At 38.4% G+C, this 57305-nt stretch overlaps 1 protein-coding gene across 1 annotated transcript; it reads right to left on the bottom strand.

Annotated features, from left to right (window-relative positions):
* Window positions 1-284: 284 nt before the first annotated feature.
* VKORC1L1 (vitamin K epoxide reductase complex subunit 1 like 1) lies at window positions 285-56841 on the bottom strand. Its single transcript, XM_027613006.2, has 3 exons — window positions 56549-56841; window positions 5510-5619; window positions 285-1806 (listed from the first exon to the last, which is right to left on the bottom strand). Exons 1-3 carry the CDS (start codon window positions 56740-56742, stop codon window positions 1580-1582), a joined length of 531 nt encoding a protein of 176 aa, XP_027468807.1. The 5' UTR covers window positions 56743-56841; the 3' UTR covers window positions 285-1579.
* Between the last annotated feature and the right edge of the window lie 464 nt (window positions 56842-57305).

The following is a 57305-nucleotide window of genomic DNA, read 5'->3' as shown; positions in this document are numbered from 1 at the left end:
GCCCTTCAAAAAGAAGGCTTGGGAAAGCACTCAAAAGTTACCGGTCTCTTTTGAACATAATGATGACTCTAACTGGAAGCAAAAACATTGCTGCTGCTTCTCAATCTAAGCAATAAAATGATCATACAGAACCTTTCCAGAGAATAATGCAGGTTTTCTACTTCATGGTAAGAGGAAGGAAGGACACTTCTGCCCAAGTTCAACACACAAAATATTTGGTTTGAGGTTTAAGACAGAAGGCACTTTTAACATTCTGATAGAAGGTGTTAACCATGGAAACATACTGTTGCAATTTCATTTGGGTTTATTCACATCACCTTTAAAACCTGGGCATTTGCGTAGTTTCTAGAAAGAGCAGCGACGCCATTAGGGTACTTCACCTTCGGGTATTTCTACCTGCACTACTCCCGGTGGAGCAGGTTGAGCAGCGTGTCAGCCCTAAGATTTACAAAGCTAATACTCTACAACGATTAAACTAGACATCCAATTAGTGCAGAATGAAACAGGAGATACTACGGCGCTACCCAAGAGCACTCCTACTCTGGAGCAACTGGGCTTACACTGGTTATTTCAAGGTCCTAATACTGTTTGGTCGACTGGCACCCATATTAAGGAAGAATATCTGCATGAAAATTCAGCTACTGTAAGAGACTACCTAAAAATGCCATATTAACGTTTCCAGCTTTTCTCCAAAGAAATCTAAGCCATTTCCCCATCTTTGGTGTCCTGAAGGCCTTGGACGTGAAGGTCTGGTCACGTGACACATTTTGTAAGGTTATAATTGATCCAGTTTTATGACTAGACGCAAGCTTGACTTGAATGTCCAAATTTAGTTTCTTCCTTTCCGAGGAAGGAGATGAAAGGGAACCAACTACCCTGTTATTTTTGCTGTCAGTACTGGACCCGCAGCTGTCAGTTCTTTTCACAAGATGCTCTGTACTTACTACTTTCACTATTTCTTCAGTCAGCGTTGGGCTGACAATTCTTCATTGCTACACTTCAACTAAACTGTACAGTAAGTTCTGCAGGGATGGATCCAATATGTCTACCTTTATTTACAAATATCACATAAATGGATTCTAGTTGAATCTACATGTTTAAATCCGTCGGCTAAAAACATATTACATATTGTAAACATGGCAATATTTAATACAGTATCTATTCTAAAATATTTTCATGTCATGATCACATTTGTTATACCTGAAATTGAATTTGTACACATTAGAGAATTACTAGCAATGGTTGCTCACTTTACAATCAAGGGCAGGGGGCTGGGGCTACATTTTATTATTTCAGAAACATCTTCAAAGTAAAGTTAAAGCTTGTCTTTGATTGGCTCGGCATATCCTTTTTTCTTTCCTTTTTTTTTTTTTTGTATCCATATTTAAAATGAAGATTGACACAGAAAATAGCTAGGGCCCCTTCTAATTTACAGGATTTTAAAAAATCAGTTTAAGATTCTTAGGGAAAGTGTCTGTTGTAAAGAATTAAAAAACAAACAAACAAACAAAAAATTGCTGCAAAATAAACTTAATGGAAAAGGGGACTTCCGACTGTCAGTTCAGAGTTCGTCCGGCTGTCAGTCCTGCTTAGGCTGCAGCTGCCGTTTCCAGGCCTCATTCAAGTAAACTAGTCGTTTGTAGTTGATGATAAGAAGAATGAAGTTCAGCACATATGTGATGACGCAGATGATGCAAAACTCCTTCAGCACAAAGTACAGAATGTAGGCCAGGTACAAAGACCCGACCACAGACACGATGGAGGATGTCATGAGGATTAAAGCTGCAACTGCACTTGCTGTCATGCCTGCAAGAGAAAGAGACACTTGGCTCAGTGAGGCCTTGACAACGGAGACAAAGTCCCTGAGTCAAACGCTAGCATTCTGTGATTTGGTGCGGTGCTGGAATCGCTGACTGTACTGAAACATGCGATGAAATCTGGGCACAAAAACGACTGGTCTGTTTTGTTAAGATTATGCAGGTTGACTTTGCACACAGAATACCAGCTGCAGTGTTTTTGATTTGTCAGTATTTGTCAGTATTCTAGGTGAAATATTACTTATACCATAAACTAGCCTTAGTTAAGTCACGCAAAGAAAATACGCACTCTTATAATCACACTCTGCGTGAAGCTCATCTGGAAAGTCAACAGCCTCATCGCTCCTAACGGATAAAGGAACGTGAGGCCCTCAGCCTTCTCTCCCAGGCAGGACACACTTCCCCTGGCCTTTTCACCACAGGCTCCCCAACTGTGGGCAGTAAAGTCTGCCTTCCCATGTTTAGTCAGATTTCTCAAAAATCCACAATGCTTAGGCCAAATTTTCCAAAAATCACACAAAGATGATTGCACCAATATGCTGCTGAAGAAGGAAAAAACTTGCAATAAACATTTCAGAAAGGGCTCACCCGGGAAGGTAACGGAAACCACGTTTGGCCAGTTGGCCACTTGTGGGTCAAACCAGATCAAGAAAAAAGGCAGTTCTGTGCGCTAAACAGGGGCTCTCTGATGCTGACATCGTCACACGTATTGTTTTGTAATTTCCTGTAGCCAACAGTCGTGAGAACATGTGCTTTTATTCTCAAGGACAGAGGAGACAGCAGAGCATGTTAAACTACCCTCCCTTCCAACAACGAATAGACAAGGAGAACAGAAACAGGAAAAAATTATCGGTGGTAGGAGGTTTGAAGAGGTTAATTAAGTGGAGCTGAAATCCCCACTGCCTGTTGACAAGAAGCTGCCTGTGGGCTACAGTCGGGCCACAAAGGCCGGACTTGCTCCCAGGACTGGTGATTCTAGCGTATGACCTTTCATAAGGCTCCTCAAGGCTACCATACTGTTGGATTCCTTATGCCGGGGACGGGCAAATCCGACTGGCCACCTGCTCTCGTACATAAAGACTGACTGCACCCAGCCGCGCTCACTCGTATGTAACATCCGTGGCAACAGTTAGCAAAGCCTAAATGGTCTTCTGGCTGGCCCTTTACTAGATATCTAAACCTTCAAAAACTAATGCTGTCACGTGAATTTCACTAAGAGAGTTGATTTCAAAATGATATGGACAATATTTACTTTCTCCATGCCACTCTTTTCCTTGAGATAATAACCACTTTTACCTCCTAATACTGATGTGTGAATTAAAAGCTACCAGGTGGGGCACCGGGCTGGCTCAGCCAGTACAGCACGTGACTCTTGATCTCAGGGTCGTGAGTTCAAGCCCCACGTTGGGCCTAGAGCTTACTGAATAAATGAATGAATGAGCTAACAGGTATAAAGCCCTTCGAATGCTCCATAAATCCTGGCTACTAGTTAAATACTATTGCACCCAACCTGTCCTGATGTAATGCAGCTGGTGGCGTGGGATACAGTTCCCAGTGGGATTTACAAGGTGCTGTGACTCTGAATAAATGATGGTCCGATCAAGCAGTGGAACATTCTGCAGCTGTGAAGAAGAATGAAGACAATGGACTGCTATGGAAATATCACCACGATGAGGTAGCCAAGCAAAAAAGAAAACAGAGTATGTAGGACAGTATGTATAGCATCTGCCTTCTATATTTTAGAAAGGAGGACAATTGAGATGACGGGCTTGTATCTTCTTGCACGTGCCTAAGTACTGCAGCACGCAGCTACCAGCTGGGGACGAAAGGCAGCAGGAAGTGGGTGGAGGTGGGCAAAGGTCAAGGGCAGGCTTTTTGCTGGATAGCATTTTATATTTTTTTTACTTTCGAACTCGTGAAAGTATTACCTATGGAAAAATTAAAGTAAAAATGCTGTTATCTCAAACAGTTTAGGAGGGAGTGAAGATGATGTGCTCTGGAAAACTGTTAGATGAGTTCAAATGTGCCTTCAGTGTGCCTCCTGACATTAAAAATGCCTCATGTGAACACACAAAATGTGCACAGAAAAAATACATAGGATACACACGATTTAAAATATATGTACAAGGAAATTCACAAATTAAGTATTATAAATGGAAATTTGTTCCCTATCTCCAAAAATTAACATAGTCAAAAGCGTTTCTTAGGCTATTTTAATTTCGGCTAATACATTATATTCTTCTTTAGAAATCCAAACAGAACAAATAAATGGAATAAAAAATAAAAGTCTGACCCCTGGCCCCCAACCACTGGACCCTTTTCTATGCATTTATATATATATATATTTACATGTATATATAAATATATATAAACATATACTTCTCTATACCTATTATACTACAATTTGCTTTTTTCACCAAACTATGTCTTGATCTTTCCAGAATATTCATGTAAGACCTGCTTTTTCCTTTAATGGATACATAGTATTTTCTAATATGGATGTAACCTAATTTATTCAACCATTATGTTTTGCTAAGCTACTTCCAATTTTTTGCTATTTTAAACTGTACTGCTATGAATATCCTTGTGCGTATTTTTGTATTTCTACAGGATATGGAACTGGGTGAACCTGATAGAGGAGTATTTAGAAAAATTTAGATTCACAATTTACCTCATAACAAATCAACGTCAGCTAGGCAGAAGAGCACAGAAGGGCTGGTAGGTAATGGGGTAAAATATTAACAATGGAAACCAAAGGTCAAAAATGGCTGGATTTAACTCTAAAAGTATAAAAAACTTCTGTACAATCAAAATTCACCAAACTAACATAAAAAAGGATAAAGAATGGGTAAAATGTAACAAATACGAAAATGGACTATTATCAGGATCCCAATGACAAAAGGGACAACGCAGGAAAATTAAAATGATGGGGATTTGAAACTATTAAATTAGAAATTTTACAGAAAACACTTTTAAGATATGAAGATGGGTGAAGCTTTAGGGAAGCCGGACGACTGAGGGAAAAGTAGTTTGGTAATACGTATTAAAGTCCATTAAAAAAATTTATGTGTTTTGGCTCATTCACCCAGTGTTTGGAAATTTATTTTGCAGAACTAATCCAAAGAGGGAGGTGTGTGTGAGGGGCACTGTAAACAAAATTGATCACTGCAGTGTTATTTAGAACACAAAAACTTGAAACCTTGATATCAACAATAACAGAACACCGAAGAGAGGAAACAACATGAAAGAATTCGCATAAAGTTAAGTGAAAAGAGTAGAAGACAATGGACATAGCAGGTGTGTAAAGGCAATGGAATTACACGCACTGCTTACTGTTAATGTTCTCTCAGGGCATAATATGTTTAAGTAACCCTGCAGTATATAAACTAATAAGGAAAAACATTTTCTGGGGAAGTGTTTGGAATAGTAAGTTCCCTGAACGGGACTGGTTTTTCCGGACACTATGGGACGCTGCTATCCCTGATTAAACACCAACAGATACCAAATTCAGTATTAGCATCATCAAAATCTCAGTGAACCAAATTTTCACAACAGAAAAATGTGCTACAGCCTAGTGTTCTATCATTAACATGCTTTTATTTACTATAAAGACATTTCAGGGCAAAGACACAAAGTACTAAAGGGAATGTAACAAAACAAACTTATTTTTGTATTGCTGTATAAATACTTACCAAGTAATAACTGTAGTATATAAAATATAAGTCCAAAGACACTGTTTGGCTGGTTTAATACACCATCCTTTCCAAAAATGGAACCCAAAAGACCAAATCCTCGACCCCATCTGTAAAATAAGGAAAACCAGTAACCCCATTTTGAGTCTTTCTATTTTTAAAAATGTAAAATTGTCTGAGAATGCCATGCCAATACACCCAGCTGAATCTCCAAGTTGCCTGTTTCTATATATTCTCTTATCCAAAAGATAGGACCAAAGTATTCTTTTTCTTTTTTTTTTAAAGATTTTATTTATTTATTTGAGAGAGAGAGAATGAGAGCACGAGAGGGAAGAGGGTCAGAGGGAGAAGCAGACTCCCCGCCGAGCAGGGAGCCCGATGCGGGACTCGATCCCGGGACTCCAGGATCATGACCTGAGCCGAAGGCAGTCGCTGAACCAACTGAGCCACCCAGGCGCCCTAAAGTATTCTTTTTCTGATGGCATTAGTATTTGCAGAGGAAGGGCTCTCTCAACTTTAAGCCAGTCCCTTCCCAGGAGCACCACTGACATTTTGGGCTAAAGAATTCTTTGCAGTTGGGGGCTGTTCGGTGCATTACAGGGTGTTAGCAGTATCCCTGGGCTCTACCCACTAGATGGAAGGGGTATTCCCCCAGCAGCTGTGACAAGCGAAAATGTCTCCAGCCATTGCCAAATGTCCCCAGGGGGCAAAAGCTCCCCCAGCTGAAAGCCACTGGCTTAAGCTGCCTTATTTCTTCATTCAGAGTGTGTGGAGTGAGGGGCACCTGGGTGGCTCAGTCGGTGAAGCATACGACTCTTGGTTTCGGCTCAGGTCATGATCTCATGGGTCATGGGATCAAGCCCTGCGTCCGGCTCCCCACTCAGCACAGAGTCGCCTCCCCCTGCTCACGCTCTCACACACACAAATAAGTAAGTAAGTAAATAAAATAACAAAGTATGTGGACTGAAATGTTGCTTCCTGACAAATTTCACCAGGATATGCAATAGGAAACATTATCTTAGGAACATATTTTTTAAAAATAGAACAATATCAGAAACTATAGGTCCTTCCTAGAATCATACCTCAAGAGTAAAAAACTGATACACAATTTGCTCCATCAGTTTTTGTTTGCAGTTTAACTTCAAATTTTGCACTTAACATTTTCAGAATCTTATTTTCCCGTTTTTAAAAAAGATTATTTCAGATTTAATAAAATTTGACTCAAATATCAAACTAACCCTTACTTTGGATGAAAACCTTTGAAAATAACTTTAACTCTGATGAGAATGCTTTTCAAAAATAAGAAAGAAAACACCAGTCATGGTTTTAGGTCCATAGTGAAGCACTCAATAAAACCTAAACTTTGGTTTCGAAAACAAACTACCTGAAAACAAGGATAAACAAGTGATTCTTTATTTGTCACATGAGTTTAATAGTAGTGTCCAAGAAAGAGTGAAACTTCTTCATAATGATATTGGCAGGGAACAGTAACCCCGATTTTACAAGCGAGTGAGAGTCCTGAAGATTTTTATTGTGCAGTTATACACTTTGAGGAACACAAAATAATCTCCCATCAGATTTGTGCATTCTTTTACACATCAAATACTTAATTGTGCACGTTCTAGGGGCAGATAATGGGTCAAGTGCTGGAATACAGGAGTGAACAAATCAGAAAAGGTGGTGCCCTTGTGGAGATTTTATTCAATTTAGGGAGGAGAAGCAGTGAACATGTAAACAAATGACAAAGTTACAGATACGTAGGAAAGGTGAGGGCAGAGTCATTCTAGACCGAGCTTCTGAAAATTTAAAAATGCACACAATCATCTTGGGGTCTCATTAAAATCCAGGTTTTCCTTTCGCAGGTCTGTGGTAGGACCTAAGACTCTGCATTTCCAAACCAAACCAAACCAAATGCTCCCAGCTCAATGCTTCTGGTCTGAGGACCACACTTTACTATTGCTCTAGAAGAAGGGGTGGAGGGAGCTTGTCTAGCTAGATGGTCAGAGATGGCCTTTTTCAGGAATGACATTTTGAATTAAATCCTGAATGATGAAAAGCAGCCAATTTCTTGAGGAATGGCAAGTACAAAGGCCCTGAGGCAGGAATGAGCGATGACTGTGCAAGAAGGCCATCAAGGCTGACACAGTGATTAGGGAAGAATGGCAAACACCCGATCGTTTATAGCATTTATGGCCTTTTGTAGGCCATGATAAAGAGCTTGAATTTTATCCTAATTGCAATGGGAAGATATTGAGTAGCTTTTAAATAGGCGAGTAATATAAGCTTATTTATGATCACTCTTAACTACCGTGTAAAAAACAAACTGCAGGAGGGCAGGAGCACACAGGAAGAAACTATATGCAATCAAACTTCTTAGCCCTGCTCATCTGAAGTAGGAATTCAAATGTAAATCACCACCTTTGGCAATGGAAATAATTGGGCATACTGCCAAAATCATCATGGGCAAAAAGAATTTTTATATATTCCAAGCACTGGTCTGTGTCTAATTATTCACACAGGATTATGTTGATATTTTCCTTGAAAACAATGCAGAAATCCACAGAATATATCGTTTTATCTAAGTAATACATGCATAAGGTCTAAAAACTAAATAACACCGACAGTCTTACAAAATAGACATCCCGTACTTCAGCCCTCTCCACACACAGTTCTGACCCCCCAGAGACAACCATTATGCTATCTTTTAACCTTTTTTCCCTATTTAATTCCACATTTTAATTTTTTATTTTTTTTAAGATTTTATTTATTTATTTGACAGAGACAGCGAGAGAGGAAACACAAGCAGGGGGAGTGGGAGAGGGAGAAGCAGGCTTCCTGTTGAGCAGGGAGCCCGATGCGATGTGGGGCTCGATCCCAGGACCCTGGGATCATGACCTGAGCGGAAGGCAGATGCTTAACGACTGAGCCACCCAAGTGCCCATTAATTCCACATTTTTAAATAATATGCTAACATGGCTATTTCTTGATTTCTTAACATATAGTGTATTATTAGTTTCAGGGGTGATTTCTGAATACTAGTATCTTATGACTTTCTAATACGGTACACTAGAATGTTGCTTTAAAAAAACGTTGTGAGGCAACCCCTTCCGGACCCCTCCGTCCTTGGGAGCTTTGTACTATCACTTTGCTAGCAGTCAATAAACCTTGCTTTGCTGCCCAAAAAACAAACAAACAAACAAACAAAAAACAGTAACAACAAAAAACATTGTGGAAAGCTTTAAATGTAAATACACAAAGTTAACAGAACAGTGTAATAACCTCATGTACTATCACCTAGCTTCGAAATCGCAACTTTCTTATTTCATTTCCACCTCTACCCACTCACCACTCAAGGATTATTTTGTTAATATATTTTTAAGATTTTATTTATTTATTTGACAGAGAGAGACACAGCGAGAGAGGGAACACAAGCAGGGGGAGTGGGAGAGGGAGAAGCAGGCCTCCAGCGGAGCAGGGAGCCCGATGCAGGGCTGGATCCCGGGACCCCGGTATCATGACCTGAGCCGAAGGCAGACGCTTAACGACTGAGCCACCCAGGTGCCCCTATTTTGCTATTTTTTAAGGCAAAATTTATATACATTTAATGCACAAATCTTTTTTTTTTTAAAGATTTTATTTATTTATTTGAGAGAGAGAATGAGATAGAGAGCATGAGAGGGGGGAGGGTCAGAGGGAGAAGCAGACTCCCTGCTGAGCAGGGAGCCCGATGCGGGACTTGATCCCGGGACTCCAGGATCATGACCTGAGCCGAAGGCAGTCGCTTAACCGACTGAGGCACCCAGGCGCCCCTTAATGCACAAATCTTAACTTTTCTGTAATTTTGATGAATGGAACACCTGAGTAATCCTGGATACATCTGAGTAGTCCTGGTACACTAATTCTGGGATACTTACCCAACAGTGTGAAAGGAGAGTTTAAGTACCTTTCATAAACAATCGAACAAACATTCCATATAGAGTGCTTCCATACAGAGTGCTTCCATCTCCCCAGTAAATTGTTAGTTCCTTCTCATCAATCCACACTCTTCTTCACCACAAGCATCAAGTACCTGGCTAGCGAGGTACTATGATCCAGCAATCGCACTACTGGGTATCTACCCAAAGTTTTTGTATTTTTGTATTCTTTGGGTAGATACCCAATAGTGCGATTGCTGGATCATAGGGCAGTTCTTTTTTTTTTTAATCTTTTTACAAAGATTTTTAGGGGTGCCTGAGTGGCTCAGTCAGTAAAGCATCTGCCTTTGGTCAGGTCATGATCCTGGGGTCCTGGGATTGAGCCCTGCATCAGGCTCCGTGCTCAGCAGGGAGTCTGCTTCTCTCTCTGCTCCTAACCCTGCTCATACTCTCTCTCAAAATAAATTTTAAAATTTGAGAGTGAGACAGAGTGCACACTTGCGTGAGTTGGGGGAGAAGCAGAGAATGCAGACTCTGTCCTGAGCGTGGAGCCTGACGCAGGGCTTGATCCCAGGACCCTGGGATCATAACCTGAGCTGAAACCGAGTCGGATGCTCAACCTACTGAGCCACCCACGTGGCCCAGGGTAGTTCTATTTTTAACTTTTTGAGGAACCTCCATACTGTTTTCCAGAGTGCCTGCACCAGTTTGCATTCCCGCCAACAGTGCAAGAGGTTCTTTTTTCCCCACACCCTCACCCAAAGTTGTTGTTTCTTGTTTTTTGTTTTAGCCATTCTGACAGGTGTGAGGTGATCTCTCATTGTAGTTTTGATTTGCAGTCCCCTGATGACTGATGATGAGCATCCTCATGTACCTGTTAGCCATCTGTATGTCTTCTTTGGAGAAATGTCTGTTCATGTCTTCTACCCAGTTTTTAATTGGATTATTTGTTCCTTGGGTGTTGAATTTTCCAAGTTCTTTATATATTTTGGATACTAACCATTTATTGGGTAGATAACTTGCAAATATCTTCTCTCATTCTGTAGGTTGCCTTTTAGTTTTGTTGACTCCTTTGCTGTGCAGAAGCTTTTTATTTTGATGAAGTCCCAATAGTTTTTGCTTTTATTTCCCTTGCCTCAGAAGACATATCTAGAAAAATGTTGCCACAGCCAATGTCAGAGAAGTTACTGCCTGTGTTCCCTTCTAAGGTTTTGGTTTCAGGTGTCACATTTGGGTCTTTAACCCATTTTGAATTGACTTTTGTGTATGGTGTTAGAAAGTGGTCCAGTTTCGTTCTTTTGCAGGTAGCTGTCCCGTGTTCCCAACACCATTTCTTGAAGAAACTTTTCCCCATTTTATATTCTTTCTTCCTTTGTGGAAGACTGACCATGTAATTGTGGGCTTATTTCTGGGTTTTCTATTCTGTTCCATTGATCTATGTGGCTAATCTAGTACCATACTGTTTTGGTTATTACAGCTTTGTAATATAACTTGAAGTCTGGAATTGTGATACCTCCAGTTTTTTCTTTTTCAAGAGTCTTTGGCTATTCGGGGTCTTTTGTGATTCCATACAAATTTCAGGATTTTTTTTTTAAAAGATTTATTTATTTAGTTGAGAGAGAGTGCGAACAGGGGAGGTGGGGTGGGGCAGAGGGAGAGGGAGAGAGAGAATCACAAGCAGATTCCCTGCTGAACTCGGAGCCTAACATGAAGCTGGATCTCATGACCCTGAGATCATGACCTAAGCTGAAACCAAGAGTCAGGGCACTAAACTGACTGCGCCACCCAGGCGCCCCTAGAATTGTCTATTTCTGTGAACAATGCTCTGGGTATTTTGATAGGGATTGCATTAAATGTGTAGACTGCTTTGGGTAGGTTCATCTTTGACCCAAATAATAACTTCCTTGAATATTTTGTATTTGGGGGCACAAACAACCAGCACCACTTCCCTATGGTATGAATGAGAAATCATTCAAAGGTTTCTAAACACTCCTATTTTTGCCAGAAACAACAAATATGAAAGTCAACAGTTTTCCAACTCTGGTCTCCTAGGTCCCTGAGGATAAATCTAAGACATTATTTGCCTCTTTCACTCATTCCCTCCTAAGCGTATAAGGAAGTTTTCCAAAGGCTACATGAGAGACATGTAATAGTGCCATAGACTGAAATGCACGGATGGATATGAGAATCCAACAGTCTTCAATTTCAGCAGACATTAAAGAGATTTGTGGTGAGAGAAACAATGCCATTCATTTCACTCTTGTGTGTATCTGCATGTGTGTGTGTTTGGAAAAAGTTATTTTTTATAAAAATATTTTGTTAACGTGTAATGGGGTTTACTATTATTTTTAAATGAATGAACACATTTAAATAATTCAAGTAATTTCTCAGTTTTTAATTTCTAATACAGTAAATACCAAAGATATAACACACATAAATAAAAACAACTTGGGGTTCTCAATAATTATTAAAGTATAAAGGAGTCTTGAGATCAAGTAGTTTGGAAAATCACTGCTTTCAACCAATTTCCCAATAAAACATATCACAGTTCAGACAAAATTTTTAAAAATTGGGGTGGGATAAAGTAGGGGGAACCTTAAAAGAAATAATCAAATAATATGTATTATAGTTATATATTTTCAAAAGATTTCACGGCCATAACATTAAAAAAAGGGAAAATAATAAATGTTGGTGAGGATATGGAGATATTGGAATCCTTGTACACTGCTGGTGGGTAAAATGGTGCAGCCACTGCAGAAAGCGATTTGGCGGTTCCTCAAAAAGTTAAACATAGAATTACCAGATAAGCCAGCAATTCCATTCCTAGGTATACATTCCAAAGATCTGAAGACAGGTATTCAAGCAAGTGCAAGTACTTGTTCATAGCATTAGTCACAATAACCAAAAGGTGGAGACAATTCAATGTCCATCAACTGATGGATAAACAAACATGGTATATTCATACAGTAGAATATTATTCAGCCATAAAAAGGAATGAAGCACTGACACATGCTACATTGTGGTTGAACCTCAAAAACATTATGCTAATAAGTGGAATAAGCCAGACACAGAAGGTCACATGTTGTATCAGTCCATTTTTATGACGTGTCCAGAACAGGCAAATCCACAGAGACAGAAAATAGGTTAGTGGTTGCCAGGGGTTAGGGAGGGAGCAGTGAGGAGCGACTGCTTAATGCATACGGTATCTCCTTTGTGGGTAATGAAAATGGTTTGAGGGGCACCTGGGTGGCTTAGTCAGTTACGTGTCCAACTCTTGATTTCGGCTCAGGTCATGATCTCAGGGTCCTGGGACGGAGCCCTGTATCTGGCTCCACGCCCAGTAGAGAGTCTGCTTCTCTCCCTCTTCCTTGACCCTTCCCCCCACTCATGCTTTCTCTAAAAAATAAATAACTGATCTTTAAAAAAAAAGATTTTTAAAAATGCTTTCTTTGGAACTAGATGGAAGTGATGGCTGCACAACACTGCAAGTGTACTCAGTGGGCTGAATGTACACTTTAAATGGTTAATTTTAAACAAATTTCACCTCAGTTAAAGATTTGTGGGGACGCCTGGGTGGCTCAGTCGGTTAAGGGTCTGTCTTCAGGTCATGATCCCAGGTCCTGGGATCCAGTCCCACACTGGGCCCCTTGCTCAGCCTGTTCTCTCTGCTGCTCCCCCTGCTTGTGCTCTCTCTCTCTCTGTCTGACAAATAAATAAATAAAATCTTAAAAAAAAAAAAGAAATTATTTTAAGGAAGAATATAAATACCACAAATATCAACTGTTTCTGAACGGTGAGGAAGAGTTTAATAAGGGTACTTTTTCCCCCTTCTACATTGTTGTATTTTGTAAGTTTTCTTTAATGACCAAATATTACTTTTATGACAGCAGCAAAAAAAGATGCTATATCAAGTTCATCAATCACATTTAAATTAATGACAAACCTTAATGTCTTTCCAACTCCACTCTCTCCCCCTCAACCAGATTTAAATTTTACTGCAATTTCTTTGCTCATGGAATATCTACAAGGCCCTAATATAATGACTAGAACATTCAGGAATACAAAATTAATAAAGAAAGGACGTAAATAACAATATGAGCTTCCCTGATATTTTCCTTACTCTGAGGGAGAATTTGTTGAGATGCTGGCTTATACCTATCACTTACAGATATTCCTTTCACTTACAAATATTTAAGATCACTGGCTACTTGCTTCTATACAATTCTTTCCTTTTCTTTCTTTTTCTAAAAAATTTAAATTCAAGGGGTGCCTGGGTGACTCAGTCATTAAGCATCTGCCTTCAGCTCAGGTCTTGATCCCAGGGTCCTGGGATCAAGCGCTGTGTCGGGCTCCCTGCTCGGCGGAACCTGCTTCTCCCCCTCCCACTCCCCCTGCTTGTGTTCCCTCTCTCGCTCTGTCTCCCTCTGTCAAATAAATAAATACGATCTTTAAAAAAATTTAAATTCAAGTCTAAGTGAAAAGAATATCTATGACATATATTTTGCCTATAATTTGCTAATTTTATTTTTTTTTAACTTTTACAGATTTATTTATTTATTTATTTATTTATTTATTTGAAAGAGAGGGGGAGAGAGTGCACATCCTAGCTGGGGGAGGGGCAGAGGGAGTGGGAGACAAGCAGACTCACCGCTGAGCAGAGCGGCCAACTGGGGGCTCAATCCCAGGACCCTGAGATCATGACCTGAGCCAAAATCAAGAGGCAGACGCTTAACCGGCTAAGCCACCCAGGAGCCTCAATAATTTTCTTTTTAGATTGTATGAGCATTTTGTAATGGCCTATGGGTATAAAAAATCTATTCAAACATTTTAAACTGCACTGTTTGATGGTTATAAAACTCTGAGAAGTTCATTTTACCGAAAACAAATAAACAAACCAATCTAAATAAGCTGCAACAAACAGAAATAAAAATTCAGTTGGTTTCCAAAGATGGTTGGGTGCATTATGAACCAGATATGACAAAATATTTGGCATGTTCAAGGAAAATACTAAGTATATAATTTCCACAAAGGAAAGGTCTACCCATTGTGGACCAGCTTCCTGACAGATACCCAGAGTCCCAGTGCTAGGAGTGTGGGCTCTGGAGTCAGACAAACTTGGTTCTGTTATTAACAGGCTGTGTGGCTTTGGATAAGTCACTTAACCTTGGACTCTGAATCCCCTCATTTGTAAAATGGAGATGATTAGGTACTCAATTCATAGCACTGCTATGGGAAATAACTGTGTTAAGAATAACTATGTAGTGGCTTCAGATGTCCATCAACAGATGGCTGGATAAAGATGTGAGAGAGAGAGAGAGAGAGAGAGAGAGAGAGAGAGAGAGAGAGAGAGACACACACACACACACACACACACACACACACACACACACACACACACACACACACACACAGTGGAGTATTACTCAGCCATCAAAAAGGATGAAATCTTACCATTTACATCGATGTGGATGGAACTGGAGGGTATTATGCTGAGCAAAATAAGTCAATGAGAGGAAGATAGTTACCATATGATTTCACTCATATGTGGAATATAAGAAATAGTGCGGAGGATCACAGGGGAAGGGAGGAAAAACTAAATGGGAAGAAATCAGAGAGGGAGACAAACTATGAGACTCTTAACTCTAGGAAACAAACTGAGGGTTGTTGGAGGGGAGATGGGTGAGGGATGGAGTAACTGGGTGATGGGCATTAAGGAGGGCATGTGATATAATGAGCACTGGGTGTTATATGCAACTGATGAATTATTGAACACTACATCTGGAACTAATGATGTACCATATGTCGGTTAATTGAATTTAAATTAAAAAAAAAGAAAAGGAAAAAATTATGTAGTGGCCTAACGTCAAAAAAAAGTAGACATGGGGGCGCCTGGGTGGCTCAGTTGGTTAAGCGACTGCCTTCGGCTCAGGTCATGATCCCGGAGTCCCGGGATCGAGTCCCACATCGGGCTCCCTGCTCAGTAAGGGAGCCTGCTTCTCCCTCTGACCCTCCCCCCTCTCATGTACTCTCTCTCTCTCATTCTCTCTCTCTCAAATAAATAAATACATCTTTAAAAAAAAAAAAAGTAGACATGTATACACAAGACATTCTGCTTTCTAGCATTGTATCTACTAGGCCCAATGGTTTGGATATAGCATGCCTTTATATAAAGCTTTTTTTTCTTCCACAAACATTGGCATACTTTATTAAAACATTTTACATTTGATCTTAAACATTTTGTTTTCTATTTTATGGACATACTATAATTAATGGCAGATATCACTGTTGGTGAACATCAGGCTATTTCTACTTCTCATGATTATACAACATTAAACGAATATATTGTGCACAGCGTCGGTCTGCAATTACATTATTTCCATAGGATTAACTAAAAAGAGAGAAGTGACTTAAGTAGCATAAGCATCTTAAAAACTATTGTATTGTTGAGCACAATTTTATGCTGATTTATACCTCCAGCATCAGCCCCTGAAATGTCTTCTTTAATAATAGCTACAACAGGACAAATATGGTAAACATGCTTTTACAAACTTAAACAGAAAAATATATTCACAAGTTTAAACTTCTGATTGCCTTTATTTACTTGCTTATTTATATATTGGAAATAATTTGCTTTTTTCTTTGGTATTTAACATATTTAACATTTAACATTCCTGAACTATACACTAAAAATGGTTAAGATGGTAAATTTTATATTACGTAGGTTTTTTTTAACCACTTTTTTTTTTTTTAAGTTTAGTCTTGGATGCATCTTTGTTCAGGTAGATAAATCCCAAAGAAGAAATCCAGAAGGGTCTGATCCACAGATGCTCAGTTCCTTCTTGTAAACTGATCAGTCAGGTAAGTTTGCTACCTGCCTAGCAAGGGATAAGTGAAAGAATGGGCCATTCTAAATTCATGGATTATGATACATCATCAATTCAGTAAGAACTTTTCAGAGAAAAAAATTACCATATAAATATGTGCATTGATCCAGATGGTAAAGTTAAATAACAATGGACATAAAAATCATAGAAACAAAGAAGTTAATGTTTGGGCTTATAAAATCTTTGTCAAAGTTCTTTTTGTGGAAATGACCGGCTTGTACCAGGAAAGGGCCTCATTCTCAGGCCATTGTGGACAGTAGATGTTAAATAAAACTTAAAATTTTTTCATGATGAAAGGTCTATTTTTTCACGTCAGCTCAAGAACCCAAAATGGTCATAACCACTTAAAACGAAAAATGAGGGAGTACCTGCGTGGCTCAGTCATTAAGCATCTGCCTTCAGCTCAGGTCATGATCCCAGGGTCCTGGGATTGAGCCCCGCATCAGGCTCCCTGCTTGGCGGAAAGCCTGCTTCTCCCTTTCCCACTCCCCCTATTTGTGTTCCCTCTCTCGCTGTCTCTCTCTCTGTCAAATAAATAAATAAAATCTTAAAAAAAAAAAAAAGGAAAATGGATCCTGGAAAGTGCACATAAGTGGAATAATACTTGTATTAGGCCTAGCATGGTATCTGGTAATGCTCTATGTTAAAAAAATACTTATGATTACAATTATAAAAATTTCTGAGGAACTTCGTGTTAAGACCTGTATACTCAATTTCATAACATTTTTTTGTTTTCATGATTCTAAATTTTACTAAAGTTATACATAAACATTTTTTAAAGCCAGATATTACTACAAGACTTAGGACAAAAACTTGCAGTTCTTTGATCTTGGAGTCATCTTCCTCAGAGGCAAGCACTTTCAACTCATTTTTACGGTATCTTTGGTATTTACCCAGAAATTTTTTTACACAAATTCTTTACCATTTTCAAATTGGATCACTGAATGCAGCAGGTCACAGAGAAATACAGTCCAAACCATGGTCTGGGCCAACTACACAGCTGTCATCCTGATTTCCAATCTCTTCTCTATACCAAACATTATTTCTTAGATTTAGTATCTTCCTTTTCCCATTGGTTAATCACTTGGTTTTCGTGAAACAATCTTCTAATAGCTTCCTTGAGAAAATACAGACTGGAGGTAACGTTTCTGAGACATTGAGTCAAAAAATATCTTTCTTCTACCATCACACTGGGTTGGTAGTTTTGGGGGTATGTAATTATAAATTAAAAATAATTTCCCCTCAGAATTTTTAAAGTCATTGTCCTTGAAAAATCTGATGCCACTCTGACCCTTGAATATGACCTGTTTTTGTTCCTTCATGAGGCTTTAAGAAACTTTTTAAAAAAATATTTTTCGATTTTATTTATACTGAGGTTAGTTAACATATACTGTGTTATTAGTTTAGTAAAATTTCCATATTCTCCTTGAAGTTATTAAATACAAAATCCAAACAGAATATGAAAGGTTATGTATGTATATCATAATCTTTAGAACCCCTAAAAAAATTCAAATTTAAAAATTCAAAGAGATATAAACAGTCTATAGATAAGTTAAAATGGGAGTTAAAGTTAAAGTTAAAATGAAATACAAAAACATCCAGATATCCAAAAGAAGATATGAAATGGGGAATGGATGAGCAAAATGGAGTACAAACAGAAAACAAAACAAAAAAAAATGGTAGACCTAAGTTTAAACATATCAATAATTCCATTAAAAGTATTAAGTATTTTAAGTATAAAAGTGTCTGAACGGGGCACCTGGGTGGCTCAGTCGTTAAGCGTCTGCCTTCGGCTCAGGTCATGAACCCGGGGTCCTGGGATCATGCCTTGCATTGGGCTCCCTGCTCCGCGGGAAGCCTGCTTCTCCCTCTCCCACTCCCCCTGCTTGTGTTCCCTCTCTTGCTGTGTCTCTCTCTGTCAAATAAATAAAATCTTTAAAAAAAAAAAGTGTCTGAACACATCAATTAAAAGAGAGATCATTATGTTGTACACCCGAAACTAATATATTATATGTCAGTTATACCTCAATAAAAAATCACCCCCTCCCAAATTAAAAGACAGACATTGTCAAAGTGAATTTAAGAACAAATAAGGATGAAGTATATGCTGCCTACAGGAAAACCACTTAAATATAACACAGGTTAAAACTAAAGAGATGAAAAAAGATATACCATACAAACACTAATCAAAAGAAAGCAAGCTAGAAAATGGTTAAAATGTTAAAGTTTGTGTTATGTATATTTTACCATGAGGGAAAAAAAAAAGCCAAAAAACTAGAGTGGCTGTATTAACATAAGAAAAAGTAGTCTTCAGAACAAGGGAATTTATCAGGGTATAAAAAGAGACATTATATAATGTTAAAAGGGTCACTTAACCAAGATGACAAAACAATCCTAAATGTATAAGCATCTAACAAGAGAACTCCAAAATAAATGAAGCAAACAGTGACAGAATTATAATGAGAGATAAATAAATCTGTAATTAGAGACTTCAACAAATCTCTCAGTAATTGACTGAACAAACAGAAAATCAGAAAGGATATAGACAATCTAAAAAGAACAATCAACCAACCTGATCTGACATTTACAGAACACTCCACCCAACAATAACAGAATACATGTTCTTTTCAAATACACATAGAACATTCACCAGGATAAACCAAATTGTAAACAAAACATAAATATGTTATAAACAAACCTTAACATATTTAAAATAATTGAATCCATAGAAAGTATATCCTCTGACCATAACGGTAATTAGAGTAGAAATCAGTATAGAAAGATACCTGAAAAATTCTCCCAATTATTTGGAAATTAACACACTTCTAAAAAAAAAGATCCACAGGTTGAAGAAGTCTCAAGGAAATTAAAAAATACTTTGGACCAAATGAAAATATAACATATCAAAAGTAGTAGTATCCAGCTAAAGTAGTGCTTAGAGGGAAATTTATAGGATTAAAAGAAGAAAGGGAAAAAACTAAGATTAGAGCAAAAAATCAATGAAATTTAAAACAGAAAAACAAGAAAAGTAAATGAAATCAAAAGCTGATTCTCTGATCAAAAAAACTGATAAACCACCAGCTACAGTTGACAAAGGGAAAAAGAGAGAATACACAAAGTATCAATATCAGATATGGAAGAGAGGATATCATTACAGACAGGTATAGACATTAAAAGGATAAGAGACTACTACAAACAACTCTATGCACATAAATTTGACAACTTACAAATAGTTCAATACTTTGAAATTCAAATACTAAAACTTTCTTTCCCCAAAACAAAAACTCCAGGTCTAGATGGTTTCGTTGGCAAATTCTACCAAATAGAGAAGGAATAATATCAATCCTACACAATCGCTTCTGGAAAACAGAAAGAATAGAACACTTCTCATCTCAATTAATTTTTAAGGCAAGCATTACCCTGACATCAAAACCAGACAAAACCATTACAAGACAAACAAAAACAAAAAGAAACAAGAAAAACACTACAGACCAGAATCACTGATGAAAACAGACCCAAAAATCCTCAACAAAATATTATAAATCAAATCCAGCAATATATATAAGGGATAATGTATCATGACCAAATGGGATTAATTCTGAAAATCAAGGCTGGTTCAAAAATCTACCAATGTGATTCATCATATTAACAGACAAAAGAAGAAAAACTACATGATGATCTCAACAGATGCAGATAATGCATTTGCTAAAACAGACTAGCCACTGATGATTTTCGGAAATGCTCAGCAAACTAGTTAGAGAAGGGATTTTCTTTGATCTGATAAAGTTTATCTACAAAAAAACCTACAGCTAATATCACATTCAACAAGGAAAGACCTTAAGTTCTCTAAATCAGGAACAAAAACAACGATGTCTGCTCTCACCACTCCTATTCAACACTGTACAGAAGTCCTAGCCAGTACAATAAGGGAAGAAAATAAACCAAAGTCACGCAGATTAGAAAAGAAGACATAAAATTCTATCTGCAGGCCACATGATTGTCTACACAGAATCCTAAGTGAGAGGACAGATATACAGAGACAAGAGCCAGTTGATATACAAAAACAAAACTGACTTACAACCTCCGTAGCAACTAGCTCAGGAAGCCAAACCACAACTTCTGTAGTGATCGATTGGTTCCAAACAGCCAGGACTTGATCAATAACTGCCAGCTTCCCTAATTTTTGCCCTCACTTCCAATTTAGGACCAACAAGAGAAAGTTAAATAAGCTCCCTTAACCATTCACATAGGATGCCCCACTTCTAGTCAGGCCAGCATCCAGCTTCCCCATGCCAACAACTTCCAATTAGGACAACCTGAAGCTTTCCCTTTTTTCATTAAAAAGCTTTTATAGTCTCCTTTTAGATTCCCTTTTGAGTCTGCCAAATGCAAGTAATGGTGGCTGATGCCCTACTTATTCTCATTTAGGTGGTCTTCATTCATTTCCATACAAGAAATCTATTAAAAAAAGCTAGAATTAATAGGTAAGTGAATTTATAAGGTCACACAACACAAGGTCAACACATAAAAATCACCTGTATTTCCACACAGTCGCAATGAGTTATTGGAAATAAAAATTTTGGAGCATGATTTATAATAATGTGTACACACACAAATAAAGAAAATACATAGATATAAATATAACGAAATAATGTATCTGTATGCTGAAAACTATGAAACATTGATAAAATCAGTCAAAGAAGACCTATATAGATGGAGAAAGATACTGTGATCATAGACTGGAAGATTCAATATGGATACGATATTAATTCTCCTCAGACTGATCTATAGATTCATTCAATGCAATTCTTTTTTTAAAAAAATATTCTATTTATTTATTTGTCAGAAGAAGAGAGAGAGAAAGAGAGAGAGAGAGGAAGAGTGAGCACAAGCAGGGAGAGTGGCAGGCAGGGGAAGAAGCAGGCTCCTCACTGAGCAAGGAGCCCCATGCCGGACTCGATCCCAGAACCCTGAGATCATGACCTGAGCCAAGGGCAGATGCTTAACCGACGGAGCCACCCAAGTGTCCCTTATTCAATGCAATTCTAATCAAAATACCAGTAGGAATTTTTTGTAGATAGTGACAAAAATTTATACAGAAAAGTAAAGGAACTAGAAAAGCCAAAGCATTTTTGAAAAAGAATACAGTTGGGAAATACATACTAATTACAAGATATTCTATGGGATGCCTGGGTGGTGCAGTCGGTTAAGTGTCTGACTCTTGGTTTCGGCTCTGGTCATGATCTCAGGGTCATGAGATGGAGCCCTGCATCGGGCTCCCTGATCAGCATGGAGTCTGCTTGAGTTTCTCTCTCCTTCTGCCCCTCCGCTCCACTTGCTCTCTCTCTCTCTCTCTCAAATAAATAAATAAATCTTAATAAATCAATAAAATAGGGGAAAAAAGATATTCTAGAGCTACATTACTCAAGACAGCATTGGCAAAAGGACAGACCACAGATCAACAGAGTAGAATACAGAGCTCAGACACAAGTGATGTTTTGAACGAAAGTACAAAAACAACTTAATGAAGAAAAACGTCTTCAACAAATGGTGTTGGAATAATTAAACATGGATATGCAAAAGAAAGAGCGAACTTGACCCATACCTCATACCTCAAACACAATTCACAATAGAGAAGTGGACTTCAAAACTTAAAATATTTGCTGTGTGAAGAAACTGTTAAGAAAATGAAAAGATAAGCTAGAGGTTGGGAGAAAATACTTGAAAATTACGTACCAGGTAAAGAACTTTTAAAAAAAATTTTTTTTTAAAGATTTTATTTATTTATTCATGAGAGACAGAGAGAGAGAGAGAAGCAGAGGGAGAAGCAGGCTCCTTGCTGAGCAGGGAGCCCGATGCAGGACTCGATCCCAGGACCCTGGGATCATGACCTGAGCCGAAGGCAGACGCTTAACCATCTGAGCCACCCAGGCGCCCAGGCAAAGAACTTTTATCCAGAATATATAAAATCACTAAAAACTCTAGCATAAGAAAACAAAACTCAATTTAAAAGGACAAAGCAAATGATTTAAATGAGCACATCACCAGGTATATAAAGATGGTACATAAGTACCTGGAAAGATGCTCAGTAATGAGAGAAATGCAAATTAAAAATCCAATGACATACAACTACATACCTACCAGAATGGCAAATAAACATAATATAACAAGACCAAACATACACACATCTAAATGCTGGTGAGGATGTGAAGCAACTGGAATTCATACATTGTTGATGCTCATGCAAAATGGTACAGCTATTTTGGAAAACAAATTATCAGTTTCTTATGCGTTAAACATACATGTGTTAAATGACCCAGCAATCCCACCTGTTTAACCATGAGAAATGAACACTTACACACTCACTCAAAAATCTGTTTGCAAATGTTTATAGTAACTTTATTTGTAATTGACAGAAATTAGAAACAACTCAATTGTCCTTCAGCAGGTAAATGGATGAACAAACTGGTACATACAATGGAATATCACTCAATAGTAAAATGAAAAGACTATTGATATATGCAACAACATGGACGAAACTGCAAATACATTATAATAAGTTAACAAAGCCAGACTCAAAGACTGGATACTATAAAATTCATTTAAATGATATTCTTTTTTTAAAATATTTTATTTATTTATCTAAGAGAGAGAGAATGAGCTAGAGCACGAGAGGGAGGAGGGTCAGAAGGAGAAGCAGGCTCCCTGCTCAGCAGGGAGCCCGATGCGGGACTCGATCCCGGGACTCCAGGATCATGACCTGAGCCGAAGGCAGTCGCTTAACCAACTGAGCCACCCAGGCGCCCTAAATGATATTCTGTAAAAGGCAAAAGTACAAAGACAGAATAGATAAATGCCTGCCAGGTTTTAGGGATGGAGGAAGGCTGGATCACAAAGTGGATCTCTTCTGATGCCGACAGGATTGGTGGCTACCTGGCTGTACACATCTGTTTAAACTCAACAATCTGTAAACCAAATAGTGAACTTCGCTGTATGTAAGTTTAAATTAATTAAATTCAAAAAGTAGAATGGATTTTCGATTACTAGATGCGGTTTGTCAACATTAAATGTTATCATAGGTAGATAATTAGGCAAAGAGCTAATCATATCATCAAGGGTCCCTGAATGTCAGTATCTGTACATATTTTTTCTGGGGAAAAAAAAAATCTGTAGAAAAAAAAAAATCCACCAGTCCCCTGCTGCTACAGGTAGGGGTAGGGATGAAGATGCTTAGCTGCTAGTATTCTTACAGCTGTGTCTACTTTCCTCTTCTTTCTGCCCTTGTGGTTTTATAAAATTCTTTTATTCCTTTATTTTAATTTCCTTAGGGTTTCCTGAGGATGTAGAGATAAACACATGCATAAAAGCCTGGAAATCTAAAATGCACTTTCTCACATTTTATCAAATACCTATGTGCCAAGGTGGTGGTGTATGAAGCAGTAGATAGGAATTGTGAAGTTGGCCATAAGAATACATGAATCAGAGTGTCTACCCCCAAGAAACTTCCTCTTTAACGAATAGGGAAAATAGAAACACTAAGTAATAGTGTAAAGCAGCTATGTATCTAAATGGAGAGAGCTTACTTCTGCCTGAGGGTTGACAAGTAACTGTGGCATTGGTAAACATCAGAGATTGCTCAAGGAGGTCAGAATTGAAAGAGTAAGACCAGTTAGGAGACTACTCAGTTCAGGTGAAATGTGAAGGTCTGAACTAGGACTAAGAGCCAAAAAGATGGATTCAAAAGAAATTCAGGAAGAAAAATCAACAGATTTGGTAACTGAATTATGAAGGGACAATGACTAGGTAAATGGTGAGGTCATTCATGAGGCCAGGCCCCACGAGAGGAAGAACAGTGGATGACCGAGTTGCTTTGACATACTGAGTTTACACGTATCTCTGAGCCACACAGATAGTTATGTTTTAATAAGCAGCCCATAATAAAAATCTAAAAATTTATAAATGGGTCTAAAATGTGGACTTAGCAGTGTGGTTCTAAAAACCACAGCCATGAATAAGATGGCTCAGGGAGAGTTTTAAGAAAAAAAGATTATAGAGAAGGAATCCATGGGGGTGACTGAAAACTGGCTAGAGCAGTAGGAGAACCAGGAGGGAGTAGAGGAGTGAATGAGAGAGAATTTAAGAAAGAAAACAGTATTCAGTATCAAATCCCGAGGAAAAGATTAGTAAAATACAAAGTAAAAAGTACCTTCTAAATTTGGCAATTAAGCTAGTGATGAACCATGACTTCAAAGAATGGGCAGGTCTTTTTGATGTTGGTATTTCCAATTCCAATGTGGGGCAGGGGGCTTCCCATCCCCCACAAAACCAAGCAATTCTTGGACACCAGCAAGCTGAGAATTCAACTCAATACCGTCACTATCTACCTGGAGATAGCATCAGATTCCATAGGTTAAGGGCTCAGGCCTACAAGACTGCCTCCACCCCCAACTTCAGAGGTCAGTTGCAAGCCCCAACAGCTCTCCAAACCCAGTCCTTCTGGGTTTTTAACGGAGGTTTCATTCACAGACTAGCCAAAAAAAACCCTCCCCAAACCAAAAACCACAATTGTTTGATTAATCAAGAAGAGAAAGAAAAATGAACACAGAACTAGTGGGAGAAATAGAAGTTGTGAGATGTTATTTTTAAATCCAAATATATCAGTAATTAAATTAACCACGTGAAAGGTCTATTAAAATATCTGCTAAAAATACTGCTATCAATACTTGTGGGATTTATCTAACACTATGTGTAGAGGGAATTTCTAACCATAAACACATGCATTAGTGATCTACATATCAATCTCAGCAAGTTAGAAAGATAATAGCAAATTAAATTATCTCCCCAAAGTAAAAGAAATAAATACAAATGGTCAATGAAATAGAAACAAGTATAATGGCAGAAATCAAACAATAAATGGAATCAATTCCTAGAAAGACCCATCTTTAATTTAAGTAAGAGAAAAAATTTCAATGAGAAAAGGCACACCACTTATAGAAGGTACTTAACATTCATTTTTCAGGTCCCAGCTTTTGACCCTTGACCAGGAAGAGCCTCCCCACCCTGCCTGTCAGCTTCCTACGTTTTTTTACTCTCAAACAACCAAGCTCCTTTCTTGAGAGCTTTTCTTTGATTCTGTACATACATTTCTGTGTTATTTCTGTGTCTCCTGTACGAGTCTATGTTCCATGAGGAGCGGGCTCACTCACTGTGTCTACCCACAGGCTAGCACAGTGTACAGTATGTGGTAAGGTAGGAACTTGATAATCATTTATTCCACAAATACTGAGTGCCCACCATGAGCCAGTCTTAGGTGCTCAGAATACAATAAGCAAAACAGACAAAATTCTATACCCTCATGGAGTTTACATTCTCATGGAAGGAGAGACAAGCAAACAAATAAAATATATACTATGTCAGATGGGGACAGACAAAGCAGGGAAAGGTGAGTGTAAAACTGAAAAACTGCAACTTGAACTTTACATTTAAAATTTAAAGTCAGGTGGTCAGGGAAGGTTTTACTGAGGTAAGAAAGCAAACCAGGTTTTGGGGCGCCTGGGTGGCTCAGTCGTTAGGCGTCTGCCTTCGGCTCCGGTCATGACCCCAGGGTCCTGGGATTGAGCCCTACATCGGGCTCCCTGCTCCACGGGAAGCCTGCTTCTCCCTCTCCCACTCCCCCTGCTTATGTTCCCTCTCTCGCTGTGTCTCTGTCAAATAAATAAACAAAATCTTTAAAAAAAAAAAAAAGCAAACCAGGTTTGAAGAACAATCAGAAAGCATGGATGGAACAAAGTAAGCGTATCCAGGAAGGGGAGATCAATAGGAGACAAAGTCAAGAAACATCGGGGCAAGGGTCTCAGCAGATCATACCGGGTGTTTAGCCCATTATTAGGACTTTGGCTTTTACTCGGAACAAAATAGGGAGATAATTTGTGGGTGTGGCCACTGTTTATATTTTACAAAGGATCACTCTGGCTGTAGTGTTGAAAACAGTCTATAAGAGAGAAAGGTGGAAATCAGGAGTCCAGTTATGAGGCTACTGCAGTAATCCAGAAAAAGATTATGGTGGCTTGGACCAGATGACAGAAGTGGAGGTGGTGAGAAATGGTTAGACCCAGCATAAATTTTGAAGGTAGAGCCGTGAAGGACTTGCTCACAAACTGGATGCTGTGAGACAGACAGGAAAATAGTCTAAGATGATGCCAAGGTTTCAACTTGAGCAGCTGAAAACAAGTTATTTTCTGAGCTGGCAAAGAGAAGGCTTCAGGGAGACAGAGAATTCAGGGAGCATTCAGTTTTGGACACATCATTCAAACCCGCCCTTTATGTATCCAAGTGGAGATGTCAGGTAGGCAGTTGGATTATGAGTTTTCGGTTTAAGCTGGAGATAAAAATTTGGGAGTTGTCAGCATATGGGTGGTATCTAAAATCATGAGATTGAATGACATCACCAAGTAGCCTTTGACAAATGCATCAATTCGTCTATCAATGACTAATAACCATATGACTGTTAGCCATCCGAGCTGTGACAGATGAGAAAGTGTTGTTGAACTCTGGGGACTTGAACTTCAGTTGGAGTGAAACCACAACTACGTTTGTTTTTGTTTTTAAAGAATCTTCTTCTCAAATAGCACCTCCAACGGCAAAAAATGCATAGCCAACATTAAGGGAAGGCAAGTTTCCTCTTATTTGTTCTCCAGAGTTGGTAGACTTCTTAGTTGGCACCACGTTACCTGTCCTCTATATATACCTTGAAATGGATGCCGTACATAGCTTATCAAATCCCGGGGGAGAAAAGTACCCTTTGTTGAGGGTTTGGTTTGAAGATCATTCCAACCATTCATTTTGATGGGTATTAACTGGACATCAACCTGGACCATCAGAAATCTATGCCTTTGAACAATACTATCTCTTGTATGTAGAATTGCTTGCACTGAGTTTCATGTTGGCATTACATCTTGGTAATTTCTTTTTTTTAAAGATTTTTATTTATTCATTTGAGAGAGAGAGAGAGCACATGCAAGTGGGGGCAGGGGTGGAGGATGAGAGAATCTCAAGCAGACTCCACGTTGAGCACGGAGCCTGACTCGGGGCTCGATACCAGGACCCTGAGATCATGGCCTGAGCCGAAATCAAGAGTCAGCCGCTTAACCAACTGAGCCACCCAGGTGCCCCACATCTGGGTAATTTCTAAAGGAAACAGTCATATGAATGCCTTTACTTTGTTTGCTATAGTAATGTTGCTGAAAACATTGTCTATATATCTGTGTCCTTTATGTGTCACCTTACAAGAGATTTCTTTTATAATTAATGGGAAAAATTTTGCCTTCCCTGAAGACTTATATGCAATGTTTCCTTTATTAGGCAAGACTGCCTTGAAGTACGTAATGTTTGATCCAATTTATATGATACAGTAGAACAAGCAAAACTATAGTAGAAAAAAAAATCATAGCAATGGATACCTCTGGAAGGTTGGGGGATTGACTGGCAAGAGGCAGGATAAACTTCCTGAGGTTATAGTAATGTTCTACATCAGGATTTCTGGGAAGCGGCCCTACTGACAAAGAATTGTGACCAGACTCTACCCACTAGATGTCAGTACTACCCCAGCTGGGATAGCCAAAAATACCTCCACATGGTCAAATGTCCCCTGTATCTTCACAGAGTTTTGGCTTACAAAGGTGTATGCATTTATGTCAAAACCAGAGAACATACTCTTACTATCTGTGTGTTGCAGCGTAATATTTTAGCTCAAAAGAAAACAAACTGTAAACACATAATGAACTCTAGTTAATGATATGCATGCTAAAGTATTCAGGGTTTTTTTCAGTGATGGTTGGCTAGAGAGGTGGATATCTGTATAGTCATGTAATAATGCCTGTATAGCAAAACGTTAATGGGAGAATCTAGGTGGTGGATATACAGGCACTCCATAAAATTCTTTGAACTTTTCTGTGTGTTTGAAAATTTTCATAATAAAATGCTGGGTTATTCTCATCAATCAAGTACCCAGTGGAGCCAGTTCAGAAACATGGGGATACTTGTGCACTGGAAAGTATCAGCTGTAAGCACTGTGATCTTGGAAAGAGTCACAAGTTATACCACATGGGATGTGGTTTTTGATGGCTTCTTGAAGAAGAAACAATGCTCTACAGCTCCACAATCACTAATAAGTTACATTAGCAAATTCACACCTCACAAACATTTAAGAACACTTTAAATATTCTGAAATTTCAGTTAAAACTAAACGCCTGCACATTGTTTCATGAATGCATTGTCAAATATTTGAAAAGTAAAATGTAATGATGATTAATATAAGTCAGTTTCTAACAGGCATTTTTTACCTTAGTATTATCTTATAATGTAATTATAACTCAATAGTGTGTAATGTGCTCCGTTGTGTCACATAATAGGTATCAAATCCTTTTAAAAGATGCAGTGAAACTGGTTATTTCCTATAGACTTAAGTACTAGTGCATATAAAGCCTACAACTTTATAGGGGGTGATACAATCATCTGACATTCAAAGCATGGATCACAAACCAGTCACGGTCTATGAACTCTCTTATGGATCCATGTTGAGATCAGTTCAGAAACTGAAAGTACACACTTAGAAACTTTCATAGAAGTGTGACCCTGCCATGACATCAAAGCGCATCAGTGGGTTTGTCTTTTTTGAACAGAATATAGACAGATCCAAGTGCTGTCAAACTCATGTGTTGAGTTGCACATGGCACAGAATCAAGTTACATGTGGTATTTTACGGCTATCTTGTCAGCTACCTAAAGGTGTATAAAAATCTGAGGAAACGCACCGGCTTATTCATTTTTATACCTAGTTAATTTTATGAACGTTTTCATCTTAATCAACCCTGCTTATTATTTTATAATTTAACATAATTCACTAAATTAGAAGTGAAATCTATATTATTTTAACCTAATTTACATGTGGACAAACAAGCTTCAATGGATTTTTCAGCATCTTTTTAGTGGAGAAGACACACCTTTTCTGAATGCACCAGGAGTAAACTGAATGAGGATGAAGGATGTGATTGATTCTGAACAGATGAAGACTCAGAGGCCTACTTTCACTCAAGAGTATGATCCCTTGAATAATGAGTTCGTTTTTGTAGCCATAATTGATAGGGAAATGCTAACATCACAACATATTAACTGTAGAATATACTGGTTAATGGAGCAACAAAACCATCTAAATTTCAGGAGTATTTATATACAAAATGCAAACAAAAATGAGTTCAAAACCAAAAGAATTATTTGAAAGAAAGAACACTGAATTTAAATGGCTAACAAGAAGATATGCAGTATTTCAGCCATAAATGTTTGTTTTACAGGCTTCCTATCTTAGCATTTTGTACTGTTAATACTAAAATTGTAAATACAATTGTTAAGAAACAAGAGAATAACTACATCAAAAATACTTTGCTTAGAAATATTGGGTAAACCTGTACTTTCCAAAGCTAGCACAGATGACCACATTTAGAAACTCATGATCTGGAAGAACCAATTTACAAAACCATACTTGCAGAATATTTTTCATTGCACCTTGACAAGTGCACAGATATTGCAAATATGTTATTTGAATATGAGAGTGATATAAAGATATATAAAGATATAAAGAAAGAATTCTTGTTCTCAGTTTTATAGCTAGCAAACACAATCAGCTTTGAACTGGATAAAAACGATTAAGAATTACACTGTCAACAAAAGTGGTCTGGAGTTTTGCAGAGAACAATGTTCTGGAGTAATTTCCCAGATGGAGGAGCATCAGAAAGTAAATCAACACAGAGCTGCTTTCGTTGACAAAATTGTGTTACAAAAAGTCAGTTGAACTCAATAGCATGTTTAGTATCCTAATAAAAATCATGAAAATATAAATGTTAAAGAATTAAAGGTTATTCTCTTTATTATGTAATAATAAAGCCATATCTTATAAATGATTACTAATGGATTAATGTTAAAACAATGTTAATGTTAAAACAAAGGCTCCTGAGGGGAAGTTGAAATTACAAAAAAACTCTTAGTGTTTCTGTGAGATAAAAAACAAGTTTGGTTCCAACTTTTCAAAGATGTGAATTGGATAACCAAGTTGTGTATATCTTCAGTACTTTTAATGCTCTTAAGGCATTAAGAATGGAAATGCAACATGTTTTTCAACGGCAGGTAAGATTAAAGGGGAAAACAAAAGTTTGCTTGGAAGAACAGTTTCTACAGTTACCACCATATAATTTATAAATGTAACAGAACTCCTTCAAATTTAATTTTCCATCCAAATGAGATCCACAGATAGGAAATGTAATAGAACTGAATCCAATTCTTTCATTTAAAGATAACTTAACCATTTACAGCTTAAACTGTTGGAATTGGCCACCGTTGGAAAGATAAAGGATACATTTGGGACTATGGCACCACTTCTTTTTGGTTAAATTCTAAATGAATATCCTGAGCTTGATGAAATTGCTTTTAAGATCTCTTCTTCTAGGGGCGCTTGGGTGGCTGAGTCGTTAGGCATCTGCCTTCAGCTCAGGTCATGAACCCAGGGTCCTGGGATCAAGCCCCACATCAGGCTCCCTGCTGGGCAGGTAGCCTGCTTCTCCCTCTCCCACTCCCCCTGCTTGTGTTCCCTCTCTGTGTCTCTCTCTGTCAAATAAATAAATAAAATCTTAAAAAAAAAAAAAGTGCTAAGCACTCGCCCCAAAAAATAAATAAAATCTTTAAAAAATAAATAGAGATTACTATTTAAAAAAAAGATCTCTTCTAGAATCCCAATATAACTCAACATTTTCTGTACAGTATTATTAAATCAAAGCATAGCAAGTTTAACTATAATGTCATCATCTGAAAGTAGTGCTACCTTCAATCCAACCTAGATAAATTAATAAGCAAGACGTAAGCTCATTTGTCACATTAAAACTCTAAATATTGATAAGACAATGTTTTGTCAAGGTGTTAAGTTAGGTGTTTAAAATACCCAATTGCTATTTCATAACTTTATTTTTTTTTAAAGTAATCTCTACACCCAATGTGAGGCCTGAACTCACAAACCCGAGATCAAGAGTCACATGCTCCATTGACTGAGGGAGTGAGGCGCCCCACTACTTCATAACTTTAGATATGATTACAAAATAACCTAAAGTTAAGAGTGTAATAGAGAAATTTACCATAGTAATTGACTATACATGCATAGGCTTTATAATTCTTCATATTATTTTACTGATTATATTAAAATGTGATTTTTGTCATTTAACTAAACTACTTGAGCTTGTATTTAGCATGTGTTTTCATTTATTTTTTAATAATTCATTTTGTAAACATATCAGTCCATAATGGATGGGAAATAAATGTCTTTATATTTACCCCCACATTTACCACTTCCACTACTTTTCAATCCTCTGTAAAGATCCAGATATGCATCTTAAATGATCTTCCTTTTGCCTGAATAACTTCCTTTAACAATTGTTGTATAGGTCTGCTGGCGACTCATGCTCTCAGCATGAGTTTGTTCAAAAAGTCTTTATTTCACTCCCATTTCTGGAAAGTATTTTCCAAGATAAAGATTACTAGGCTGACTTTTTTAAAGCACTTTAAAGATGTCTCTCCATTGTCTTTTGATTTGCTGTATTTCTGATAAATCTGCTGACATTCTTGTTACTCTATATCATGTGTCTTTTTTCTCTGCCTGCTTTTGAGATTTTGCTCTATCACTGGGGGGGTCAGCAATTTGATTATGATGTATCTTGATATAGTTTTCTTTATATGTAAATTCTCCTTGGGATTTGTTGTGCTTCTTGAATCTGTGGGTTTGCAATTTTCATCAAATTTGGAAATTTTCTGGTCATTATTCTTAAAAATGTCTTTTGTTCTCCTCTCTCCCTCTTTTCTGGGCTCCAATACACATATGTTAGACTGTCCTTGTTCCTGACTACTGTCTCTGTTCTAGACACTGATGATCTATTAATTTTCCTCATCTCTTCTCTTGCATTTTGAAGTTTCTATTGTTACATCTTCAAGTTCACTGATCTGCTGTGCCTCATCTGCTAATCCCTTGAGTGTATTTTTCACTTCATTTACATCTCTGAAAGTTATATGGAGGTTTGTTTTTTTATTTTTTAAGATTTTACTTAGAAGGAGAAGCAGACTCTCCACTGAGCAGGGAGCCCGATGGGGGGCTCAAATCCCAGGCCTGAGCAGAAGGCAGACACTTAACCGACTGAGTCACTCAGGCACCCTGAGGTCTTTTTTATATCTTCCATTTCTCTCTCCATTATGTTAACCATTTCCTCTACCTGCCTGAACATATAAAGCATATTTAAAAGAGCTGCTTTCATGAACTTATTTGTTAATTCCATCATCTCTGGGTCTATTTCCTTTTTTTAATTTTTCAGATTATTTTCTAATTATAGGTCATATTTTCCTGGTTCTTTGCATGCCTGGTAATTTTTTAACTGGATGCCAGACATTGTGAATTTTATGTTTGGGGTGCTGGATTTTGCTATATTCCCTTAAATAGTGCATGATTTTGTTCTGGCATACGATTAAGTTTCTTGGAATCATCAGGTTTGCTTTTATGCTTTCTTAGGGCAGATCCAGAGCAGCCTTTACATTAGAGATTCTAACTTAGCTCTATTACCAAGGCAATACCTTTTTGATGTCCTGTTTATACTCTGGCTGGGGAGAACACGGATTATTCCTAAACTTGTGTGAGTTCCAGCCTATTTTCCAGTAGAGTTCTTTCTCTGGCTTCAGGTGGTTTCTTCCTCTCGTGCATGTGAAGATCAGTACTCAACCAAGACTCAAGGGTACACACCTGCACATCTCGAGTTCTCCGTGCAACTTCTCTTACATTGTGCCCCGCAAATTATAGCTGCCTTTGCCCCCTCAAGCCCCCATCTCTATCTTCTTAATGAAACCACTTGGCTTTATTTGGGTTCCCCGCTTTGCTCTGCAGCCTGAAAACCACCTCCAGACAAGAAATTGGAGTAACCACTGAGCTCTGTGGGTTCATTTTCTTCTTTCATTGATCACAGTCCTGTGTTGCCTACTATCCAATGTCTCCAAATTGTGATTTAATATACTAGTTTTCTACTTGTTTAAGGTAGCAAGGTAAAGCAGCCCCTGTTATTCCATCACCATTCAACAGAATATATTTTGTAAGTCAACCAGGGATTTCACAACTTCCTATCTAAAGTATTCATCGTGTTCTCTCCTTTTTATATCTAACAATGCTAACTACTTATTCTCCTGGAATTTGCTCCACTCTTAGTTTGACACTAAACTCTTCATTCTCCTATTTCTCTATGATTTCTTATCCTTGAATCCTCAAATATAGGCAAGTTTTCAAAGTACTGTCCTTGTCACGTTTTCTTCCCCATCTGTGCAGGATCTCACCGTGTGTGATCTCAACAAGTCCTACAGTTTCATTTATGACCTCTTTTGCTACTGACTCTTAACACAACAGAAGCATCGTATGTAACCGGCCTTGGACTTTTTCATTCATAAATAGAATACAAAGAAAAGAAGAGAATACAAAATGTAAAATCTCAACTCCATTTTAAAGTGTGAGAGTTTAGGGGAACCTAGATGGTTCAGCCGGTTAAGTGGCTGACTCTTGATTTTGGCTCAGGTCATGATCTCGGGGTCATGAGATCAAACCCCACATCAGGCTCCATGCTCAGCACAGAGTCTGCTTCCCTTCCCCAGTGCCCCTCCCCTCGCTTGCACTCTCTCTCTCTCTAAACTATTAAAATCTTTAAAATAAATAAATAATAAATAAAATGTGAGTTTATATAGGTACTTTCATAACATATAACCAAAACAGACAAACAAACCCAGAAGTTAACTCAATTAAAATGTTAAGAATCGTTACCCGGTTTATGGATTTTTTTCCTTCTATATACTTTCCTGTATTTTCTACACATACACAGGCATACACTAATTTATAATGAGAAATTATTTTCTAAATCCGCACTTCCAGCTCACAGCTTCAGCTAGTGAATAGGCCAGTATCTCAAACCAATATATTCAAAGACCAGTCACATATTTTCAACCTAGAGCCTGCCTGCTCTCTCTGTTCTATTCTATTTAATGGTACAAAGTCCTCTCATAAATTTCAGAGTCAATCAACTTATTCCTCTGTCCAGTCAACAATCCTAATGGAAACAATGAGTTTCAATTCGTGGGAAACAGTATCACTGCAGAAAGTTATAGAATAATGATCTCAAGCAGCACTGAATAGCTAGAGAATGAAAAACCTTCCCTCACCCCCACCCCCAGGTCAGAGATATGGGAGAAATCTGCAAAGAGGAAGCAATGCCCTTGGCATAGGACCAGACCGTGCTTGGGGTAAAGAGGCTGACTTTGAGGAGGGCCAAAGTCAGACAGAAAGCCCAGGGGAAAAAGGACTGAGCAGACTGAGAGTCAAGAAGCTGGGGACTTAATGACCCTCCATTCTGATTGGCACCTATACGTGAAAACAAGGAGAAACATGTAGTAAAATAAATCTTCAAGTGGCACTTCGGCATAAAGACATTTTGCTGCTAAAACTGGCATTAAACGTTGGTTGACGTGAATAATACACACTACCAACTTTTTACTATATAATTAACCAGCTCTGAATGATAAGGTTATAACCTTTTTATTTTAATGCTCTTTTAAAAATAAGTAATAAATGAACAAGGAGCAGAATTCAAAGATCACAAAATACTGTGGATGAGCCTTGACATTATGCTAAGTGAAATAAGCCAGTCACAAAAATACATACAATACACACGAATATTGTATGACTCCACTTTTTTTTTTAAGATTTTATTTATTTATTTTAGAGAGAGAGAGAGATCACAGAGGGAGAAGCCGACTCGCCACTGAGCAGAGAGCCTAATTCGGGGCTCGATCCCAGGACCCTGAGATCATGACCTGAGCCGAAGGCAGATGCATAACTGACTGAGCCACCCAGGTGCCCCTGTATGACTCCACTTTTATGAGGTATCTGGAGTAGTCAAATTCATAGAAACACAATTTAGAAGGGTGACTGCCAGGGTAAAGGGGAAGAGGAAATAAGGAGTTGTTTAATGGGCATGAAAAAGTTTTGGAGATTGGTTTACACAATGATGTGAATAAACTTAATGGTACTGAATTATACACTAAAAGTGCATAATATGGTAAATTCCGTTATGTCCTTTTTGCCACTATGAAAAAATTTTTAAGAGCGTGTAATAGTATACAGAGAAAGTATCTCTCATTTGGTCCCCCAGCCACCAACTTCTCCTCAGAGAGAGCCAGCATTAATACATTTTTCCTTTCTTTTAAAGATTTTATTTATTTATGAGAGCAAGATAGAGAGCACACAACAGGCACATGAAAAAGTGCTCAGCATCGCTCGGCATCAGGGAAATCCAAATCAAAACCTCAATGAGATACCACCTCACACCCGTCAGAATGGCTAAAATTAATAAGTGAGGAAACGACCGATGTTGGGGAGGATACAGAGAAAGGGGAACCCTCCCACACTGTTGGTGGGAATGCAAGCTGGTGCAACCACTCTGGAAAACAGTATGGAGGTTCCTCAAACAGTTGAAAATAGAGCTACCATACAATCCAGCAATTGCACTCCTGGGTATTTACCCCAAAGATACAAATGTAGGGATCCGAAGGGGTACGTGCACCCCAATGTTTATAGCAGCAATGTCCACAATAGCCAAACTGTGGAAAGAGCCACGATGTCCATCGACAGATGAATGGATAAAGAAGAGGTGGTATATATACACAATGGAATATTATGCAGCCATCAAAAGGAATGAGATCTTGCCATTTGCAACGACATGGATGGAACTGGAGGGTGTTATGCTGAGTGAAATAAGTCAATCGGAGAAAGACATGGATCATATGACCTCACTGATATGAGGAATTCTTAATCTCAGGAAACAAACTGAGGGTTGCTGGAGTGGTGGGGGGTGGGAGGGATGGGGTGGCTGGGTGATAGACATTGGGGAGGGTATGTGCTATGGTGAGGGCTTTGAATTGTGCAAGACTGTTGAATCACAGATCTGTACTTCTGAAACAAATAATGCAACATATGTTAAGAAAAAAGAAAAAGAAGAAGATAGCAGGAGGGAAAGAATGAAGGGGAGTTAAGTCGGAGGGGGAGACGAACCATGAGAGACGATGGACTCTGAAAAACAAACTGAGGGTTCTAGAGGGGAGGAGGGTGGGGGGATGGGTTAGCCTGGTGATGGGTATTAAAGAGGGCACATTCTGCGTGGAGCACTGGGTGTTATGCACAAACAATGAATCATGGAACACTACATCAAGAACTAATGATGTAATGTATGGTGATTAACATAACAATAAAAAATAAAAAAAAAACCTTTACAGGACATAAAAAAAAAAAGATAGCACAAAGGGGGGGAAGGGACAGAGGAAGAGGGAGAAGCCGACTCCCCATGAAGCAGGGAGTGATGTTGGGGTCCACCTGAGCCAAAGGAAGACGCTTAATGGACTGAGTCATCCAGGCGCCCCTTAATATATTTTTCTATCCTTCCAAAAATATTCTATTTATATATTTTTTATTTAAATGACTTAAAAAATATACCCACACAGAAATGATCCTTGAACAACACCACAGGTTTGAACTTCGTGGGTCTAGTTATATGCAAATTTTTTTTTTGACAAATACAGTACAGTACTGTAAATGTATTTTCTGTTCCTTTCGTACATCTTCTCTCTAGCTTACGTTATTCAGGGGCACCTGGGTGGCTCAGTCGTTAAGCATCTCCCTTCAGCTCAGGTCATGATCCCAGAGTCCTGGGATCAAGCCCCGCATTGGGCTCCCTGCTCCGCGGGAAGCCTGCTTTTCCCTCTCCCACTCCCCCTGCTTGTGTTCCCTCTCTCGATGTGTCTCTCTAGCTTACATTATTCTAAGAATACAGTATAGAACAAATATAATATACAAAATATGTGTTAAATGACTTTGTTATCAGTAAGGCTTCCAGTCAATATAGGCTATTAGCAGCTAAGTTTTGGGGGAGTCAAGAGTTACACACGGGGAGATGCAAATCAAAACCACAACGATCCAACACTAGTCCGAATGGCTGGTATCAAAAGGACAAGGAATAACAAGTGCTGCCAAGGATTTGGAGAAAAGGGAACCCTCGTGCACCGATGGTGGGAAAGTAAATTGGTGCAGCCACTATAGAAAACAGTATGGAGTTCCTCAAAAAACTATAAATACTGTATGATCTAATGACTCCATTCCACTGCTAGGGATTTACCCAAATGAAAACACTAATTTGAAAAGATATACGCACCCCCATTTACTGCAGTATTATTTACAATCCCCAAGAAATGGAAGCAACTTAAATGTCCATCGATGGATGGATGGATAAAGATGTGGTAAACATACACACTGGAGTATGACTTGGCCATACAAAAGAATGAAATCTTGCCATTAGCGACAACACGGACGTACCTAGAGGGTATCATGCCAAGTGAAATCAGTCAGAAAAAGACAAACACCACATGATTTCATTTATATGTAGACTCTAAAAAACAAAACAAATGAACAAACAAAAACAGAACAATTGTCACAAATGGAGAACAAACTTGTGGTTGCCAGAGGCGGGGGTAAGGGGATGGGCGAAATAGGCGAAGGGAATTCAGAGGTTACAAACTTTCAGTTATAAAGGAAGTCACGGGGATGAAAAGTAGAGCATAAGGAATATAGTCAATAATACTGCAGTAATGTATGGTGACAGATTGTGGATTCATAATGTTGTACAACTGAAATAAAACACTGCATGTCAATTATACTTCAATTTTAAAAAATGCAGTTTGGACTACACAGGTAGTCAGTGCCCCTAGTCCCCATGTTGTTCAAGGGTCAACTGTATGAGCATTCTACACATATCATTCATGCACCCTGCTTGCCCTTTTTATTTAAGATATCTTAAGAGATGTTTCTACATTAGTTCACAAAGAATTGTTTCTCCTTTTAAGAGCTGCTAATAATTCACTATATAACAATACCATTTGTTATCTTACCAGTTTCCCACTGACAGGTAATTAGGTTTTGTCCAAACTTTTGTTATTACAAGCACAGAAATGAATGTCTTCATACTGTTTAACCCCCACATATAAGAGTGTATGTATATGTCTGTGTGTGTTTATAAGCATAGGAGAGAATTGCTAAACAAAGGGTCTGTGCATTCCTTATGACTATGTGTATACATGCTATTTGTATTTATTTAAAATTTTTTATTGAATTATAGCATATATTCAGAAAAGTACACAAATCCTCGGTTTATAGCTTAATGAATTTTCCCAACGTAAATACAACTGTGTAACCAGGACCCACATTAAGATATAGAACATCACAAGCCCCCAAAAGCTCATCTTGTGTTCCTTTTCAGTGAGGTAACACCATCCTGACTGCTAACACAATAGACTGATAGATTAATTTTGTGTTTTCAAACTTTGTATCTTTGTGTCGGCTCTTTCACTCACCATTATGGTTCTAAGAATCCATTTATTTTTCTGTGTAAATTCCTTAAGATTTAATTTATTAAATTTATATTTATAAATTATTTATAAATAATTTAAAATTTATAAATAAATATATTTATTTATTTGGGGGGGGCTGCGCAGAGAGGTAGAATCTAAAGCAAGCTCTATGCTCAGTGCAGAGCCCGACACAGGGCTCAGTCTCATGAGACCTGAGCTGAAACCAAGAGTTGGATGCTTAACCAACTGAGCCACCCAGGCACCCTCCCCCCTTTTTAAAGATTTCATTTATCTTGTGTGTAAACTCTAATTCATTCATTCTTGTTCTCTGTAATATTCTATTGTATAAACACATCACAATTTATCCTTACCACTTGAGGTACATACATTCTTAATTTTAATGGATATTATCAAACTGCTCTCCAGAGTTTAGAATCCTACCATTATTCTATGGAAGTCATTATTTCTCTACATCTTAGCCAAGTTAATAAAAACTTTTGATCTTTGCCAATCTAATATATTAAAAACTCTTTCAATATAGTTCCCATTTGCTCTTATTATGACCGAAAGGTCCTATTTAAGAACTACTTGTGTTTATTTTCAACTGTCATTGAATGTCCTGTGCCTACTTATCTATTGAGCTGTTGGTCTTTCCTGTATTTATTTAAAAGGATTACTGGGTTTTTGTTTGTTTGTTTGTTTGTTTTAAGGAAATTAGCTCCTTGAACATGATGCAGGGCAAATATTTTTTCCCAGTTTATCTTTGGAGTTCCAACTTTGTTTATGCTAGTTTTTGCAATGCCTAAGTTTTTTCTGTCTTTATGCAAATTCATCAAATTTCTTTATGGTTTCTGGGATTTTGTAAAACTTAAGAGCAATAGGAACTCTCTTATGTTGCTGGTACGAGTGCAACCCAGTAAGTACACTTACCCTGGAAAACTGTCTGGCAATAGATACTAAAATTAAACATATATATCCTAGGACCCAGTAGTTCTACTCAATCCCAATAACAAATGAGAACTTAACACCCATCAAACACATACAAGAATGTTCTAAGCAGTTTTATTCATTTTAGCCAAAAAAAAAAAAAAAAGAAAATGTAAACAACCAAAAAATTTCTAGCAGTTGAATAAAGCATGGCATATTAATACTACACAACAATAAAAAAAAGAACTGCTACATGCAACATAAATAAATCTCATAGATATAATGTTGAGCAAAAGAAGCTAGACAAAAGAAGACTTACTATATGATTTGATTTATTTGGAGATAAAAACAGGTAAAACTAATCTATGGGTAGAAGTCAGAAAACGGACTACCAGTGAGGGGGGTTGGTACTGACTGAGAGGCATATAAAGGAAATTTGGGGGGTGCCAGAGATAGTCTGTATCTTGATCTAGGTACTTACATAAAAATGCATTATTGGTCCCTTAAAATATGTGTATTTTCCTATCTCTGAATTGTATCTCAGTAAAAGTTTTTCTTTTTTGTGTGTGTGAGATGACAAGCTACCTTTCTTTTTTTCTCAAATGGCTAACTCAGTTGACCCAATACCACTTACTGAAGAATTCACTGTTTTCATCTTTATTACCTATGACATTTCTACAAATCAGGTTATCACTACTCTCAACTCTGTTCCAGGGATAACCTGTCTGTTCTGCTGCTCTTGATTACTTGAGCTTTAACACTGACTTTAACCGCAGTATTCCTCCCTGCATGAATATTGATTTTCATATTTTTATGAAAAATTCCACTTTTGTTCTTTCATGTAAACTTTAAAATCACATTTTGAAAAGCCTGTGGAAATATTAACTGGGATTTCACTGAATTTACAAATTATGTTTTATCAACTCCAAAATACCTTCAATGTAAACTGTACAGTTTTATGTAGCACTAAAAAAAGGGGCACTGCAGCCCTGACAGAATGCTGCCTTGAAACTGAGGATTTTTCTTTTAGGTCTATTAAAATAGCTCTTTTAGACTTACAGACTGTTTTGTCTTTATATCACATATGAGTTGTGCTTATATTGAAAGGAAAATAAGTAAAATACAGCAAGTTTGTTAAGATGTTCATAAATAAAACTTCTTCACCACTACTACATGGCCAGAAGTGGCTGGAAGGTATCTTCAATTTTTTGTTGTTGTTGTTTTAAATATTTATTTACTTGAGAGAGAGAGAGAGAGCGAGCGTGTGCATGCAAGCCAGACTAGGGGCAGAGGGAGAGGAGAGAGAATCCCAAGCAGACTCGGGATTCTATCCCAAGACCATGAGATCATAACCTGAGCCAAAATCAAGAGTCAGATGTTTAACTGACTAAGCCTCCCAGGCACCCCTGGAAGGTATCCTCAATTTTAAGGCCTATCTCAATTTTACAAATGACAAAACGCAAAAGTGTATCTAGCAATATGCAATACAAAAATTTAGAGGGGATACTGACATCTTTCCAATGTGAGAGTTATCCTATCCAAGAACAAGTTATGTTTCAGCATTTATTCAATTATTATACATCCCATGTTAAAGTTTCACGTTTTTCAGAGATATCCTTTGTTTTCTTGTTAAATGGTTTTTTTTAATGTACTTCTATGCAGACTTTTTTTTTTTCTTTAAAAATTCTGTTAGGAAGATGTGCAAAACCTCTCCCTAAACTTATTCAATGCCAATTCCAATCAAAATCCTAACAAGTATTCCTGTGGAACCTTACAAGCTGATTCTAAAATGTATATGGAAGTGCAAGGGGCCAAAAACAACCAAGACTTATTATCTACTGGTTATCAGGATGTGTAAAACTACGCAGTAATTCTCAAACTTGACACTCCAAAGAGCTGTAGCTTATGTGATTTTAATGTATTATATTTATCGTATTTGAAATTAAAATATAATTGTGAAATATTTGTTCACTTAAAAATAACAACATTGTATGTTAACTAGAGTTTAAATAAAAATTTGAAAGAAATAACAAGTAACTGATTATATATTAACAGAAATTCCTTATGAAAAATAACTGTTCTCCAAAACATAAAAATTTAGTGAAAAGAAAGGCAGTGTTTTACGTTTCTGTAAATCTTCTTAATATCTGGCTTAACAGGAGACAGCTGGATTCTCATTCCTGCATTTGTATTCAATCTGTCTCAATACCACATGTCATGCAACCTCTAGAAAACCTACTGTACAACTGTGAGGGAATGAGAGTAAATAAGGCAAATAACATCTTATTATCACTATGAAAACAGTTTTGACCTCAATGACCCTCTAAAAAGGTCTGGACCCACCCGGTCCCAGGAGAACTGCTGAAATAGAGTAGTTAAGATTGTGGCACCCTGGCACAAAGACAAACAAATAAAAGAATGGAATAGAAGAGCCCAGACAAATCCTCTTGCACACAATCAGCTGATTTATGGAAAAATAACTCTACATACAGAGCAAGGGAGAATGATCTTAAATTGGTGCCACAATAATAACTGGATAGTCACATAGGAAAAAAATTAAACTGACCCCAACTCAGACCATTAAAAAAAATTCCACTTAGATTGTTGATCTAAATGTGAAAGTCAAGGGTGCCTGGGTGGCTCAGCCGGTTAAGCGGCTGCCTTTGGCTCAGGTCATGATCCCAGAGTCCTGGGATCGAGTCCCGCATCGGGCTCCCTGCTCAGCAGGGAGCCTGCTTCTCCCTCTCCCTCTGCCTGCCTCTCTGCCTACTTGTTCTCTCTCTCTCTGTCAAATAAATAAAATCTTTTAAAAAAATAATTTAAAAAAAATGTGAAAGTCAAGACAAAATATTTTCATGCAGAATATCTTCAACACCAGAATACAAAAAAGCTCTGACTATAAAGGTTGACCATGTTAATTAATAATTTTTGTGAATCAAAACACACCTTTAAGAAAATGAAAAGACAAGGCAAGCCACAGAGCGGAAGAGGGTGTCTGCAATACAGATTATCTGAAAACATATACATGTATATACATATTTTATACATATATATACATACATATACATGTACATATATACACATATACACATATGCAAATGTATCTTAAAATATCTTAAAATAAGTAAGACAAAAGATGAACACCAGGCAGAAAAATGGGCAAAAGATTTCAATGAGACTTTAATGAGCCTTTCAAAGAGAAGATAATCCAAATGGCCAATAAACATATAAAAGGCTGCTCAATCCCATTAGTAATCAGGGAAATGCAAATTAAAACCAAATAGGAGTGGGCGCCTGGGTGGCTCAGTTGGTTAAGCGACTGCCTTCGGCTCAGGTCATGATCCTGGAGTCACGGGATCGAGGCCCGCATCGGGCTCCCTGCTCAGCGGGGAGTCTGCTTCTCCCTCTGACCCTCTTCCCTCTCGTGCTCTCTGTCTCTCATTCTCTCTCTCTCAAATAAATAAATAAAATCTTTAAAAAAAAAAAAAAACAAATAGGAGTGTTAAATAGAACCACCACTTTGGGAAACAGTTCTATAGTTTCTAATAAAATTAAAGACCTATCCTATGACCCCAAAATCCACTCTTCAATATATACCCCCAAGAAATGAGCATATGTGTGTGTGTGTGTGTGTATGTGTGTGTGTCGCGCGCGTGCGTGTAAAATCATACAATGGCACTAAGCGATAAAAAAAGAATAACTGATAAAACCAACAACTTGGACGAACTGCAAAAAACATGATGCTGGGCAAAAGAAGCCAGACACAAGAGAGTGCATACTGTTATGAGTCCATTTACATTAAGTTCGAGAATAGGCAAAGCAAATTTATGGTGACAGAAGTCAAAACAGGATTGTCAGAATAACAGCTTCTGACTGAAAATGAGCACGAGAGAACTTTCTGGGGTGATGGGAATGTTCATCTGAGTAGTGGCACATGCAAATATGTGAAAATATTTTCAAGCTGTACATTCAAAATTTTTGCATTTTATTATATATGAAATACACCTCAACTACCCACAAAAATCCATTACGTATATACCAGAATGGTTAATAAAATTTAACAGACTGACAATCCCAAGGTTTGGCAAACAGGTGGAATAATAGGAAATCTCATACATTGTTGGCAGGGATCGAAATTATTGCAATCACTTTGGAAAACAGTCTGGCATTACCAACTAATGTTGAAAATACAGAAGGGCACCTGGGTGGCTCAGTCGGTTAAGGGTCTGCCTTCAGCTCAGGTCATGATCCCAGGGTCCGGGGATCAAGCCCCATGTCAGGCTCCCAGGTCACTGGGGAGCCTGCTTCTCCCTTTCCCTCCTGCTCATGCCCTCTCTCTCACTCCTCAAATAAACAGAATCTTTAAAAATATACATATATATTAAAATTGAAATACACAAAAATGTTCATAGCAGCATTATTCATAATTGCTGCAAAGTGAAAACAACTTAAATGTCCGTTCAAAAAGAGTGAAAAATGAGTAAGTTAATTGTGACATACTTGTATGACAGAATACTCAGCAATGAAGCAAACTATAGCTCCATAAAACATGGATGAATCTCTCAAGATAATGCTGAATGAAAGCAGCTGGAATAAAGAATACAAACTAAATGGTCCTATTTATAAAGTTCAAAAAGCAGGGAAAACTAAACTACCAAGTTTAGATACAGCCTTAGGTAGAAAAGTAAGAAAGTAATTATCATAAAAGTCAGGACAGAAGTTAGTTCATTTTGAGAAGGAGGAAGAGTATATTTTATAAGGAGGGAGTTAAAGGAAGGCTTTCTGAAGTGCTGGCAATCGTCTAATGACCTGAATGTTGGTTACAAGGGTTATGCTTTGTGATTATTACATCAAAAAAGATGCACAGCTCAATGACTCTTCCATATCTATGTTACAAATCAGAACAAAAAAGGTTAAAAAAAGCAACTGGACCTGGTGGCTGATTGGATTTGGTGGGGGAGGGGGAGGGTGGAGAAACAACCAAAGACAGCTCCCAGGTTTCTGACTTGCACAACTGCTTGGGTGGTGATGCTTTCACTGGGATCAGAAAGAGAGCATTTTCAGGGGAAGAACATTAATTAAATCGTGGACATGTTAAATTTATAGTACTCTGGAGACATCCAAGTAGAGATGTCCAGCAGGCAATTAGATAGGCAGATTTAGAGTTCAAAGGAGAGACAGAAATTTTGAGCCTGGTGACATAAATTTCCTGGATAGAGATACAAACTTTAGGTTCATCCGTGAGTGAAGCCATGGACATGAATGTGACTGTTGAGGGAAAGAAGACTGACAAGAGGGTATAGGGCTGATGGCTGGTATGTCCACATTTAACGGGCAGGTACAGGAGAAGCCAGTAAAGAAAGCTGAGAAGGAACTAAGTGGTAGGAGGAAAATCAAGAACATGTCATGAGCCATTAAGCAGGGGAAGAGAACGTCTCCTGAGTAATGTCACCCACTGCAGGCTGATGCACAGTTAAGAAAGGATATGGGTTATGTGCAATACTTAGCAAGCCAGTTTTTACTCCACCTCTTTCTGGTTGATTTGAGACAAGCAACAACCCAAAAGAAAAACCAATGCTTCTGAGAATGGCTGAAAGTTTTTGTGTTACCTTTGGAAGTGAGGAATTAAGGCCCCTCTTACTGTCTTTCTCCCTGACTCTCAGGAAGAGGACAGATTTGAAAGCCCTGATTGGGTCTGTGAGTTATTGGATAGAATCACCATTAAAAGGTCAGCACACAAGTACGGGTTCACTTTTCTGCTTCTTCCGTGTGACTGAAGTGGTATGGGAAGCCCTCAAGAGGGCTTTCTCTTCTCTAAGTGAGAGCCAGGGTCAAACCTACTACTTGGGCAGAGAAGGCCTAAGGCATGTGGCCAAGGCCAGATCAGCAGTCAACCAAAGCAAATGTGCTCTCTGGTTACATGGCCCTGAGCACTGATAGGAATGAGTTAGATAGAGCAGGCTTTGCTCACATCACATGGGAAAAAAATCTAGCTATGTTTGAGAACTGAGGGGATGAAAGGGGTCCAACTCACAGACTGTTTTAGTTTGAAACAATTTAAGCTCAACTGGATTGGAAAAAAAAAAGCATTTCCACATGAACTCAGCTGGACTTATTCCAGTCTTTTGTCTTGGAAGTTTGGTGCCCAAGTCCTAGTTAAGAATAAAATGCAAAGTATCTTAAGTTTTTCATTTGCAAGTACAAATATCTAATACAAATTTTTTTTCCTCAGGGGCCCTATAGACTTGAAAATAGAGGCTGCAGACTGGAGAGAATTATGTTACTGGGATCCCTGTCCATAATACCATCATAACATTTCTCAATTTCTAGCACCACATTAATTACATATAAAGCAAAACTACAATGGGCATCTAGTTTAAAATCATAACAGATTAGCAACTCCAGAATAAATAGATATGTTTGTTCCTTGATGGGAAGATGTGAGTAAAGGTTGACTCCTTCCCAAGTTCATCTATAAATTCAGTACAATTCTAATCAAAATCTCATTGGGATTGTTTTTTAGAGCTCATCAAAATAAATTCTAAAATTCACCTGAAACAGTAAATGCATGAGAATAGCCAAGAAATGTTTTAAAATGAACATATTTGCTCATTTTAAAACATTTTTGCTCATATCAGGTATCAAACTTACTATTTAAAGCCATAGGGGAGAGAGGGACTGTAGTAATGGAAATGAGTGGAAGCACAGACAACATATCACTGGACCCGAATTGAGAATCCAGAAAGAGGCCCTATGTATATAAGGAAATTCTTGTGGCATTTCATATATGGTCAAGTTAATACATGGAGTTAAGCAAAAGCCTATCAATTTAGAAAAAAGTTTGATCCCTACCTCACACCACACACAAAAGTAAATTCCACTCAAACTAAAGGAGCTAAATATGAAAAAAAATCCAAACAAAATACATGAAAGTTAAAAAAAAAAAAATCTTGGGATGCTAGCGATTTCACTAAACAAGATTAAAGAAAGAAAAACAAAAACAAAAAAAACAAAACCCAAAAGCTATCAGGAAATCAAACACGGGACCACATAAAAAAGTTTAAACTTCTACTGAGTAAAGATACCATTAATGAAATTAAAAGACAAATGAGAAACGAGAAAATACATGTAATACATATAACAAAAAATTATTATGATACCTGAAGAACTTCCGCTAACCAGTAAGAAAAAAAAGACAACCTAGGAGAGAAATAAATGGGCAAAGGTATAAACAGGCAATCACCAGAAGAAATTTAAGTGAACATTTAACATATGTCTATACAAAAATTAGGTTACAGATTCATCTAACCTGTAAGCTACATTCTACATGATTAAGGAATTGTTTTTCAAAACTACAAGAAATCATAAATACCCATTCATCTGGTATCAGAATGAGACATGCCCTTCTAAACTCAAAACCTATGGGGGGCGCCTGGGTGGCTCAGTTGGTTAAGCGACTGCCTTCGGCTCAGGTCATGATCCTGGAGTCCCGGGATCGAGTCCCGCATCGGGCTCCCTGCTCAGCAGGGAGTCTGCTTCTCCCTCTGACCCTCTTCCCTCTTGTGCTATCTATCTCTCATTCTCTCTCTCTCAAATAAATAAATAAAATCTTTAAAAAAAAAAAAAACCTATGGGAAAAAATTACAAAAAAAAATTTTTTTCATACACTTTCAAAAAACCTATGTACTATAAAAATTAATGAAAGTGAACTAAAATGGCAAAAATATTAATAACAAATGATAAAATATCCATAGCCTTTAAATATGTAAGGCATTTGTCTAATCAACATAAAAAATTCTAAGATGTATATGGGCAAGACTCAAGAGAAGAAATGCAAACAATTAATAAAAACGTGAAAAGCCACTAAAACTTGTTTATGTTGGGGGAAAATGCAAATCAAAACAATGAGATGACAGTTTTCATAAAACAAATTCATGAAGGCCTAAATAATGAGAATACCCAAAGACAAGGGTACAGGACTCCTGACATTCTCTTGCATTACTGGTGAATTTCTAAGAACAAGAGAAAATAGCTGTAACATGTTAAATTAGGAAAAATAGATATAAAATACGTATAGTATGATCTCAACCATGTTTTAAAATAATAGCTACATTTTATGAGCACTTACTTTTGTGCCAGGTGCTGTGCTAAGACTGTTTATAAACACTGGTGCATTGGTGTACTTCATATTCACGATAATCCTGAGTTAGACACTACTGTTACCCTCATTTTATGAAGAGGAAACTGAGACAAAAGAGAGATTAAGTTATGCAACCGAGATTTCAATCCAGGTACCCTTTGCTCTAATCTCTGTGATTTTAACTATTAGCACAATGCACAAGTGGAAATAAATCAAACTTGTAAAAAACAGTGGGGTTGATTATACTCCACTTTAATTCTTATTTTGTCATGGATCTTCCATTATTTTACTTCTCAAAAACAACGTTTTTAAAAAGGTCAATAATCACACAACAGGATAACAGCATCCTTGAAATTCCCCTAAATTATAGATGCTAATAACGAAAGAAACTGTATAGATTATAATCCCTATAGTTTAAAAAAATTTTTTAGCAAAAAATTTTTTTCCAAATGAAATTTTATGTGGATCTATAATGAAAAACAGATTAAAGCAATATTTCATTCTATCAGTGTATTTTAAAAGCTCAAGTTTATGACATTTACAATGAAGGTCTTCTGATCAACACAAACTTTATAAACTATGGATGACTGGGGCAGTCAGACTTGTTCTGTTTTGATTGAGCAGTATCAAGAAAAACCTGATCCAAATCTCTCTGGACCTCTAGCAGTTGCAAATGATGAGTTTTGTTGTTTTTTTAAATAGCACATTAATACTATCTAAAGATTTTATTATACCTGTCCAAAAGTCTAAGTAGAAGAACATTTCTAAGTTAAATCTCTAATAATAAATCTTAAAATATATAATAATCATGACATCAGTACATTATGCATAAGGCAGTCACGTTATAGCATAACACAATGAGAGTTCTAGAGTAATTTGCTGATATAATTTTACACGAGCAAACAAGCACTGCCTGAATTTTTAAAATACCAATAATCCTAATCAACAGAATTAAAAATTCAAGAATAAACACAAAGAAAGCAAGAAACTCTATTATAAGGATTTTTATCCTGAGTGTTGGCATTATGGGTAATTTTAACTTTTTCCTTTTGCTTATTTTCCCTCAAATATTCTAAATACATTGATTTTTTTCCTTTTCTTTTTTACTTTTTATCTTAAAATAACTATAAATCACAGGAATTTGCAAAAAACGCACAGGATGGTCCCTAGCACACTTCGCCAAACCTCCTCAAAGGTAGTATCTCCCATAACTATAGTACAATACCACAACCAGGAAACTAACCTTGGTACAATCTAGAGTTTACCAGCTTTCGCCAGTTTTACATGTACGTTTCTATGCAATTTTATCACATTTGTAGCTTCCTGTAACCACAACTGAAATACAGAACTGTTCCTTCCCCACAAGGCTCCTTCATGCTACCTTCCTTAACCAAATCACCCTTTCCCCCATTCTGAACTCCCTGGCAACTACTAATCTGTTCTCCATCGCTATGATTTTGTTATTCAAAAATGCTATATAAATGCAATCATATAGTATGTAAACTTTTAAGACTGGCACTTTTTTTCACCGGCATAACTGCTTTGAGATAACCTGGCAGTATAAATCAGTGGTCTCTACTGTGTTAAAATTTAGCATGTTACGCATTTGAGTATATATAAATGTTTATGAATGTTTTAAAGTTTAACATGTTAAAATGTGAATCAAACGCTTATGAAATCCCTGCTGCACTGCCACACAAGTAGGAGCTGGGGGAACAAATTTTGAAAACTAATAATCTAATACCAGTCTAGTGCATTTGTGTACAAATACTATATAGAAGAGAAACCCAAGGCTCAGTGCTTTTAAGTCTTGTCCATGTTTACAAGAACATGCGGTTTACAAGAATGCCTGGTTTTGCATTTTTCTGGAAAAGCTCTAGATTCCAGTCATTTCCCAATGCAGGTGGGTCTGTGTTACATTCAAATATGACCACTAGCTATTCTCCCCAAATAGCTACCGTCTTCCAAATCATATGGAAATGAATCCCTCTTAAATTCCTACTTTTTTTTTTTTTTTAAGATTGTATTTATTTATTTGACAGAGACACAGTGAGAGAGGGAACACAAGCAGGGGGAGTGGGAGAGGGAGAAGCAGGCCTCCTGCGGAGCAGGGAGCCCGATGCGGGGCTCGATCCCAGGACCCTGGGATCATGACCTGAGCTGAAGGCAGACGCCCAACGGCTGAGCCACCCAGGCGCCCCTTAAATTCCTACTTCTGTGTGGTGATTTAGCCAGCACCACACCCCAGGCCCAGTTCACCTGATTCTTTGCACAGTAGATCCATGACTCAACACCTCTCTCAGAAAGAGCTTCCCCACCCTAGTACAAATTCAAACTAACTTTTTCCCCTCCCCACCCCAGGTGCCTAGATGCCCTTTTATCTTCCTTCCCTTGGCAATTCTGTTAAGTCTTACTGATAGCCACCCCCCTGCATACCTGTTCACTGACTAGGTGTGACAAATGCCTTATCTTCACAAGTTTAGGCTTACAAGGCAAACACTCTAGAAACTTACTTCTCAAATACTGCACCTTCATAGTAGCGTCCTTGCTTTCCCCCACAAATTGCTATAAACAAGTAAAAGCTATAATGCAAACTCTAGGCATTTTTTGGCATACAGATGTAAAAAAAAAAAAAAAAAAATGGCACCCATGTTTGCATAGTTTTAAAAAACTTGGCTGATTTGGGTATCATTTGATCAATATTAGATCTAAATGGAATTCAAAGGAGTAATAAAGAACTCGACTCTTGAGACAGACTGCTTGGGTTAGAATCAGGCCTCTGCCACTGCATTATCTAAATCAAGTTTCATTTATATGCTGTGTGCCTCAGTTTTCTCTTCTGTAAAATGGTGATAAAAGCACCTCAGAGGACTGTTAAGAGAATTAAATAAGTAAGCATTTAGAACACTACTTTGCACACAGTAAGCATTATCTTAAGTATTAACAGTTATCTCTAACACTACAGCAGTCCAGTTACTTTGTGATATCTTCTTTCCTCTTATACTCTAAGTTCATACTGCATCTGAAATTTCCATACCAAGAACCAATAGTAACATAAGAACCAATATTTTATTTGTGAGTCAAAACTAACTACTGGAACAAATTTTCTTTTACATACTAGCAGTTATTAACATTGCACCAAATACGAATATAAGCACTTAAAAATATGTGGTGATGAAAGACTGCTAGCAAAAAGTAGGGTATAGATCAGAATATGTAATATAATTTTATGTTTAAAAATGGGAAGAATAATATGGTCATATTTATGCTTGTATACTCATAAAATGGCTCTGGAAAGTTTCACAGCTGCTTACGGAGAGGGAGAACTGCATGTCTGGGTGAAGGGGTATGAAAAAGATTATTCGCATGTATGCTTTAGTATCTTCAAATGTGAAACAGCAAATGCATTATCTATACAAGAATTCAACTGAAAAAATTGTAGGGGGCCAGTCCTTAAACAAGTACTCTAAAAGCCAGGTTTCTAGTCCCAGTCTGCAACTAACTGTGTTACCTTGGACAAGTTGTTTAACCTCTGAGTCTAGGTGGACAAAGCAAGGAGCAGCAAAGATTTCTAAGTTCTATTCTAAAAACGTAAGATCTCAGGGTGCCTGGATGGCTCACTCAGTAGAGCATATGACTCTTGATCTTGGGTTCAAGCCCCATGCTGAGCAGTAGAGCTTGCTTAAAAAAAAAAGTAAGATCTCAACGAAAGGGGTAGTAAGTAGATGGCACTACTACTTCTTTTAAGATGTGAGAGAGGTACTAGTTCAACATTTTGCAAATGAAGGCAATTTTTTGAGGAATTGATGGTTTTCAAATACTGTTTTACAATTTTAAAAACTGTAGAACTGTCGGGGCGCCTGGGTGGCTCAGTTGGTTAAGTGACTGCCTCCGGCTCAGGTCATGATCCTGGAGTCCCGGGATCGAGTCCCACGTCGGGCTCCCTGCTCAGCAGGGAGTCTGCTTTTCCCTCCGACTCTCTTCCCTCTCGTGTTCTCTGTCTCTCATTCTCTAATAAATAAATAAAATCTTTAAAAAAATAAAAATAAAACTGGTATTGTCAAGCCTATTAATCTTTAAAGATCACTTGTACTATTAACATAAAAACCCTTTTTAGAAGGGGGTCTAATGTAACTTGCAGAAAATACCTATAAAGAATATTCTGCACATTATATTGCTTTCTCGCCACACTTTCTTTTTTAAAGTACCAAAATTTATTTATTTATTTATTTATTTTAAGATTTTATTTATTTAGCAGAGAGACAGTGAGAGAGGGAACACAAGCAGGGGGAGTGGGAGAAGGAGAAGCAGGCCTCCCACCGAGCAGGGAGCCTGATGTGGGGCTCGATCCCAGAACCCTGGGACCATGACCTGAGGCGAAGGCAGATGCCTAACAACTGAGCCACCCAGGCGCCCCTCTCGCCACACTTCTGAAAATTTTCTTTGAAGATTTTATTTATTCATTTTTTTGTCAGAGAGAGAGGGTGAGGGTGAGCCCAAGCAGGGAGAGCAGCAGGCAGAGCAGTTAGAACAGGCAGAGGGAGAAGCAGGCTCCCCGCCGAGCAGGGAGCCCTATGTGGGACTCCATCCCAGGACCTTGGGATCATGACCTGAGCTGAAGGCAGTCGTGCTTAACCAACTGAGCCACCCACGCATCCCTGAAATTGTTTTAAATGGACTTGAAGTCTTCATACTATGGCTTGGAGGAGCAAGAAAGTATGCTAAAACAATTTAATCTAAAATACATATAAATGACTATACTTAAAACAAAAAAGTTACACTACTTAAAGGAATTTATTATCAGATACTGCAAAAACAGGTAACACCTCCAATCAATGATAATAGCTATAATTGACCAGATATTTATTCCTTAAATCATCATTAATCCCACCATTCATCTGGCAAAGTAAGCTTTAATAGCCCTATTTAACACAAGAAGCAACTGAGGCTCCATGAAGATAAATAACTAGCTTGAGGCCAGAGTCTAACAAGTAGCAGAGCTAGGAGCCCCCCAGAATCTTTGGATCTGAGCTCTGCACCAGGAAGGGTTACTTAATCTTTCGCCTTTTACTATTGGCTGGGAGGCTGGTGCAGGTTTGCAACAGACTATTTACTGATTTATATAAAAATGAGGAAAAATAAGAAGAAAGCAAACCTTTTAATAAAGCTAAATGATTCAATTTAAAGTCTTTTACTCTGAAATTCTGTCCTTTCAAATTGAGTTAAAATATCCTTTTTATAAATGAAATGATGGCAAAAGTAGCTAGTGATGTGGGTTACTGTTGCTGTTTTTATTGGCTATACCTGGCAAAACAAAACAAAACAAAACTGGCAACTCCACTGCACCCTCCCAATTTGGGAATCATTTTTGAAATCCAAAGTCTAGGGGCACCTGGCTGGCTCAGTCAGTGGAGCATGCAACTCTTCATCTCAGGGTTGTGAGTTCAAGACCCACATCAGGTGTAGAGATTACGTAAAAATAAAATCTTTTAAAGAAAAAAAAATACATCTGGGAACTACTCCCTTAGACAATGATGCCTCCCAAAATACTAGAGGACTTTACATACACACACACACACACACACACACACACACACACACACCCTCAAGATTCTCTCATTAAACTCTATTCTATTTGGATCAAGACACTTAAGGATTGAGAAATGAGAATAAAGTGAGTTTTAGCAATCCAAAGTCATGTGAGTCAACACTGGGTTCTGGGAGGACTTTCCTCAGGATTCTTTTCATTGGGTAACTTTTCTCATCCTTTATCTGCAATTCTACTCACTCTAACCTGGGCTCAGACTTTCTTTTCCTAAGATAATCACATTTTTTAATACTTCTGCTAAGGAGCAATCAATACGTAGGTCAAATAAAAAGAATTAGTTGAGGTCTCCAATAATTTGATTTTATTTAAAGCCACTCTGACAAAATAAAAACTTTTAACGATGTTTATTCTACGTACTTAAAAAACAATTGGTTTATTAATCAGACTGAAGCCACTTTAATTACCAAGTTTCTGTACTTCTGTTAAATACATTCATATATATATATATACACACACACACACATAGACATATGTCTGGTACATAACACACATGTAGCTTTGCAAGTAGTTTATAGACAGGCTGAAACCAAATAAATTTCTTGAAAAGAATTTTATTGTTTATGGCAAATAAGCTATTTACTCCTTTTGTTAGCCATGTCTTATTTCTTACCTATCCTCCTTTAGCGAGCATCGATTTTAAAATATTTTATGTACACAGCTACACAATTAAACATTAGTTCCAGTCACGACATATTAAATTCACATTTGAAACTATAAAGAGATCCAGTTATTTTTAGTCTTACATACTTATATATACTTAGTACACTTATATATAGTTTTAATATTCTACTTGATGTCATTTATATTATTCTATGGTACTTTATTAAAATTTTAAAAAGAGCACAAAAACCTGGATCTTTTAGGATATGTAACTGAAAATATTTATAGTCTATACTTATTGCATGGTTCAAAAACACTCCTTTTTAAAGGCAAGTCAATTTTAAAAATGTGGGCGCCTGGGTGGCTCAGTTGGTTAAGTGACTGCCTTGGGCTCAGGTCATGATCCTGAAGTCCCGGATCAAGTCCCGCATCCGGCTCCCTGCTCGGCGAGGAGCCTGCTTCTCCCTCTAACCCTCCCACCTCTCATGTACTCTCTCTCTCTCTCATTCTCACTCCCTCAAAATAAATAAATAAATCTTAAAAAAAATTTTTTTTAAAAACGTCACCATACAATTTGGATAACATAAAGCATTCTTTCCACGCCCCCAAGTTAAAAGGCCCAGTTAAATTTATTATAGACTACAATGCTTGCAAATCTAAAATTGTAATAATTTTGCCTAAATTCCATACTAATCTAGTATCAAGTTATTTTTATTTCCTTTTTTATTTTTTTTAATTTTTCTTAGTTTTTTATTTCCTTTTTTAAAAAATTACTTGTAATATACCGCTGGATAGTCTTTTCACTATGTATTTATTAAACTAACTTCGGGCCAAGATACTTTTAAGTATAAAAGACCTTTCCAATGGAAGTGAAATAAACATAAAAATGTTTGCATAAAATACACTCTGTGGTTCTCAAAGGGATGCTGAATCTATTAAAGTCTATTGACTTGGTTCAAATTATACTCAACCAAAAATGTGAGCTTTTTGTCACATTGATATACTTTAACTGTTAACTAATATCTACATTTTAAACATATTGTGTTTAATGTAGCAATAATGATGACTATTTTCCCACTTAAGCAACAGGATTTTGGTTTAAGGGCAAATGAGATAGAGCTGTCTAAATGGAAAAGACTGGCAGCCTGAAGTTTGTAAATTGTAACAAGACAAACTCCAATACTTGCTTGTTCATGTAATCACCAATATGTAGGTCAAAATAAACTAGTGAGCTATACATTACAGTCTACCTAGCAATTTACAGATCAACAGGAGGGAAAGAAACTGCTCAAATATAACCACTGTTAAGAAATGTGAAATATTAAGCATAGTATGTCTCTATAAAAATTGTAACCTATCAATTTTGAAGTCATTTCTTTCACTTTTGCTACTTTTAATGAACTCTCCTCAATAATTTTTTTAAAAAAGGCAATCACTTTAAGATGTAAATTCCTTTTTTTTTCCCAAAGTAACTTGCCTAGGAAAACCTAGTGCAGCAAATAGAATGTAAAAGATAAATCACTACAACATTTTTAAAAACCTAAAGTTATCAGTAAAACAAACCAATCCCTCCACTTAGGCGTGTATTTTTAATCTTCTCTGCGTATCCCATTATACTAATCAACAAGGTTTAAAAGTCAGCCTAATGCCCCAAACATTATCACTACACTTGACATACTCCTATTTTAGGCAAATGAAGCTTAAACTAGACCCAAAGTCTGGCCAATTCCCCCTCTCCGGCACACTGAAATATACAAGGGGGAAATCCAAGAAATCAGATATATTAAGTGCCGGTATCTTCTTCCAGAGTAGGGTCAAATTCGTGTTTGCCTGCAAATGTCACCATCTCAAGAAGTCTGCAAATTCTCATTAGCGCTACAGAGTACAAAGAGGCCTGACCACAGAAACACCTGTCCTAGCACCAGGAAGACAGTGGGAAATGCAAACCCCCGAGTCCACGCCGGCCGCACAGCCTCCGGCTGCAGCGAGCCCGGACGAGCGATGGGCAGTGACCTCACCGCTCCCTGGGGCAGGGTCCCACACTCCTGACCCGCCCCCCCCCCCCCCGCGGCGAGAACCAGGAAATCTGTCAAGTCGGCCGGGACCCGACCCACCATCGGCGAACCCCTCTCGCTCCTTCGCAGCCCGGCCCCAGCCTGCCCAACTGCTCCCGGTCCGCTCCGGCCTCCCGGCTACACTCTGCCACCTCATCCCTCCTCGCCGGTCTCGCGGCCCCGCCACCTCCACCCCGGCGGCCTGCACTCGGGCCGCCCCTCGGGCCGGAGCCCCCCCGGCCGCCGCCCCCAGCCTCGGCCAGGCTCGCAGCGCCGTCGGTCCCTCCGCGGCCCGGTCCCCGCCGCCCCCCCCAGGCCCGAGCTCCCGCCGCGCGCTCCCCACCCCCAGCCTCCGCCCTCACCCAGCTCGGCCGCTCCCGGCCCGCTCCCCCAAGCCGGGCTACCTGGAGGCAAGGGCGGCGGAGCACTTCACCCAGGGCCCCAGGTCGCAGAGGGCCCGGTGCTCGGGGTCCCGCTCCTTCTCCCGCTCCACGTGGTAGGCGTAGATGGAGAGCAGGATCCCGGCGGCGCACACTGCATACCGGGCCACCCGCTCCCACCGCGGCACCGACACTCTCAGCAGGACAGGCGCCGCCATCTTCCCCCCTCCGCCGCCGCCGCCGCCTCCTTCGCCGCCGCCGCCGCCTCCCTCCGCCTCCACCTCAGCCGCCGCCGCCCGTCGGGGCCCGACCCGCCGCCGCCGCCACCGCCGCCGCCACCGCCGCCGCCTCCGCCGCCGCCGCCGCCGCCGCGCCCCATTGGTTCTACCGCCTCCTCTGGGCCCCGCCCCCACAGGCGCGCGGCCCAACCGCCCCGAAAGGAGAGAGCCCCGCGGGGCGGGGAAGGCGCGCGCGGGCGCAGAGGGAGGGGGCGGAGCGCGCAACCGTCGGGAGGCCGGGCCCGCAGGCGGAGACAGAGGCGGTGCGGCGCTCGCAGCGGGCGGGACCGAGGGGAGGGGCGTGGTCATAGGGAAAGAGGGGCGGGGCTATGGGCGGGGCGGGGCGGGGCCTGAGGGCCTTAGGGGAATAGAGTGCGATGAATAATAAATTTGAAAGATACCACCCAGTGTGACTGAGTAAGCCCTTGGCCCCTCCCCCTGGGAGGTGGTGATCAATTGCCATCGTATTTTCCTTTTTTGTCATTAACATTTCATATTTTTTG

This window comes from Zalophus californianus, chromosome 10 (assembly GCF_009762305.2).
Source record: "Zalophus californianus isolate mZalCal1 chromosome 10, mZalCal1.pri.v2, whole genome shotgun sequence".
NCBI lineage: Eukaryota > Metazoa > Chordata > Mammalia > Carnivora > Otariidae > Zalophus > Zalophus californianus.
This window is presented reverse-complemented; position numbering and strand designations above follow the sequence as displayed.

Bases quoted from the DNA above. Each gene is read 5' to 3' on its own strand.
- VKORC1L1 (XM_027613006.2), bottom strand. From the start codon at position 56,742: ATGGCGGCGCCTGTCCTGCTGAGAGTGTCGGTGCCGCGGTGGGAGCGG. The intron at 5,620-56,548 runs GTAGCCCGGCTT...CTTATTTTACAG, and splicing joins TCCGCCGCCCTTGCCTCCAG to ATGGGGTCGAGGATTTGGTC. The intron at 1,807-5,509 runs GTAAGTATTTAT...TTTCTCTTGCAG, and splicing joins TATACTACAGTTATTACTTG to GCATGACAGCAAGTGCAGTT.